Source organism: Falco punctatus, assembly GCF_963210335.1.
Source record: "Falco punctatus genome assembly, chromosome: 5".
Lineage (NCBI taxonomy): Eukaryota > Metazoa > Chordata > Aves > Falconiformes > Falconidae > Falco > Falco punctatus.
This window is the reverse complement of record NC_137584.1, coordinates 8,154,122-8,208,314: the sequence shown is the minus strand read 5'-3', so window position 1 is coordinate 8,208,314 and position 54,193 is coordinate 8,154,122. Positions and strand designations below refer to the sequence as shown.

The 54,193-nt window shown below is 41.1% G+C and overlaps 1 protein-coding gene across 1 annotated transcript; it reads left to right on the top strand.

Moving 5' to 3' along the window:
• Positions 1-25,348: 25,348 nt before the first annotated feature.
• TPBG (trophoblast glycoprotein) lies at positions 25,349-37,783 on the top strand (the record flags this gene model as incomplete). The annotated part of the gene is made up of 2 exons (XM_080388380.1): positions 25,349-27,049; positions 30,359-37,783. One exon carries the CDS (start codon positions 25,349-25,351, stop codon positions 26,474-26,476), a length of 1,128 nt encoding a protein of 375 aa, XP_080244506.1. The 3' UTR covers positions 26,477-27,049; positions 30,359-37,783.
• Between the last annotated feature and the right edge of the window lie 16,410 nt (positions 37,784-54,193).

The window sequence follows — 54,193 nt, the reverse complement described above, 5'->3', positions numbered from 1 at the left end:
TTTTTTTTTTTTTTTTACCAGTGGAAAATGACAATGTTATTGCAGAAAATTATACCATTTTAAGCCTTTCAGAAGGCATTACAGGCAGTGGAGATGAAAAGCCAGTAACAAGTCAGGGAAGAGTTTTTTAATGAGATAATCCAACAGTCGGATTTGTGAGTTCTTGAAGCAAGTAGTATGTGCCTGAGAGTTAGGAACTGTTCTTTTTTTTTTCTCAGTTGGTGATGAAAACATCTGAATTATCACAAATAAACATGTAATTGTCTTATAGGAAAAGAAGGTGTCTGACCGCCATTGTTAATTTTTACAGCAGCTCTAGACTTCAAGTCAAAAATTCCTCAAAAAAATGAAAAGAACAGCACTTAAAAAGGAAAACCCATATACTTAGCCACCTTCACAATTTGAGGAGGAACATCAATTTTTGAGAGGCTTAATTAGCCTACAGACTATATTTTTTCTCTTCATATGCATCTCAGTTCATTGACTGTTGAAGGGTTATAGATTGACTGTGCTCCAAATGTGTATACTCATTTAAGGTTAGGGGAGATAAATCTGGGCTGTGGGGAGGACATTACCCCATCAGGCAGCTTAGGCAGCTTTCTGGCGACCTATGGATCCTAGCCATCCATCCAGAGTAGTCTGCAGAAATACTGAGTTAAAGTTCCATGCCATGTCTGTTGCACCATACTTAGGCTAATGGAGGAATTAGAGGAGAATATGTAAGTGACAGGAAGGAAAAAATGTACTTGGCACTTTATGCTATCACTGTAATGATCTCATAACAGATTTCTGAAATTGATTCTGGATGTTGAAAATAGATGGTAATTACCTTTATCAGGCAGTAATGAAAAAGTTCAGTCTATGTATCAAAAGTGAAAATAATAATTTTTTTTTCTTTCCAGCTATACTAAATGTCAAGTGACAGATTTCCCCCTTCAGATTTCTATTTCTATGCTTTAGCTGGCCTAATTATTACCAGTGTCCTCTGGAGCCTTGAGTAGTAATTCTTATTGGCAGCAGTAATACTCTCTGCTGAAGAAAAAATTAATCAGCTCCAGGCTTACCTTCTGCTGATACTAAATAAGTTCCTCATGAACCCTCTCTTTCATGAACTTGAAAAAAAGATTATAAAATACTGGGAAAATTGTATCACAGAACTAATAGAGGAAGATTCAGTGTAACACCTCTTAGCAGGGAAAGCTTGCAAAAAACCCAGACTACTATTTATTTATCAGATAGCTACACACTCAAAAGAAGCATTTTTATACCGGTAGAGTATCTCCAAATTTATTAAAAATACGTGCATCTTGCTTTAAGAAAGCCTATCCTCTTACTCAAAGAGACAGAGTGACTAAATTCCATATACCAAGACCATTTGAGGCAAGTGTGGAGAAGTCCAAGGATCAGACAACATGGAAAGGAGGATGGTGAAGTATGGGGATGCCCTGAAGTCTGCTCAATCAACTTCAGAGTGAGTGTGAAGATGAAGTACAAAGTGAAGATGCTGTGAGCTCCCAGGAGCTTTGATTCAAGAAACCATGGCTTCAGCAAAGCAGGTTCTTCATCTCACAAGATTGGGAACACTTCCATGTAGCCATGTCATTTCAAATACTCTGACATCCACTCTTTAACTCATAATATTTCCAACTTGTCTAATTAGACCTTGGGAGCATCTCAGATGCCCAAAGTATAGTTTATGTTATTATAGTAGTCCAGATACACAAAAAGGATAGTTTGTCATCAGTGATATGAGATGTGTATGATGAGAACGCATTGTCCCACATTTGTACAGAATTGCCATATTTAAAAAAAAAGTTTTGCAAAGAAACTATGGTAAAGGGCACAATGTACATTAAAAAAAAACTGTAACTGCATACCCTACATAATAAAAGACAGTCATCTGTGGGAACTAGTAAAGGGGCAGTTACTTTCAGTGACTGGAATATGATCTTCAATACAATCAGAAACTGCAGTACATGTGAAGTGGATGTTGTCTGTTTGCTGAAGAGTATGATTGTAAACAAAGTGTTTTCTTATTCTGTGGGAAGTTTATTGTATTAGTGCAGCAAGAAAATTCAATTTGTGGTCTGTCTTTCCTGCACACCTTTGACCCTGATCTTCCTGAACAGAAGGAGCAAGGCTGCAGACTACCACAGAGCATCAGCCTCTTATGGAGGGGAGAGGATGGGTGGAAAGACATGAGAGTCAAGGATATTCTCTTGGACTTCCTAAGGACTCAGACTCCATAGCCATGGCAAATAACACTGTTGGTCCTGTGGCAGTCCAACAGACTGGAGAGGAAAGATCATAGTGGTTAGGAGATGTGGAGGACGACCTGTTTATAGCTTCTGAACTTCTGGGAACAGAGAGAAACTGCCTTTCTTGCCTCCTTCTGATGATAAGAAAAAAGAGGTTGTTACTTTTAAAACTTTTTGTAAAGACTAGGTAAGCATTCTGTTTACAGTGCAGCTGATTTTTTTCTGGCCATTTCATGCCTGGATGCTGCTGTTTGGGCTATGTCGGTGCTATCCCTGAACAAGGCATCTGACACCCCCTCTGGCACTGAGTGCCACATATACTGGCTTCAGGGTTGCTGCTGCCAGTACAGTCCCACTGCGCTCAAGTCTGCATGGCAGAGGGTGACCGCATGCTGCTGCGTGCCATGCAAAGTGCTGTGGTTCAGGATGCACTTCACAGCGCTGTGCTCAGTGTGATGCAGCCTGTCTCTCCTGATCTACCAGTGTGCTCTCTGCAGGAGTTCATGGCCTAGCTGAAGTGACACCTGGAGAGCTGAGTTGTCTTGCTCCAGCTGTGTGACCCAGGGATGCCAGGAGCAGCTGGAGTCACCTCTCCTGTCTGTCTCTGCAGTGACCCACCACTGTTGTGGGAGGTGTCAGTTCCCAAAATGGGATAGCCCTGCATTAAACAGTAGGTTGGTAAAGATAGCATGCATTCCCTTTGCATCACCTCCAGACAGGTCTCCTCTGGCCTTACCTTACTTCTTTCTAGGTCTTTTCTGGGTCTTAAAAATCTCTTGTGTTTGTTTAGTCTTCCAAACACTGATTTCAGAGTGTTTGGGAGATAAAAATCAAGAGAATAAAATCTCCACAGCAAGTAGACACACCTTTGCATTTACCTTGCAGTGCCATCTACAGTCGAAAAACTCTTCTAACATTGGATGACGACACAGTATCCTTTGGTTAGCAGCTGGCAGGCTTAGCAGAACAATTCTGCAATAAAAACTATAGCAATTCAGTTTTCTTCATCTGTGGAGCTTGTCAAGCGCAGGACTCAAGGCAGTTCTCTTGAGCTAGTCTCAGCTGTGCCAGTGACTCACTGAATATTGCATCAAGCAGTGGGGAGAACATTCTTCCTTCCTCACTCCCAGCATGGTCTGTCTCCATGCAGAATCAGAATAAGCTCCTCTGCTAGGTCTGCTGAAAACAGGAACTTAACTTACTTGCTTTAAATCGTCCCTTGTGTGAAGCTGTTTCTGACCATTGACTCCCCTGCAAAATAGGGGGGAAACAGGGTGATCTAAAGTGGGTTGAACGCTATGAATGAAAGGCTGTGTAAGAAATGGTAAATATTTCAGTACTTAACATTTGAGATTCAATTTTGGTTTAGTCTTTGATGAAATTACAAATGAAGAAGCAATTGAAACTATAAAAGGCATGAGTAGAGTCTATTTTTCTACAACTGTTAAAACAAATATATGCCAGATTGTAGTGGGGGGGAAACCCTTAAAAACTAAAAAGGTTCACTTTTTCTCTTAAATAATTCCCACCTACTCAATTATCACTTAGGTCCACTTTAAAAAGACCATGTATATGTGCATTGTATTCCAGACAGGATATATCAGGAAATTTGTAGAATATTTTTTAAAAAGAAAAGCTTTAGGGATTTTTGATTAATAGCTTTCAACGTTATTTCTAGCAAATTTAATACAGCTGTCTAGTTTCTGCTAAGGATTCTAATAACAAAAGCCAAGCAGCAGCATATTCTTATGAACTGCCATTCTAATGGGCATAAATATTATTTTTCTGTGACCTATCACCGTAGAACCATGGTCACAGCCTTTAAGGGTACTGAAGATTTACCAGTATTTTTCCGTTACAAAAAATTGCATCTTCATCTGCTATTCAAAGTTTATTGAAAATAAAATTGGATGTAATGGTTGTTTAGCAGTCATGATGGAAATGATCCTTTGTATGATTTGTTTTGGTTTCACAAAGAGGATGCATAATATTTGATGGATTTCATACACTCTGCTGATTTATAAGTTTTGAAAAAGTAATCCCAAGTTTGATGTCATTGTTTCTGATTAATTATGTAATTTGGTTTACTTCCAGGTATGAAGACTGAAGTGGAGTTCTGTCTCTCTACCACCACTGGTTGCTGCAGCGTGAACACCGGTTGTCAGACTGCGAGTACAAAGGCATGTTTTAATAGTACTGTAAGCCTGAAGATCATAAATGCCTGTGAGACAGCACGGATTGAGCAACAGTAGTACAAAAAGCACTCAGCTCTATTCTGCTTTCTTTCCCAACTAGACAGTAAATTCAGTGACCTGGTTCTAGGGCCTGAGACTAAGACCTCCAAAAAAGGAGGCCCAAGGAATACCACTGTATAATATCTCACTGCACTCATAATTGTATCTCATTTTCACAGATGTGTGCCCTCAAGAATCAAGTCAGCTCCTATACTTACATTCATTCTAAACTCTTCAGTGCTGCTGAACAACATGTGTGCTGTCTATAGGTATTCTCTGTCCTCTTCTGAACGAGATGATACATCTCATGCTGAGACATGATGAATCAAGATGATGATCCACACCTTCGTGATAGGCTGGATTTTTGCAATGTAGTGAATGCACCAGAGCATAGTAGCACAAACATAAGCAAAATGAAGCGTATGGAAAAGAGAAAAAGCATAACAAAAGTTGTGATTTTTTTCCCCGTCTTTTTTAAAACATCCTGGTGGTTGAATAGTTCCTGTTAGCTCTGCTGAGACAATATCCTTCTCTACTCACTATACCAGTTCCCCACAAAGCACAAATTCAGTCCTTGTGATCATGTAGTTTGACTTTGTCAGGCTGGCTTGAACAGCACCTCTTTCTTGGAAGATACCAATCTCTCTTTATGGTTTCATTACACGGGCAATATTTTTAGGTGTGCAAAGGGCAAATAGTGACTGAACTAAAAGTGTGGACAGCTTCCCCCGGAGCAACGTGGATGGCCTTGTCATCTCCTGTGCAAACTGCTGGAAGTACTCTCTCATCTATTCTGGGTGGAAAAAGTTTTCAAGTCGCCTGCAGGGAGGCCTCCCAAAAAAGTCCAATCAGTCTTTAATCAGTGTAAAAGAAGGTGGCTGGCTAGCTGTCCAGCTCAGCTCGGGTAGCTGCTGCTTGCTGCTCTCTCAAGGGCCTCGTATGTATTTTGTCGCTAGATGACACTGTCGAGACACATTTGTTCTTCCAGCCTGCTTCTCCAAAGGCGTTCAGGAAAACCAAATTAAAAACACTGGCAAGATATATTTGTTAATAGCATTTTGGAAAGCCTTATTCTAAAAACATAAGGAGAAAATACAATTGAAGAAGCTAACATTTCTAGTGAATATGGTGTAGTTTCCTGAAGTAGAACCAGGGAAAAATCTTTTCAGGCTATTGCAAGTAAATGAGTTCATTTTGTATTTAGCTGTTTTAAATAGTTATGGTAGCAATTAGAGACAGAGTGGATTTCTTTCACCTAATCACAAGCCTATTGAATTATTATGGAATCAAAATTAGGGAGAGAAGCTGGCGTGTGAGATTTCTATTTAATTTGGCCATGAAAAAATATTGGTTCTTCCCTAGTTTTACTAAAGTCCTCTTATCTGGAAGTATATTCTTTCCTCACTCCTCTATGAAACCTCTACTCCTCCTCACATTAAAGACAGCTAATAACTAACAGCCAGGAGAAAAAGAAAGGAACCCATAAGATGGACAATTCTTCCCCCTTTTTTCCCAATAGGGAAGAAAATAAGAAGTCTCCCATTACCCTGAAGGTATTGTGTGGAGTAGGAGGACTCTATCCAGCTATTTGATTGGGACTAGAGCAAATTTACAATCCTGTTTCTAGACCTTGATAGCTGAAATCATCCCTTAGCCACGTGCAGTTCTCCTTCTGACGCAGAATGTATCCACACACTCCCACATTTGTTTGGTCCCGTGGTTATCTGAGCAGCTATCCTTGTGCTAAATATTGCTCAGCTCCTGCCAAGGTACCTGCAGGCAGCAGGACCATTTCCAGGCTTGGGCAGGCTAGCAGAACAGGGAGACTGACCTGAAGTGCCAACTGAGAAACAGTGACACTCTGCTGCAATTCCAATGCCATTTTGAGCAAACATGAAACTGTTTTAATTTGACATCATTTGGAAGGGAAATGAAAGGACTTGTGCTCAGAATCTTGAAGTGGCAATTCAATGATTGTTGAGTACATTGAGAAATGAAGTAAAACCTGTGGTACTTGAAATTCAAAAGGATGTTAAAAATGCAGACAGATTCATTCATTCTTCATTTTTAAGTCTTTTTTTTTTTTTTTTTTTTTTTTTTTACTATGCATACATCTTCCCTAGCTGTTGCTGCTTGAGAGTTTGGTCAGCAGTAAATTGCTTCTAGAACATGTGGCTGCTACTTCTTGAAAAACAGTCTTATCAGCTTGGTGCTTTTAAAAATCTTTTTTAAACAGAATAAACTTGAGGGCAGATTACAGACAGGATTGGATTAAGTTTTTACCAAGCCAGTATTTGCTCAGGTCAGTGAAGATATTGTAGACCTACATCACTAAATCTACACTACATCCTGAAGTGATGTGGATTCTAAAAATACTCCTCTTTTTAACCCAGATCAGACCAGATCTTGTTTTCAGCAGAGCCTCACAAACCTGCTTGAACACAACTGAGCAAACTGAAGCACAGACATGGGAATGAATGTCTAGGGCAGAGGATAGGATGGAGAGGCAGGAATTTCATGGACCAGCTTTGCCAACAAAGAAGACATTGTGGACTACACCGTAGCTTGTTACACAGCTCACAGCACCCTTCCAACACCTTTCTTATCAGCAGTAACACTGGAATACTAGCATAATACTGCCCAGACCACAAATGGATGTTTTAGCAGAGGTATGTAACGTTTTCCATATGGTAAGTGGTAAAATACTTCAAAATCACTATGACAGCCAAGGATGTTCCAAGTCAGCTCACCGTACTAATTCCATTTCAGCTGCTTCACATAATGACAGTGTAAATGTAATAGGGACCACCAAGAGTACAGACTCCTTGTCCTGAAAAATAGTACAGAAAGAGATTAGGTAAGAAAACTTCACAGCTGAAAATGTTTTTTTTTTCCTTAAAAAAGGAAAGACCAGAGGCGACTGTCAGCTGTAAGTAGTGGGTATCATTTCACCCACCAATGGTGTGGTTAAGAAAGCCCCAGGGGCTTGCCCTGCTCACTGGCTGGAGCAGTGGGATCCCTGGCTGTGAGACCCTGCCCACCCCAGGGGAGCCCATGCCACTCTGGCCCCCAGCCCTACCCTGTGCCCTGACATTTGTTTTGTCTTGAGGGAAGTGTTGGTCTCCACTAATGGTCGTTGCTCTCTGAACATGCCCATTTGTTTACCAGGTACTCTTCCTTGCTCCCTCAGCTCTATTTTTATAGAAAACAGTAGGAAGAAAGAAGTAAAGATAATTTTTCATGCCAAGGTTTATTAAGCAAATTTGGTTCAACTCCTCCCCCCCCCCAAAAAAAAAAAAAAAAGGAAAGGAAAAAAGTAAGTCAAGACCCTGTTTTCCCCCATACTTCAGTAGTGTCTTTAATGAGCTGACCCATGAGAAATTATTTTTGTCTACCTTTTAGTTGCCTTAGTAAAGAATTTGCAGCAATGGGTCACTTCAGCATTGTCTTATGTCTGGGCTCAGCTATACAGCAGCACAACAAAACCTTTATTATGTTCTTTACCAGTGCAGGCACATTTTATATGTGGCATTACGCTATCCTTCCACCAAAGCACATAAAAACAAGGCTGGGGCAAAAGATACTTGGAGGTGGTACTCTGAATTTAGAGACCCCTGTAGGAATGTTTAAGTGACTGGTGTTGCACAGCTGTCAAAGGGATGAGACATAATATGCAATTGTTATAATTAACAGGTCCAAATAGATGGGGTTTAATGATACTATGTAGTCAATGTGATGATTCACTGGTTACTCCGTAGGTCATTGCTGTTACAAGCCCTCCTCAGGGTTTTTTCTTTTTGCAGCCTGCTTTTACTTGACTTAAAGCTTTGTGCTCAGCCTTTTTCAGCCTGAGCAGATTACAGCCAGCTTTTTCTCAACTCCTTCCAACAAAGAGCTCTGTATTACCAGTACAGGCAATGTCCTTGCACAACCGCATTTTCCCTCTCCTCACCTATAGCCAAATGCCAAAGCTGTCATAGCTTTGTGCAAAGGACAGGCTGGAGCAGAAGAAAATAACAGAAAACTTCTTTTATAAAGGCAGCTTCTGAAAAGTAAAGAAGCATAATCTGTCTGCTCCAGTCCCTTAAAGAGTAACTCCCTAGTAAATCTCTGATCTGGGACTCAGCTGCTCCTCACATAAAAATGGCATATGCCGCTGAACCTTCAGATGCCTCAGCACCTACAGATATTTTAAACTCATAAGCACTCACAAACAGTCATGTCCAGATGGTGCAAGACCTAAACATAGTTTCTCTCTCTCCCTGGGATTTGATTATCTCCTAACTTGCTCTTTATATTGCTTGTATTGCTTGTACCTTCTAATTTATATCTATGTAAAGCATTGCCATTTTGGTAAGGTGACACTGTACACACACCTGTAAGTGGCTGCATGAGATATAAAGTAGGGGAAGATTAAGTCTGTGGTTCCAATCTGTCCTGCAGAAGGAAAAAACAATCTAGAGAGAAAAGGAGAATAAGAATTACCAGCTGCCTAGGACAGCAGAAGATAAACAAAACTATTATTCTCCCCTCAGTCAAGGAAGCGGAAAAAAAAAAAAAAATCTGCAGTGAACTCACATACTTCATCTAGGATTGCTTTTCTCAGATCCCAAAATGTAGGTATGTAAGGAAAGTCCATTAAAAAGTTTTCAGGAGTTTTTCATGAAAGCATATGAACCAGTGTCATCCTGTTGCCTTCAACAGAGCGCTTGGTCACTCTAACGAACAGCAGTCATTCATTCTATAGCATGCTTGCATGGCACTTATCAGTATTTATCTATGGACAGCAAGCACAGCAATACCTATAACAATATAGCTGAAACATTAGCCACCTGCCTCATGCACCTGAAAAACTGGTAGGGAATCAATTTCTTCTTTCAACGCAAGAGAGAATATTCCCAGTGCGTCTCTCATGCTGCGAGGGGAGTACTGCAAAGATTAGTGCTTCTGAATAAGGAAGCCAGGCTATCAACAGCTGCCTGTGCCACTTGCACAAGGAGAGAGGAAAGCATTCCTTTGCTGTCCTTTGCCTCCTGGGGTACATGACAGCTTCGCCATAAGACTACAGCTTCTGGGAAAAGTTCAGGTCTGTGACTCTGTAACATGTCTAATTGGTCTTTTTACCAACATCTATACTAAAATAACGTAGCAGTAGGTATTTATAGTGTTTGTGCATAGTTCAAATATATATATACACAGCTTGTAACATGATTGTATACACTGATGCTGCTCAGTCTTTCTACATGCAGCTAAGCAAATGGGGCTCACTCAAAGTGCTACATCTATGAGCCCTTCACAAGCCCTTATACCTCAGAATACTTTTTTGTTTCCCATTAGATCTACCCCCCATGCACAATTAAATCAGCATTTTAATTCTCTAAAGTAAGACAAACACATAACTCCTGATACTCCTTATGAAGGATTTATATCAAAATGCAAGCAGAAAAATTTGCACAAGGTTATAACTGTCAGCCTGTTCAAAATGTAAGTTTTGAAGCCATCCTGTGAGAAATGCTGATAATAACAACAACTGATTCAGATGGGTTCACAAATCTGTTGATTACTCTAAAACATTAATACTTAATGCATTTGTTACACTGACTAGAGGCTGCTTTTTACAGTGAGTTGAAGAAACGCATTGAATACCTCCACAATTCTCTACACATCGCCACAGAAGCTTTTTAACAGCTGAAGAGCTACTTTGTCTATATGGGGAGTGTCAGAGCACCATGAAAGTTGTGGACACATTTAGGATGCCAAAGGAACAAAACAGAGCAACATTAGTAATAAAATGGTGTGACCTAAGCAATGCGATCTCGTGAATAGCTTTAATCAGGCTCCCAGAAAAGTCCAGAAATGGCAGAGAGAAACAAGTAAGGGACAGGAATGGGTTAAAAGAGCTCAGCCCTAACTCTGCTTGAATGGAAATCAGTGCCTTCCGGAGGAACAAAGCAAGATAGAAGTTTTTTGTTTATTTTTTTTAAAAAGTAATTGTCATCCTTTCTTATTCATTATGTGTTTTCCTTAAATAAAATTTTCTAGTCGGGTGAGAAATAAGCACTGCATTATCCCAGGGATCTAGATTTGTTACTGTTTCACTGAATAACAAGCAAGCAGAAATATTGTAGTTGATATGAATGGTAGTACAGGGCTGATCTTTCTGCCTGTGTATGGATGGGACCCAGTTTGGAGTGCAGCTCACTTCATGGGACTCAGCTAGGAATGGAACTGTAACATATGGAGCTGTTTGTAGCATCAGCATTGAAATTTAGTCAAGCAGCAGCTTCTGCAATTTTAAATCCATTCTGATCCAGCAGAGTTATTCCCTTTCTATAATTAAGTCTATCGTAACTGTAATAGGAGTCATATCTGAGCTTGGAGAAATGCTACTTTAGCAAAAAAGAAAATGACAAAAACTGCCTCATCAAAAATCAAAAATATTCAAAGAAGTTAACTTTTTAAAAGGAAACAGTAAACAAGTCATTTACACTGTCAAAATAATCCTTTTCCTTATTTTCACGTTATTGTGTTTATACAAAGACCATCTTGTAAGCAAAATAATATAATCTATAATTTGCATTTAACATTGCAGCTGAAATAATTTCCACCCATTGCAATGAAAACAGGTTTTTCACTTCTGCTCCACATAATACATGTTGGAGATTCTCAGGCTGCCAGGTATTTTATATGGCATACTTATAGCAAAAAAGAAAAAAATTATACTCCATTCCTATAAAAATAGTAGGTCTCAGCATATTAATGCAGTCAAAGCAATCTGGTATGCCAAAGAAATGAAAACAGCTACAGGAGCTCAATAAGCAACAAACAGTATAGGAAACAAAAGAAGCCAGCATAAGTGATTATTTTTGAATAAAATTAAAAGTTCTAATTGACTTAAAACTTACAGAGTGTGGTCACCTTGTTGATTGCCAAAGACAGTGTGTGGAATAGTCCGACATAACATAGATAGGAAAACCCAACATTTCCATTTTACACATCACAACCAGTTTCAGGTAGGCAAATGTCATTGCCAATGAGGAAATGGTTAGTACAAAAAAGGAACCTGTGTAACAGCTGAGCTTATAGCCTGAAATACCCACATGCAGAGGCTTTCTGCTATGGATCTCCTCTCTTCCACATAAGATGGAGGAATACACATGGTCCCATGCTCATTTACACAGAGGTGGTATTGATCCATGAGAAATAAGTTTTGTACTAATCCAAACACACAGATGAGCCTGATTGTATACATATAAGCAGGTTAGTTTTCCAAAATGAGTAGTGTTTTACTACTGCAGGTAAACAAACCTCTGAGATACAGAAAGTCAATTGTAGGCTTAACAAACAAAATACTCCTCTCAAAATTCACCTAATATCTCTATTTCAAAAAAGTTTCAGCCTTTAGCAAACAGAATTTAAACAAAGAAAAGACAGTTTGTTTAAATCTACTCCAAGCTTTGAGGTAAGGTTATTTTTAAAATTAATTTAATGAAAAACTTGTTCTCTTCCCCATCCAACTAAAGACCTCCGCTATACACAATTACATGCCTAGACGTATTTAGCTCTCTTTTATTCTGAAGCTCAACATTTGACCTTTTCACACGCTCGGTATTGCTTTCTACAAATAATCTTTTATTTTTAGATTAAATAATTACAGCACTTTTTTTTTTTTTATCCAAGATGAAGCTGCCATTAAAAAGTAATTACAGGATACATTCTCCCCATTCATGTTTCAGTATTAAAAGCACTGCCTGAACAATGAGTAAATCTTTAAGACTGGCAAGGTAAGACATGAGATTTAATAACTGTAACCCAAGTTATATCTTTTTTTTTTTTCCCCTTATAGAGAGAATAGTAAAATTTAGGCAACAACAAGAAATGCTAATTCCAGTTTTTTCCCTATTCCCAAGAGAAAAAGTCTGATACTATACATAGAATTGTCATTTTTAAGGAGTGCTATTCTACTTCTCAGGAGTCTGTGAACAAGTTTAACTTGTAGAGGCATCAACCGTGAGTATTGAGGATGAGAATATCTCTGTAACTGAGAAACACAAGTCCTAAAAAGTGCCCTGACTTGAGAATTTAGTTACTTACTATTAATAAATTAAATGCCTGGAATCACAACAAGGTTAGCATTTGCTAAAGTAGGGTTTTTTTTCTGAATGAAGGAATTCATCTTCACACAGAAACAGAATCTGAATTCACATGTTGATGGATTATTCATTAGCCTATTATCAATTAATTTGAAGGAAACAAGCAAAGGCCTTAACTGCAGAAGAATTAAGAGTTAAATGCTTTTGGGAAAGCAGAAAAAGATTGGAGATAACAAAATGATTGTTCTAGCTTTTGTGTTCCATATCTCTACCAGTGTAAATGGCAACTATAAAACCTGGGAATTACTTCATCCTATCTGAATTGGAAAGCTATTTAATTCTGAGCGTGCAACATAAGTAATTGTGTAATCAGATGAAAACATTTCTACAGAGCTTCTGCTCCCATTAAAAATACCTGCAGAGTGTCACATTACCTGTGTCTTTCATGACTTTGCAGCATTGTCTCTTGTGCACATCTTAGTTAAAATGCCAGTCCTAGCCTTTCTTGAGAGTTTTTCAACATATGTTTTCCTTCTCTGCTTACACAGGCTCGTTTTCTACACCAGTCAACACTTTTTAAAAATAATCACGCACCATCCAGGGCAAATATGTAAGTAAGTAATGTTACATCAGTGGGTACCATACAGACAAGGTTTATTTGATTTTTTCAAAGAGATTTAGGAGACCCCTAATGAAGTGCTGAGAATCGAGGCAAAGCACAAGTTTCAGTGATCCATCTGACTTTGGGGTACTGTTACTGCCTACCAGGTTACTAAAATCTTTGGCTCATGAAACTGTGGCTAATAGTCCTGGCAGTCATCCTGTGCTCCTGGAAGATGGTAAACTGCCATCACTGAAAAGGAGTGTGATTTGAAGAGCATCCTTGAAAACAACAAACCTTTTGTTCAGCCTGAAAGATAAAAGTAATTAAAGGCACCTCTATGCAGGCATAAAAGACGAGTCAAGCTGTGATCTGAGAAATGTTCACAGGACACACAACACATACACAAGCTAAGGAGCCAGTTATGGCCATACAGGTCTCTGTGTGTGAAGGAGCAGAAGAAAAAAAGAGTTGAATGTCCTGGTGGGAAGCTGAGAAGCACTCAGAGCTTTCAGGGGATGCAAGTGATGGATGCCACATTATGGTTGTCAAATTGCCCAAGGAGATGCGTGCTTCTCAGACAGGCTGTGAAACCTCAGTTAGTCAACGGGGCTGACAAAGGGTTGCAATCTGTATATGATCACCATCACAAATTCACTTAAAACAGACAAGACTTGTCCAGAAAGGTCCATGATGACATGGTCAACGTTTTTTCTCATTGCTGTAATGAAGAGACTTTTGGCTCTGTCGATCAAGAGTTACATCAATGACACAAAGTAATTCATGGATTCCAGAAGACCCAAGTTTGATTCTCTGTCTTCTTCTGAAAGCCTTTATTAACTTCAGACAGGGGAAAGGAATTTTTTGAATGATGCTAAGTATTTGCAAAATCATAGAGGTGTATGCATGAAGAAGAGTTTTGAGAAAACGTGTCCCCTGAGAATGATGGATTCACTCAGGAAATATCAGCGTATGATTGTATCTTCAGTACTTTCAAAAGCACACATCTTATATGCATGCTTAAAAATCAGCTAAAAATTAGCCTGTCATTTATTTTCCAAATCCTTTTTCTCCATCACCTTTCAATCATGTTTGCCCTCAAAAAGTAAGGGGCAGGAGAAGGGACAGAGCATCTGAGAATGTCCATTAATGTTAATGTATGCATTATTGTTCCAACTGCCAATATCTTGTGTACGGTTTACATACCAACTAACAGCCATGCTTTTTGGTAGGTTTGCTAAAATATGAGTACAGTTGCCAAAAACATCAAAAAGACTTAGGAACTGGGAAACTCAGACTTCTTAATATTAGTCACTTCTGAAGACAAAACTTAGAAGAGCCTTTATCTTTACTGCAGATTCCACTGTAAGGCTAGAGATACCTGAATTATCTCAGAGCAGGTTAATGGAGCCAGAGTAGCAAAAAACAGGCATCTGGCAGTGTGTGTATTATATGGTTAGCTTTCCATTGGGTGGCTCCACTGGGTATGAGGTATGCGAACTTATTATTTCCTGAAGGAAGAGCAGAAGAATACAGGCTTTTGAAACAGTTCTAGCCAGCGCTAGAGCTCCTAGCAGCATTAAATGAAATCTTGTCCAAGGCCAGTCTTTTTTCTCGTGTATTTTTCCAGCTATTGAATTTGCCTTTGTTCTGTTGTGACTGAACTCTGACTTGGCAACATGAGATTGGCAAAGTGAAGATATTTTTCAAACTGATACTAGATGCTGGACAAAGTGCCAGCTGACTGGAGATTCAACTGTCATGGCATATATAAAAGTGTGTTTTATGTAAAAGCAGTAGATTATCACCTTTTTAATACTTTTTGAATTTCAATTGAAAACACAGTGAACAAATTAATGCATCCTGGCCTTTATTTTTCTATCATCTCGACTGGTTCTGTTTCCTCACTTGCAGCAGTTCTGTAAAGGTACATGAGTTTGCAGTTTGTCTAAGCATGCTGGAAAGAACAAGATGACTAGAAGGAATAAATGAAGTACTGGAAGTGCCAAAAAGTGAGCAAGCTACTTTTCTGTCACTGCAGAATAGCAAACTTTTTTTAAAAACATTTTACCTGCAGCATCAAAAATACCAAGGTATGACACAATTCCTATTCATTGGAATAGGAATATATAAATGTAACAAGCCGTGCCCCTGTATTTTTGAAAATACTAAAACCTGGCTTTTTCACATTAAGATTACTATTAAATACTGAAACTCTTTTCCATCCAAGAAAGCACTCACAGCTTAGTATCATTTAGCCCAGCTTAAAAGCACTCAAGACCTCCACGCCCAGTGTAATCAGTCCCCAGTTATGGTAATAACTACCATCAGCAAATTTATATTAGAAGCAATAAAACATGCCCAGCACTGAAAACTTCGGTGGTTTGTGGTTTTTTTCTCCAGTATGACCTAAAGATGATTTAACCATCTTAACAACTGCTTTCTGGCCATTTTCCATGGCACTACATTAATTTTAAAATGTCATGTTTATTTACTTGGTATCACCATCCTGAACTTGAGAATATTTTAACCTAGTTGTAAAAGAAACAACTTTTGCCAGCCTAGATCTAATTTCATGTCATAAATCTCTTCAAGTAGGAAAGCCTCAGCAAGAACACCTTTGTTACATTGTCTTGCATCGCCTCCTTTGGAGGCTTGGTCAGGCTGGCAGTTGTGACACTGCCACCTTCTCCCCACCCTGCTGTGTTTCAAGTGATGCATCTTTTTGTATGTTTGTTTCAGCATCACAGAACAAAAGATTTTAATTCTGTCTTTCAAAACTGTGTAACTTGTAGAATCAGATTTCTTCCATTTAGGGGAACCCCTGTGTTTCTGTGTTCATATTGGCTTGAGGTTATCAGCAACTGGAAGCTGATTTTTTTAATTATTTCTTTTACCTTGTTTTCTTCCTTTTACCTTTTTGGGGGTATGAATAGTAGGGAAAAGGACATGGGGACCAAGAGCCTTAATCTGTGCTGTAGGCTGTGACTGTTCTGTCCCAAATGTGAGCCAGAGCAGTCTCAGTTAGTTTCTGCTGGCCTCAATCCGCACAAAATAAATTGCAGTTATACATGGTTCACCCTGAAACTAGTATGACCCATCAAAGTGTTCCACGTCCATACTGCATTACCCTGAAGGTCATCTGCACTTGAAGAAGGGGAAGAGCTTCAGAAAGCCATTTTACCCCCTTCAAGGCATTTTTACTCCATGAATATGGCACAAGGAGGCCCTAATAAAACAAAGAAACAACCCAACCACTTTTTCTGCGGGACTTTGCAGGATGTATATTGTGCAAGGGCGCTTTTAAGAGTTTATTCAACAACATCAGGCATACACTATGGTTCTGAAGTGCATTGCAAATACAATGAAATCTAAAATTAATTTGTTTAGAATTAGGGCATCTGTTTAATTTTAAAAGTTGGAAGTTTTGAATTCCTTAATAAATATTTTTAGTAAATATTTGTTAATAAGTATATGCAGATGATCAAAGAATTTCATAAGTACAAATGGCAAAAAAAAAAAAATCCTCCAGAAGAATGTTCAAATAACTTTTCTTGTCATCTGTTAGTTATATTGTAGAGAAAGATAGATCAAAAATAGTTTTTAAAAAATCTGTTTCTCCTTATGTTCAAAACCTACAAATTTAAACATTTATTCTCATGTTTCTCCCTCTGTTTGGCCATGGAATGTAACTGGGTTAATTAGGTCCACTGCTTCACTTCCATTTTTTCCATTCTTTTGGCCTCACACAAGGGAAATCTTTCAGAGCTAGCAAATGAAAAGATGTTGTAAACTTTTGACAGGTTTACTTTGCTTTTAAAACATTCAAAATATTCAGGATGCATAATTTTGTTTTAAAATTTCAAGTTAAAAGAGAAGCATATTTCAACAAAGGGAGAATCTTTTGATGGGAAAATCTTCCAAGTGAAAAAATTCAACTAACTGCTGAAGTTTTTTCTAGCTCTGACTTGGGAAGCCCCTCAGCCACAAATAACTGGAGGTTGGGAAAAAATATTAGAGGGCTCATGTTTATATGGAATTTAATGTCTTTCTTCAGCAACCTGTGTTGACCATCACAAGAGACAAAATGCTGGACTAGGCAGACTTTTTTTCCAATGCCATAAGAAGACTTCGGCTTCCTTTTCTGGCACTGAAGTTCTTCCAGTTTATATGCAGGAATAATAAACCTAATGGGATAGACATCAAATCATTTACGACATAAACTGTTTAACCTGATAATTATAACAGACTTTATAATGTAAAATGCATGTAACACCCATATTTCAGTAAGCCAGCAACATTAACTTTCAATGGCTAGCTGGTAATGACATCATACTTCATTATTGCATTAAATCCTTAAAGCTAACATTTTTAAGCATGTGAACTTGGACAGAGAAAGCTGGGGTATTTTGATACTGACTTCAATTTTATTAGAAAGAATGCCTGAACAGACTCTTCTACGTAGAATTGCAGAGGACTTTGTGATTCTTGGCCACAACATCACAGAAACAGAGAAAGGAAAACTTAAGGATGTGCATTCCTTAAAAACACTCCATTAGCTCCCTTTGCCTTTCCATCTGTCACCATAGTGGAGTGGACTTAACAGATAGATAGTGCGCTTCCAAGGGATACAAAGATTGGACCTGAGTGAGAGGTTTTTAAACTGAAGCAATAGTGAAAAATTGCACAAACCCCATAAAAAGTTCACAACCATGAACTGAGGGAACAAGATTTGCCCTTCAATCATATAGATTTATATACGTCTACTTGCCATTGTGGTCTTTGAGACTTTTCAAACAGGGCAGAAATATAAGTATGCATTAGGATCATATCTTCACTAGTTTATTCAACTGATTACAGCACAGGGAACCTACTATGGATACTGAAGTACTTTACCTAGGTATGGTAAACTATCACTAATACAGTGGAGACAGTTCTATAGTGTATGCGAGCTTATTTTTTATACCAAGCATGCATTTTTCTTTTCTGCATTTTATCCCGTCATCTCTACCCACCTTGAATTACTATAACTAGCTCCCCTCTTCACGCAGTTTTACAGCCTGCTTTGAAACAGAGGTATCTTCTGTAGCTTTTTGCTTGGGCAAGCCCTTGCAGAAACTTTTTAAATTTGATTTTGTCTTTCCACATAAGTCATTGTACATCTAGCCTCCAAATCACTTTTACTGCTCTTTCTTTGTTTCCTCTTTCTTTCTCATCATTTTTTTCTCTTCATAAGATCCCAGAATGGAATGTGGTATTTCAGGTGTAGTCACCAGTGCTAAGGGGGAAGGAAAGTATCATCTTCCTCCTTTGCTGACAGAATGTGTGACTCCCACAGAAAAAATTACTGTCTCCCTTGTTCCTCCCACCATCTTCCAATTTCTAAGCACACATTCCTTTTCAAAACACCTTGGATGTAGTAGTCCAGAAAGATGAGAAGACTTGAGATAAAGCAGGAGAAGGCTGGGAAGGCAAAGCAGAAGAGGAAGAGTTCAGTAGAGGAGTACTGTATAAACCTACATGTGTCACTGTGGTCAAAAGTGGGTAGCAATGATCTTGGATGAAGAGAAGGAGAGAACCAATTCACCAGGCTTTTTAATCTCGTGTATTCAATCACACTTTTAACTAAGCGGAGGCAAATCCTAACCAGGCAGCGAGGTTGCATTTTATGTCTGCTTTGTCAGATTGTAAACAACAGCGCAATGTGTAAGACAGTGGAGAATCAAACCCCATATGTTCTTAAATCTGCTGAGCCTTTTTTATGCTTTTTTTTTTTTTTTTTTGAATGGGGAATTCATCAAAATCAACTCTTCCCTGCAAATACTTTCCATTTCAACAGATGAACATGTCTTCAATAAAAAGGCTTTACACAGAAATCCTCCCAACTTGCAGTCTTCTGCAGTTGGAGCTCTCATAGCCCTGCATGCCGAAGCCAGCCACTCTTACCCTCCAGGGAAGCAGAGCACACCGGGAAACACCCTTGGCACCCTGAGCCACTGCGAAACCTCAGCAGAGCGAAACCTGCAGAGGGAGGAACGAGTGGGACTGAGATCTGAAGTGTGAGGAACACATTGGCCCAGATTCCCTGCAGATCTAAGTTTCTGCTTTTCAGAGCCAGGAGGGAAAGCAATGTGTTTCATCTCTTCCTTCCTTCCCCCACTGCAGCTAGGTGGCTGCCCTAACCTATGTCGTCTTTTAAAAGACCTCTAGAAACCATGAGCCAATGTGAGCTGGAACCCAGCACCTCGATCCAACCAGGTGCCTTCCTCACACCCTGTAACTATGACAAAATTGCAAGATGGACCAAAAACCAGAGTTTTTCAGTGTCTGGATTTCACTGTCCACTGAGAATGACTCTCTGCAGCAAGGCAGGTCACCATGGCTCAGAACAATGCTAATCCAACAGATAATCCACTCTGCCAACTTTCCAGTGTTGCCATCAGACTTCCAGATTGCTGGTCCTTGAAAGGACATCCCAAGTGGACGAGAACAATATACAGGCTTGCCAGCTGAAGCCTGCTCATATAAACCACCCTGCAGTGAGAATCAGAGGAATAAGAAGTAATTAGAAGGCAGGTCCTTTTGGTCCTTCAAAAAGAATTAAAATCAGAAGACTTATGTTGTAGAAGGAAGGTGCTTTAAGTAGAATTTACACGGAACTTAGCCTAGGTCATAGAACTAAGCTTTACATTCTTAAAGTAATGAAAAAAAAAACAAACAAACCAAACACATTTTAAAGTCCATATAGAAATCTATCAAAGGTAGCTTGAAAGTAAAGGATATGCATTGTTCCTGAGCAAGGGGAGAATAAAAGCAGGATTGAAAGTTTAGCCTGACCTGTTTAAGCATGTTAAATTCTGTTCTATTGTAATGAACTTGTAAGTGGTTATTCAACTTGGCTCCAGTTGCTCTACAAGTCATAGCACACAGAGCTGGAGTACGGACAGAGGGATGCACACACAGCAGCAGCACCTGGTCCTCTTGCCAAGTCTTTTTTCCTAGTGTAATCTTTACCCTAGCTGTGGTAGCCAGCTTTGCTGGAGGAAGTCACCATCATTTCATTCTCATTTGAGTTTTTACAATAAACTCATTTGAGTTTAACAATAAACCACTGCTGGGAAACACAGGGAGCGGGTAAAAAGTCTGCCTTCACAGTTTCACCAGTTCTCAGTGTTGCTCATATTCAGGTGGGGGCACTGTGTCTCCTATCGTTCCTTCAATCTCCACCAAAGGCATGCAGGAGTCCCCAGAATTTACAAGAGTGCATTATTACAGATATCCACTTAAAATATTTTTAAAGATCCCCAGAAAAGTTTACTTTTAGCTAAAATCTTTTTCTCTTAGTACTAGGAAACTTTAATGTTTCCACACTATTAAAAAACAGCATTCTTTGTATTAGACTGACTTTTAATATTTCAGTATAAAAATGGATAGCATACAAGAAAATGCAAACATGGCTTATCTTGTGTAGCCATTAATGACTGCATGATTTCCACGCAGATGCATAGATAATCATAGGATTTATGCTGCATTCATCGTATAGACCATGAAAACCAGAACAGACCAGCAGATCATTTGGACAGGATGTTTTTGTGTCTGGAACAAAAGGCTAGGTTACAAAAAAATAAATTAATTTAAGATTGTCGTTTATATTGCTTCAGGTTTTTTTCAAAGACTATTACAGAAGTTTAAGCGCACCTAAAAAGAAAGCTGGAAAGTGAATGTTTATGGGTGCGAACATGTGAATGATGAGTAAAACATTCAAACAAAAAATCAAGGCAGCGTTTAGTTGCCGAAGTATTTTTATGGCACCATTTTAAGAATTCTGATAGCGTTTGTTCAAATGAAGCTGAGTCCCGAGGGAAACAGAAGGTGTCCTTTGGAGGACCTGCTGGATCTCTCCATGTGAGGAAGCAGATGGAACTTGCAGCTTGTTCTTCCACTTTTGTGGGAAGATATTTTTGGTAAAAGAAAAGAATTCTGGTTTCTGTGCTATTGCTCACTTGTATAATCTTTAGCACAACATAAACACCCTTCCAAGGACACTTCCTATGAAGTGCTGAGTATTTTCATGCAATATTGAGACAACATAGAAACATTTCACTGCCAGTAAAGAAAAAAAAATGAAAAAAATATGATAGCTGGAGTCCTACTCCACATTTACAACTCCTTGGACATCAGCTGGAGTCAGGCCACTCAGAGCCTCATAAAAGGCATCCAGCATTGTTTAGTATGTGGCCAAGTGGCTTTGTGAAGTTTATTTAGGATGGGACCCATCTCAATTAACTTAATTAACAGCCTTAAATTTTGATGTCTAAAACAATCTTCCGGGTTTTCCTAAGGACAGTGGAATGACATGAGCATCTACAAAATGCCACTTTATTCCTTTCTAATGTGAGAGCCTTAAAAGGAGTATAGTGACTCCAGAAATGTCAAGCAGTATAATTATCATAGGTTGTCCCCATGACTGTCCGCATTCCTTCAGGCTGGTGTCACATTTTCACTTTTGGGAGCTGAAATACTGGGGCACTGATTTGAAAAAGCAAGCGCTTATCACCACTGTCACATGAAGCAAGATTTCGTCTTCTGGAGGAGAATGGTCAGAGGTTTCCTTCATGATTCCAGATGACCAGCATGTCACCCAGCCTCAGCCCAGAGCAGCAGAACCACTGAGAGACTGCACCATTGCCTCAGCACTCCCACCCTTAACATGAACTTCTCAGTCAACCCATAGGGATGTCAGCCACAGGAAGAGTTTCCTTACGGTAAATTCTCTTCCAGTTTGAGTCCTAGCCAAACCAATATATTATCAAATACTATACGTTAACTCTGAAGTTTTGCGTAAACTTTATGCAAAAAACTGTGAGATGAGATTCTATGGGCTGTGCAACACCAATTCACAAATTAATCAATTGTAAAAGCCAAAATGGACCTGAAAATACTTCAGGTATTTTTTCATCATTTTCCTAGTACAGATTACAAACATGTCCAGGAAATCCACTCAGTGTAAGTGTATTCCAGAAAGTGCCATTTCCTTTTTGGAGTACGCCTCTGAGGAAAGTTGTTTTATTTAAACAAGAAGAGAGCAGATTAACAAGTATTTTTCTTCCTCTTGCAAGCTTAAGCAAGCTTAGCAGGTGCAATTTACTACCGGAATAATAGGAAACAATAGGGAAATATTTATTTATTATTTGCATTACTGCAGCACATTCAAGCACCTGTCAGGGCACACTCCACAAACACAGAACAGAACAGTGTCCCCTGCCCAAAGAGCTAACCTGCTGTGCAGGACGAGGGGCTCAGTCACACCTACACAGTCACGGAGAACCCAGAGCTACTAGAACCACCTTGGTCAGCACAATGAACGGATCAGTGCAATTGCTCTCAATTGTATTATTCCATTAGGAATGACATTGTGTCTGAACGTTTTATAAAAAATTTTTATGGCTATGCTCAATAAGTGTCTTTTCTATGATTTACCTCTGATTTTTTGTTAATATTTTCAGTTATCCATTTTTAAAAGCTGACTCCTTTCAGAAACTACCTCTTGCTGATCACTGATTTTCACTATTATCCAGCAGACCAATTTGGTTGGGTTTTTTTTGTGTTGGTTTTGGTGGTTTTTTTTTTACTTTTTCGAAGAATTTTAATAGATAGGAGAATATGTTTTTCTCTAACAAAATGCAGGTTATCTTTACCTATTTTCTAAGCATTATACTAAGACAGGCATGTGGATCTAACACAAACACCTTTCAGCAAACTAAAAGCTTCTGCAGTGTAACGCCACTGTTCTTCTAACTCAGCATCAAGGCAGTTGTTTCCCAAACTTCTGGAACTGCTTCTGAGTCCAAGATCTCACTTGTATCGCTGTTACCTCAGCCATTCCCTATTTCCTTTTCTCCATAATCTTCATCTAAAGAGCATGCTGGTTTTATCCGGCTGGGCAGCCCCTGCCTGCCACCTAAACCCAGACTTTTCTCCACCGTAATACCACTGTTGAGCCAGAGAGGGAAGAGCAATCCTATGGAAATCATTGCTTTAGCTCACTGTTCCCGATTCCGGAGCTAATTTTCTCAGTGCTTCGTACTGGACTCATCTGTTCATTTCCCCTATGGCTTTTAACGGCTCTAGGATTTCTGCTGACTTTACCAGAAAAAGGAACCTAAGTTGATCAGGAAAGCAGAAGGATTGTAATTCTGGCCTGCGGGGAAGAAGGAAATCTTGTGTAAGTAGTTATCAGAAGGGCAAGGCAAGTGCAGTCACAGACCCAGACCTGGACCGCTCAGATCCTCATTGCTGAAACCGGCAGTGTGACTACACCGGTAGCTTCTGTGTTAGATGTTATTTAACCATCTCGATCACTTCACAGGGACCAGTGGCCCAATGCAGACCCCGTGATAGCTCCCACCATTCACCCCTTCCTCAAATACCCTCCCTCCGTGGAGTAACCCGAGCGAGTTAGCACCTACAGAACTGCATTTGTATCACCTGGCTTCTTCAGCCATGCCAGGGCAGTTCTGGGACAGCCACAGCGGCTGTCACCAGTGAGTATTTTACATACAGATAGATACTTAGCGGTTTTCCTCACCATAGTAAAGTTTAAATCTCAAGCTCGAGCTGTCAATTTGAGACTTTTTTTTTGTTTTTATGATTATTGTTTCACGACCTCTGAAGAGCCCGGCGGGTTTGGCTGTTTTAGCGTCAGTTTCGGAGCCGGTGCGGTGTGTTTTGTTGCTGGCGCGGCTGCCCCCTCCCCGACACGCTGTCCCTGGGCAGGCGGCCGGAGGTAGCAGCCGGCCTCGCCTCCACCTCCACCCCGGACCCGCCGCCCCACCGCCCCCTCCCCGCCCCCGGGCTGAGGGAGCGCTTCGGGCGGGGGTAGCCCCTCGCCGCCAGCGGTCCCCGCGCTGGAGCCCCCTCGGGGTTCCCCAGTCCCGCCGGCGCGAACGCGCCGATCGGGGAAACGGCGGAAAACGACACGCAGCAGCCAGGCTCCGGCACGACGCCGCCGGCCCCCGCCGCCGCGTCGGGGCGAGCACAGGTACGGCGCTGCACGGCGGGCAGCGGGGCAGGGGGCTCCGGCAGCGCTCGCCGCCGCCGGCCGGCTCTCCCCTCGCGGGGCGGCCGGGAGCCGCTCCGGGCCGAGCGACCAGCGCCGCCCCACCCTCCCCCTCCGCCGCGCTGAGGGCAGCTCCACATGGAGCGGCTCCGCTCGGCGGCAAGGTGAGCCTCTGGCAGCACCACCCGGGCCGGGGGGCGAGGGGAGCGGCGGGGCGAGCGGACCCTCCCGGCGGGCTCCCGAGCGCGGCCGGCCGGCAGCGGCGGCGCAGCAGGGGCACGGGGGCGACGGGCGGGAGCCGGGCGGGACGCGGGCGGCGGCGGGGCCGCCCCTCGGGGCCGACGCGGGTGGCGGCTCCCCCCGGCCGGGGCGGCGGTTGGTTTCTTCTGCCAGCGGAGGCAGGGCCAGGCGCGGCGAGGGTGGGCGCGGAGTTGGCGGCGGGGCTGGGGGCAGTCGTCGTCGTCGGCTCGCTCCGCCGGAGTTTGCTCCGGACGCGGGGCGGGAGGTGAGGGAGCCGGGGACCGGGTCTGGGGACGGGGTTGGGCTGCGCTCCGCTCCGCGCCGCCGTGGGTTTGGCGGGCGGGAGTTTGCACCGCTCGTAGCGTGGAGCGGAGCGCGCCGGGGCGGGGGCGGCAGGCGGGGAGCTGCGGGACGCGGTGGGGGGGCGGCGGGTCGGACCCTTCCCTCTCCTCCCCTCCCCTGCGTGCTCCGCCAGCGGAGCCGCCGGCCGGCTGGGGAGGCGGTGGTGTGAGTGGGGGAAAACTTGTTCCTCGGCGTGTTCCCCCGCTCCGCCTCGGGGCTGGGGCTGCCCGGGCCAGCCACGTGTGGGGGGCGGGGGGCTCGGCGGGGGCTCGGGGGCCGGCGGGTGGGTGCGGGGAGCGGAGCCGCCCGCGCTGCCCTCTCGCTTTCCTCCCCTGCCGCAGGTCTCGCTGCGGGAAGCGGAGCAGAGCCGGCCGCGCAGGGGAAGCGCCTGCCCCGGGAGAAGGGGCTGCCCGGAGCGGGCAGCGCCCCGGCGGGAGCCACCCGCCGCCGCTCCTCGCCGCGCCGCCTGGAGCCGAAGGCGCCCGGAGGGGAAAGTTGCGTGCGGGGCCGGGCCGGGCGCGATGCCGGGGCGCGGCGCGCTCTGCCTGGGGCTGCTGCTGCACGTCCTGCTGGGCTGCGGCCGGGCGCAGCAGCCCGAGGGCTGCCCGGACCCCTGCCAGTGCTTGGAGGCGGCCAAGACGGTGAAGTGCGTGAACAGGAACCTGACGGCGGTGCCGCCCGACCTGCCGTCCTACGTCCGCAACCTCTTCATCACCGGCAACCGCCTGGCCCGGCTGCCGGCCGGCGCCTTCCCCGCCCAGCGCCTGCCCGACCTCAGCGCCCTCAACCTCAGCGGCAACCACCTGCGGGCGGTGGAGGCGGGCGCCCTGGCGGCCCTGCCGGCCCTGCGGCAGCTGGACCTCAGCGGCAACCCCCTGGTGTCCCTCAGCCCGCAGGCCTTCGGGGAGGGTGGCAGCCCGCTGGAGGAGCTGGCCCTCCGCGGGGCCCTGCGCGACCAGGGCGTCCTCTTCAGCCTGGCCGCCATGCTGCAGTCCGGGGCGCTGCGCAACCTCAGCCGGCTGGAGCTGGCTGACAACGGGCTGCTGCTGCTGCCCGCCGGCATGTTCACGGCCCTGCCTGCCCTGCGGCAGCTGGACCTCAGCAACAACTCCCTGGTGGGCCTGCGAAACGTCTCCTTCCAGGGGCTGGGCCAGCTGCAGAGCCTCAACCTCAGCAACAACTCCCTGGGTGTGCTGAGGAACGGCACCCTGGCCCAGTTCCGCAGCCTGCCCGCCCTCCGGCACATTGGCCTGGGCCGCAACGCCTGGGTCTGCGACTGCGCCATCGAGGACCTGGTGGCCTGGCTCAAGGAGAGCGACCAGGTGGAGGGCAAGGAATCCCTGACCTGCGCCGTCCCCGACAAGATGCTGGGCAAGGCCCTGCTGAAGATAAACAGCTCGGACCTGAACTGCTCTGTGCCCGTAGACCTGCCTTCCCAGCTACAGACTTCATATGTCTTCCTGGGGATAGTCCTGGCTCTCATTGGGGCCATTTTCCTCCTGGTTTTGTACTTGAACCGAAAAGGGATCAAAAAGTGGATGCACAACATCAGAGACGCCTGTAGGGATCACATGGAGGGCTACCACTACAGATACGAGATCAATGCAGACCCCAGGTTAACAAACCTCAGCTCCAACTCTGATGTCTGATGAAGCGTCGTGAATGCAGGGCAGCGCACAGTAGCTATGCATGAAAAGTAGACTTACGCTTTACCCTTGTGCTTGCTTCCCTCTCCCTGGAGAAATCCCAGACGTGCTTGTAACTTGAGGGGGATATGCCTCCTTGTGATGTCAAGTTCATTTTTATTTCGAGACACTGGGCAGCTGCGCATGGCGTTGGGCTGTATGTAGGAAACAAGCTGCTACTTCTTTTCCTCCTTACCTGTCTGTACTTGTGGGAAATTTTTTTCAAGATCTCAAAAGGAAAAAAGGATTCTCTCTGATGCTCCAAAGTCACCAGAGTTTATAAAAAAAAATTTACCAATGCAGACACCATTCAACAAAAGCTGCCTCAACTTTTTGGGAAAAAATGTTCCTCTGTGCCAGTTTTGATCTTGTATATCCAAATTGTGATGACAATGATTCCATTTCATAGACTACCTTGCAATTTTAAAAAACAAAGAAACTCCATTTAACAGCTCCTCGTGTTACAAAGAAGGAAATCGAATAGTGAGCATGCACAAATGATTTGTAGTTTTACATGTTAGGAAACTTACAATCTCAGTAAGTCTCTTACTATTTTGTAAAGTTACTTTTTGATTGCAGTTTATGTGAAAAGAGAGGGTTTTTATACAAACTGCATCTGAACTCCAGCTGAACTGTTAAATTCAATAAACAGTCTTGCAAGAACTGTTGTGTTAAGTTTGCTGTTCGATAAGAAATGTATGGACATCTAAGAATGTGAATAGCTTTATTGTCTCTGAAGTAATAGCCCTGCAGTAGTAACCTGAATAAAATTTTATACAGACGTGTATAAAATTTTAGCTTAGGGGCATAAATGTTTGTGACAATTTTTGTGAAATACGCTAGGACAGTTATACCGATCAACAACGAGAGCAGTTTCACTTGGCACAACCCCCCCCAGTCTACTGCTAGATGCTACGGTCCACCTTTGCTGGGAAGGTACAAACTGACAAGATTTTCATAAGGTCTTCTCTACCAAATGAAAAAAAAATCATGGAGTTTGTAAGCTAAAGAAAATTTTACCTGAATTGAATTGTTTACTATAAAAAAACCCCAACATACTTTTATGTCCTGAACTAAATTAAATGCAGCTCAGCCGTGTAGTCGGCAAGCTTCACGCTTGTAAGTCAGTGCAGTACTTAAGTGCTTACTGTTTCAGTTTAAGCTCTCGGTACTTGGGAAGTTCTGTAATGATCTACATCGAGTAAGTTGAACTTTATCTTAAAGATTTTAACAGGTCCATTTCAGTATTGTATGCTACTCATGCTTATTACTTGCTTGGGAATGGATTTTCTTGTAAATAGATAAAGCATGCAAAGGCAAACTTAAAATGTATCATTTAATATGCAACTCTGATGACATATGAAAAGGTTAGCAAGAACCTTCCAATGGCCACCAATAATTAATGCACGTTTTCTAATCCATTTATAGATTCTTAATGAAAAAGAATACACCAACTGTAAAAGTGTGATGTGAATTGTTATCTATCAGTGTATCTGTGGAGCTTTTTCTATGGTCACTGTTACTTGAAGCTCTTGAGCATCTCTAAAATTTTATGAATTACTGGCTAATTCCTTTTGCTTTCAAAAATGACAGTTTTCTCATAGGTACACGCCTTTGGTAAGAGCTCATAAATATAAAATAGTCCTTGAAGTATCAAAAGAAATATATTCTATTTTGGGCATCGGTATTATTCAAATGCATTTTTCTTTCCTTGCAACTTCAGAAAAAACAAGCAGCACAAATTGGTTCAGACTTATGTTCTATTGCTTTAAATCGGCTTTATTTAATAGCAGTGCTTTTTTTTTAATGTAGTTTTGTACATTTGCCTTCAAAAGTAAAAAAAAAATGAAGTACAACTGACGTTTTAATAAATCAGTGTGTTTTACAATTAATGTAAGTTAAGTGATAGCCTATTTCTCCTGCTGTAATTTAAATGTATGAGCAATATCGGTTAATAGTATATGAATTAAGTTTATGGATTCTTAAAAGCAAACTGCTGGTCTGAATATTAGCTGCCCATATTTTAAGAATAGTGTAAAAACCCCAGCGTGATTAATTATTACTGTGCAACTATGCAAACTATTCATACTTAGTATACAAAAAATTGTTCATGTAAGAAGCTAGAATTTTCAGTAGCTATGCAGTGTGCTTTGTTGTATTGGTCATTTCAGAGATTATCAATTAACACTTAATTTGTACAGTGCCAGGAGGATTAGAGCGTCATCCTTGCTTAAGATGCTCCTGTAACATAATAGATAAAATATGTACAAACCAACCCATTTCTTGGGCAATTTCTTGGATTTTGTTAACAGATACTTTAAAGTAACTACAGTAAAAGCAATTATCTGTGATGTGCTAATGTAACGGTCATGCATTTGTAGAGCTGTGTAAGGATAGGCAACGACTTTAATAGCAGTCTCTCGCCAATGGACTGAGTATTTGTATAGTGAGCAAGTCTGGCTGTTGTACTACACCTATTATTCTAAAGATTATTAGTATTATTAGTATTATTCTTGTATCATAGAAAGTCAATGTAATAGAATTTTGTTAGAGACCTGGTGATGGCTACTTTAAAATAATTTTTGCCATTTGCTTACATGTGTATTTTTTAGGATGTAACAGTTAGCATGTGTCAGTATTGTGTTCGGTAACATTCTCCTACAGTGTTTGACCAACAGTGGATGCTTTGGTGTTTTGTACAATGCATTATTTGATCTTAAATCCCCTTCCATAAACAGTTCTTGAAACTTGTTCTGCTTTCTTTTTACAAAATAGTTAACAGTGGTACTCAGAAGACATTTTAAAAGTAGCTCCCAAAATGCTTCAGAACTTGGTTAAAAACTGTACATTTAAAATAGCATTAGTTTATGGTTCTTCTGAAGCACATTTTATAATCTTAGCTCTGCTTTGACACCTGAAATTCAAATTGATTACTATTTCCAGAGCAGTTTAATTAGCAAGGCTGTTTTATTCATTCATTCTTCAATAAAACACATGCAGTACTCAATGCCCCTAAAATGTGTTTTGTATACGTAGGCTCCCACTGCTGTTTCATAGGAAACATTCAGACTGAAGTAGTGGGCAAATCTTCAGGGAAGGCTGCGGAGCTCAGAAGCAGAAAGGAAACTTTGTCGAAGGTTCAACTGCTTTCTTAAAACTACTTCTGGTTCTAATAAGCTTAAAATTTTCTTAAAAGAATAACACAAGAGATTGACAGCATTTTAATGTATTTTCCTAAAGTACTTTGGAGAAGCAGTGTTGCCAGATAAGAAACGGATAATTCCCCAAATCTTTCTTTATTCAACATAGCTTTATATTAGATCATCCAACTTTTTGTTTTGTTTTGTTTTTCAGCAAGCCATACTATTACCAATAATTTTGACATCCAAAAAGTGATTTGAAGTTTTGCACAACTGCTTTAGATCTTTTCATTTAGGCTAATTTGCCTTCTAAGCACTGGTGACAATCCCCAGTGACATGCCAAGTAGTGGAGCAGTCTGTTCAGTCCCGTATTCGGCTGTTGACTGAGATGTCACTGAAGGCAGGCATGGCAAAATATTCAAAATATGACTGTGCTAGGATCCCAACTCTCATTATTCTACCAGCATTTTCCCTGTGGTATACTCCGCTCTTTATGCATCTGCATAATGTCTTTTTTTGCCTCATTTTCTCAAGAAATCCATTAAAAGGAGTATCCTGAATCTGTACAGGTAGAGAAATCAATCTCACTGCACCTATGTATTTTGTGGTTTAGTGTCTTCATTTGCCTTTAAGCCTTAACATGAAAGAGCCATTGTCAAAGTGGACAGAATGAAAATTTGATATGCACTTTTTCTTTCTTTTTAGCAACTGAATGTTCAAGAAGAACCATTCGTTCTCACCATATGATGAAGGAAAATAGCAATTGGTAAGAAAAACATTTTAGTTTCAAGCTTCCAGATGACATTTATATTCCATGAGAGAAGGTGGAAGGGAGAAGCTTATAAAGGAAAACGGGATATCTTTGTTACAGGTCAGCACTGGAAATCAAAACACTACGGATAGGAACAATTGCTGATTGATTCTGTCTGTTATGTTCTGGTCATTTTTTACAGATACAGCTCTAATTTCTTCTTGTTGCTATAAATAGAAACATTTTGCTAACAAGTGGCATTACATCCTATAATATTTGTAATGCAGGTTTTGTGGGATATAATAGAAGACTGAATTTAATTCATCACCTGCTGATTTAATGACGACTAGATCAGGCCCGTAACTTAATGCTCCTTTTTTTTTTTAACAAATGCGTTGCTTACTAATTGCAAAGACCTTGGCTTGAAATCAAACAAGGCAAGCCCACCAAGAAAGAGAGAAAGCAGTCCGTTTGGGGAATATAACATTTATTAGCTATTTCACACATGCTTAGAAAAGAGACATAAACCATGTAGGAGCTGAGGGTCTTTGCTGATACTGAAGTGTGCTGTTAGCTTCCTGAGTTGATACAGCAGTAGCAAAAATTGTGGTGCTTTGTACCAGTACAGTAAACTAACAGCGCTCCTTAGGCGGGGGGGGGGGGGGGGGGGGGGGAACCCTGCCACCAAGCTTTTAGAAGTAAGAATACAGATTTGCAGTATAAGTATGTCCTTAAAAAGGGCTTTTGCTTTCTCAAGTGTGTTACAATTTACATGTTGCCACATCCTTGGAAAACCTTGCTATGCCAGAAGTCATCTGTCGCGTAGGCAAAGCCTGAAATCAGGCCTTGAATGTTACCCTAAATAGAAAAAGGGAACTATTATGAAAATTAAAATGGTACTTTAGACTGTATTCATGTTACAGTTAACAATTTAATACTTGCAGTTGTTTATATATTTCAAAGTATTCGCTAGATAGCTTTTCCTTTCTGATGATAGACTAAGAGAATAACAGATTTGTGTCTTCTAGTAATTATGCATGACAGAATCTGAATAAATTAGCAATGTTGTTTGAGTACATACAGTGATGAAGATGTTAGAAATCTTGTGTTCTAGAATGTTTCACTAGTCTAGAAATCTTGGATGTGCAAGAAACTGCTGTAACTTTTTCAGATTGAAGTTTTGTTTCTTAATTAGAAATTATTCTTGAAGAAAAACACAATAAAATATTTACCAGATTGCTTATAAGTGTTGTATGTTTGCCCTGCTGGTTTTATTGCTGTAAATCCTTGCAAATATTGATGTCTTTGCCAAAGTTGTAGTTGCATTCTTTTTAGCTCAAAATTGGTGATTGTGCTGTGAATTTGCATGATAGACTAGTGAAAAAACAACTTCCATCTAGATAGCCTGATTAATTTTGTTAGAAAGAAATTTGTTCAGTGAATATAAGAGATTGGTTCCTGTTATTTTGGACATAATTTGATAGCTTTTTGGTTTTTAATGTATGTGGTATTGATTTTCAAGTTAGGTGCTGATTCTAAATTTAACAGTAATGGATTTTCAGGTTTTTAATTACTAGATCAAACTGCATGTTTTAAAGTCTTCAGATACATATTTACATACTCAAATATAAAGCCAATGCTATTACTGATGGAAATACTAAGGAAAACTGCTGAAACAGAGAATGAAGGGCAGAATCTGGAGTAAAAAGTATTCTGATTGTTACGGTTTTTTTAAATGCAAATACTTAGATTGTGACCACGTGGAAATTCAAAGAGAAGGATGTGGTTTCATCTTCTCATAGATAGCTAGTGCAGACGTCTGAAATTTTAGTAGGTAGGAGTGATTTTTGGGGGCTGTCCCAGGAGCATAGCTGATAACTTAGTCTTGTGTCTAAGTTGTTTGCTATTACTGTTTTTTTCACATTCTTAGGACTTCTAACACGGAAGGATGTTTGCCTTTACACATAACAGATTGATCTGTCCTAGATTTTATCTTAGGACAGTTCTTAGTATCTGTCCACAGTCTACTTCAGGTATGCCATTTGTTCTAGTAGAAATTTATCTGTGGCATAGTGCAGGGTAGCTTTACATGAAATCGTGGACATTTTTGCAATAAAGGACTCACTTGTCAAATAGATATTATAAAATGTCAAATAGATGTTTCAATAGAATCTAGTGTATACTTCATGCTGGCAATGTAAAAGCATCGAGTAATGGCAGTGAAATATCAAAATAAATACCATTTATTGCAAGAACACTGTAAGTAGTCATGAACTGACACCACTGTGGGGGATTTGAGTAATTTGTTTAGAAGAAGGAAAAAGAAGTAGTTAATACATTGACAGTTTTCTTCTTCAGGTAGGTGTCTTCATTCATTATCCTTAACAGCTTATGAACAGTTATCAAATCCTGCAGATAGTTATAGATTTCAATTATTTTAAGTCAATGGCTTTTTCCCAGTGCTTTTATGTTTCACTGTTTTCAGGGGTGGGGCTTTTGTTAACTTGGAGGGAACCAAGAGCTCTTAAACATCCGAAAACATGAATTTTTATTTTATACGTATATATATACACACATTTTACACAAGTATGTGTGTGTATATATATATATATATAATGTAAAACCAGGAGACTGAAGAGGAGTAGAGTCCAAGGCACACCAGCCTTTCCAGTACATTCTGTTGCCTAGCTTAGGGGCCTATTTTTGCCCACGCACTGGAAAGGGGACCTAAGTGCCTAAATGGAGTAGATATGTCTCTGAGAAGCGCTTAAGACTTGCTTCGTGTTGCTGCACACCTAGTGTCGCCATTAGCAGCAACTTAACCCAAACTGGCGCTGAGTGGCCAAGATTTTCCGAAGTGGCCACAATTTGGGGTTCTGCTTTCAAAGTAGCTTAAAGGGGCTTCATTTTCAAAAGCTGTGGAACACCTTTTGGAAAATTACACTTTCAAGGTGAATTGAACTAAATGTGGGAAAAACAATTTTCAGTGTGAAAAGGCATTTTTTTGTTGTATACTTGAGAGACAATATAAATGCTTGTAAGAGCTTTTGAAATTCCCCAGCCTTTGCTCTCTCTGTCATTTCTCAGTTTCATTGAGATCTCTGTAACACTGTAACACTGTCTATGAAAAATATCCTTCCTGCTCTCCAGCTCACTTATTTAATCATCCCCGATCCAGATGCCTCTTTTCCATCACCTTTGTATTGTGACCAAGCTTGATTACTTCAGGCTAGCAAGCAAAGGCAGAAATCCTGTTAACCAAGTCATGCATAGAAACAAATCTTGAATGTTTATCAGTAAGCAGATTAGTTATTAAGGTTATACCTGTTGTTAGACTTTCATTCAGGTTGTCCCTTTCTGTTTAGTTTTTCAGCATACCAGAAAGTTTCTGTGGTAGCCCAGAAGAACTCTCTTGATTCCAATTTCCAGTAATGAAATGGGAGCTCTTACTTGGAGACGATAGTCTAGAAAAAAACTTGCAGAAACTGCTCGAACTTTTCTGACAGGACGGTAAAATGTCACTGAAAATAGCTCTGTGAAAATATTCTTCATTTGTCAGAAATGCTACATACGCAGAAAGAACTGCAATGCTGAATTTGTGATACTGATATATATATATGCTGTTTAACGAGACCGGGAGATTTCCATTACAATGGCTTATGGTACCTCTGCTCCGATTCCTCCTCCCTGCAGCCCTGCATTCACCCCAATATGCTTGAAGAGACTCACTTCAGTTTAGGATATGCATTCAGCAGATTGTTTAGATTATTATTCATAGGTGAAGACCCTTATTTTGGGGCGCATAAAGAAATACGTTCTTGTACTTGTGATTTTGAACACAGAAACAAACTAGCTGGCATATGCTTGGTTTCATAACTTACCTGTAAATAAATAAAAACAAGCTCTGAATTTGAATTTGCAAGGAACAGATGTCTTTCAGTAAGCTTGAGTGTAAATTCAGCAGGATTTCCAGTTTATTCCAGGAAATGATGACAAAGAAATTTATTGCAAGCAGAGAAATGACTTGTTCCTCATCGTAGTTATGCAGGCTACGCCTTTTCCACGCAGCAGTACAAAGTATTTTATCTCCTAGGTTTCCAGGGAGACAGTCACAATCCAGTAGGGGTTACTGTTGTTCCTAATAAAGCTCTCTAGATTCTGTCATCCTAGCAATTTTTCTGGTCAAAATCACAGAGATAGCAGATAGGATTTGATAAATGACACTGAGTAACGTTAATTGATGTGACCTATTTCAAACACAGATGATGCTGTGGTACACCAGCTTAAAGCAGATGGTACTGGTGCCTTTACCATCTAGGATCATTTCAGCTGGCAGGAGAAGACTCAAAACTGAGTGCTAATCACTGCAGAGAGCTATACAAACTGTCCTTATCATTTAGCAGTGGATATAGGATATAGGATATCCAAAAGGTTTTGGGTATAGGTGTGTAGCACCCCCTCTACCACAGCAATACTAGGTTTTTTGTATGAGTTGTGTAAGTTGTTCACAGAAAACTGTGTCTTCTTTGTGGTTTAGAAGGAAAATTGAAGCAAACAACTGATTAATTAATGTAGTGAAATTAATAGGCAAAAATCTTGTCTCTCAAAACAATAGTTCCTGATCTCATTGATGAGAATTCAAGAAATTTCGATCACAGAAATATATTGGCCTCACAGAATTCTTCATTATTATACATTTTACATTGAAAATACAGAAATTTGCAGAGGCAATGTTCAGTACAAGACCAGTGGATAGTATAGAAACGTTACTGAGGACCCTCCCAATCTTACTTTCCATTATTCTGCCACGCAAAGGGGAGAAATAGAAAAGAGATCTTTGACAGAACAAGCGGTTTAAGAAAGAACGGTGGTACAGCCAAAAATCTCCTGTAATGACAGTTCTTTTTGCACTCACCAAAGAATGATGTGGCAATGCTAGTGATGCTGAAGTAGAGGAGGGCATGCTTTCTTTCGGAAGCTTCAGGTTATTTAGGTTTATTCACGGGTTTGCATTGTTGAAGCCACAGCTAATTCACACATCAACATTTGATCTAGCTCACCAGAAAATACCAAGGCCAGAATGTGCTATACATTTTCTTCCCGTAATTTTTGTGCCTTCCAGTAATGCATGAGGCACTTGTTCTCTCCTTCCCTCCCAAGGGAAGAGTACACTGGCTGAGAAGCTGCCTTGCCTTCTGTTTCTGAGAGAAATCATACGCAAAGTAAAGCACCTTGTACTTAAAGCAGAAGGTTGATTAGCTTTGTGATATTCCCTAATTCCTGGACAAGTACGTTCCTTCGGAAACCCTGCTGCTTGGAGAAGGTTTTGTCTCCTGTGCAGAAAGCTTTCTGTCTGCTTGAGAAGAAAAGTGTTAGGTACATTCTTCTCCTCTTCAATGCTAAATGTTCATCTTTTCAAAGGAATATAATAGTCTTAAAATTGTCTTTTTTATCAGGAAGTAGAACATAGCCTGTGCATACATTTGGTAGCATGATGAAACCTGTAGGAAAACTGTTTAGAAACAGTGAAAAAATAAGGAGTAAAGATCCTACCAATTAAATAAGTTTTTTAAATGCATCACAGTGAATAAACTCCCTCCGTAAGCATCCTGCTTAAGCGCACACCACTGCAGACGTGTCCACTGCTCCTAGTAACAGGAGCAACACTCCAGCAGAAACCCCACTGTGACGATATAGTCAGCTTTCAGGGCAGTGTTTCAGCAAAATGAGGTTTGCACTTGTGTATTGGGTTTGTTCTGTGAGTTTGCTACAGTATTGATTTTTGGGAGAGGCTGGACTATACACAGAGCTCTCTGATGTGAGTGCCCTAATAGCCTGTGAGGTCCTCTCTCCTCTTCCTCTCCCTCTCCTCTTCCAACTTGCCAAATCCTTATCTCAGGGTGCAGAAGACAAGAACTGTCTAACCTGAAACTGCCAATCAGCTACGTCTCCCCCTCATTTCATTGCAGGTACAGTTGTATTGCACACAGAGGGTTTATTCCTGGCTGTAATTTCTGTTTATCGGGCAGAGAGTACTGCCATAGCCTGCATTATCCCAACTGGGCAATGTCCCAGTGTCCAGCTAAAAGGGTTTGAATTTCATCCCCTTACCTTCCTGGACACGCAGTGTCTTCACGTCAGCGTTGGTATTAATGTGTTTTCTGCACTGGCCAAAATTTACCATGTGGTGATCTGAGCTTTGCAGATCAAGTGCATGAGGAATATGAGGTAAACGGGAGATGCACATGCGACTTAGTCATCTTGTGAATTGCTCTCACTACCTTTAAAAGACGAGGGGAAACATCCCCATACCCTTTTGTGGCCCATCTCTTCACCTCATAATGACACAAATAAATAAAATTAATTTGATGCATTTTCAATTTGTATATCTACATGCATATATGTACACACACTTTTATGTAATAAGTTTTAAAAATTTACAAATCTTACAGATTTTATATATGTATGAAAAAACATGCTCCCTGTATACAGGTGGGGCTGGACATGCAGTTCGTGCTGGAAACTAATATTTCAGGTTTGTCTCATGTACTTTTGCAAATAATGCTAATTAAAAGCTATTTATATTTTGGTTACTTTTTTACATAAAAGAAATAGTCTGATGTTTTAGAACTAATTATTGCAGTAAGTTTTGCAATAAACACTTTTGATAACAGGAATGATAGCACAGGTTAGCATGGCAATTTTTAGCATCTATTAAGTCCTGTGAGTAGCTTTAGAAGTCATAATTTGTAAAACAGTCAGACAGAAGCTTATCCTGGGTGAGTAGTTTAGCACAAAATACTCCCTTGCCTTCACTTTGTTTTTATTGCTTCTTCGGCATGAGGATGCTGCCAAAGTTTTGACACTTTTTTTTTTTCCCCATCTTAAATTCTGTGTAGCTCTGTCTCTGATGGTATGCCTTCAGAGAAAAAGAGCAAGGGACGGGGATATGCCTGAATTTTCTTGTCAAAACACCGACAGGATCATTACCAAGAGACAACACAATTTGGCAGTGCGAGAGCGGGTGTTGGTGCTTTGTGACAGTGTCGGTGTGGCTAGTGCGTTGTTCAGGTGTCACATCCTGAAAGAAAGAGTCTCCTTCACATGCAGCTGGGGAGCAAGGGCACCTCCGTGAAAGGTGATTTAAGACCCTGTGTTGCTTTTGTCCTGCATTGCCTGTTTGCTGGGCCGTAAAGGAGAGAGGCCTCTGTAACGGAGAGAGGCCTCTGCGTTAGGCCAGCGCCTGGCAGCCCTCGGGAGCCGTGGGAGCGGAGGGGGCTGCCGGCCTTTCTGCTTCTGGGGCCGTGGCACTGCCTGCGGGCTGGCAGATGAACTATTTTGGATATCGGAGGGTGTCTCCACGCTGCCAGTGACCGTTTCGTGGCTGTTTTGTACAAAGTGGCATAACCCAGCCTGCCAGAGGGGAAGACTGCAGCCCCAGCCTTACCCCAGAACGCCTGCCCCACAGTGTGACCTGGGGCGCTCCGGCGAGGGGAGTGGGATCTTCAGAGGTATTTCCTTGGACTCTGGGGATAAATCATTCTTGGCAGAGATAATTCAGATTTGCTCAGGGAGGCAGAGCTCTAGAGGTGACAGGGACAGTGCTCTGTGGTGCCATTTTCACTAGGCACTAACAGGAGCATTCTTTAACCCATCAGTTGCCAGTTTCCTGGTAGCACAAAGCAGTAACACATGTGTCTCTGGAAAAGAGGAAAAAGGCACCGTACTTACCCTGATTTCAGTTGCAGTTTTGTTATTCCTAGTGGATACTACAAAATGGAACTTGTGACTACTACAAAAATGAGGAGCTTGTGGAGGTCAGATGATAACTTTGTGACTCAAAAATAAAGTATTGTAAAGTAGGAATAGGTAGACATTCTACTTACGTTAGAAACAATGCTTTTAGAAGCATGCTGTCAGCTTTTATTGTGAACTTTTTGGAGTAGGGAGTGACTTTGTTCTGTCTTTCCACTTGCGTGGCACATTGGGTTCCTGGTCTCTGTCAGGAGCTTCCAAATGCTACTGCACAGTAAATAATGGTGGTCCTGTGCAGACTGATGCGCTGCACTTTCTTTATTAGCTCCCCAATAACACCGCTTTAGCAGCACCGATGCTTTTGGAATAGTGTTACAAACCCCCGCAAATGCCTGAGCCTTCTCCTTCAATACTTAGCATCGAGAAAATAGCACCTTCTAGACACAAAGTACTCAACATTGTAATATGGGCCTGCCAAGAAAGAGATTTTTAAATTAGATAAATTGAGACAGGCCTAAGAATTCTTCTTCAGACAGCTGAATAAAGACTCCAATTTAATGCAGAGGTACCTGGTTTGGCTTTAAATGCATTGCTTTGTGTACAAGAAGTCTAGCTGTGGTGATACAGAATTGTTTACAAGAGAATTTACTCTGCCAGAGAGATTGCCTCTTTCAAAAGCAACAACAGCAACAACACCTAAAAGATACCTTCTTTTCTGCCATAACAATTCTTCAAGAAAATACTAAAAACCTAATACAGGACAGAACTCTGTACAAAAATGTATTTTTTTAAAAAATCCTATTTAGTGACCAAGAGAGAGGTTGTGAAAAGACCGTGGTGAAAGAGAACGAGAGCATCCCAGATGCTTTAGATTGTACCAGAAGCAGGTTTTCTGCTGGAATCCATGCCCCTTTGAACATTGTCAGCCCCTGCCCAAGGCTTCTTGTCAAAATTCCAGCCCAGCTGTGCCATTTTCCCTGGGGACAGTCAGGATTTGCCCCATCCCTCAGCCATCACAGCACCTGTGCTCATAGGAACTCCCTGTGGAGGAAGTCAGCAGCAAAGCAGATCAGGAGCTTTCTTTTAATAAATAAATTGATAAAAAAATCTGTGCAAGAGACTTTGCAGAAACCTCTGAGGTATGCTCTGGCCCAGTAAGACTTAAGGGCTGTGGCTAGTTTGCTTTGAAGTATTTGTATCAAAGTAACATAAACACTGTGCTGCTGCTCTTTCATTTATTTTCTTTCACATGCTTCCAAATGTGCTAATTTTATGCAAAGATGTCTATTAGCTGTAACAAATATTTATCCTCTACAGGAGCTGAGCTCTTTTGAGTACACAACAGCACTTATAAGCAGGCATTTGAGCGAGGCAGGTGCGCAGCTGCTCCGTTCCTCCCTTTTTTCCCCAGCTGGCCACCTTATGTTACCCTTCTCAAAAAGGCTGAACTTCCCAAGGTCTGGTTCTGTATATGGAACTGTAATAGGCTTCAGTGGGAGCAGCACATGAAGTGTCTGAAGATAGCTGGGAGCTCGGAAAGGTACATCCAATACCTAAAGCAGGTGATTTCTCTGAGCAAACTATTCATATTTCTGGCCAGCAAAATAAGATTGTGCTGAACTTTGGAGCAACACAAGCACAAAGCAATGTGTAATTTTTACAAGTAGAAGAGCCTTAACACACAGCAGCAGGAGGTAGAGGATGGGTTTCCTAAGACTTTTTTATTGTGTCTTGTAAATTTTGAATCTACTCCAAAGGAAAACAATGAGATGTTTTCTTTGACAGTGCACCTCGATTTTCTTGAAATAGCTCAGGTACACTCTGCTTATGATCCTGTCGCATCGATTATACTTTTTAATTTGTGAAGGGGGAGGAAGGCTTGGAGAGAGCAAGTGATTCACTTGCATGACTTTCTGTTCTGTGAAAGCAGATCATAATTTGTCTCATAATTCTTCTGACTCATCACTAGAAAAGATATTTAATACAATGAGCTGCTAAACCCAATTGTTAATACTTTCTTAGTAAAATGAGATTTTACTAAGTATGCTCGTCTAATGGTGTGATTTATGTCAGATTTTTAGACTTTCATATCATCCAAAGGCCCCTCAAAGTCCTAAGGCTCATCTTGCACTACAGCTAAACATCCTTAAAAATTCCACCACCAAGGTGAATATGATTTGCTTATCAAATTATGACACAAATTTGCTTTCCATATACATTTCAAATTTATATGTCAGATATATGCAATTATACACACACATACCCCTTTAGGAAAGAGTCAAATAATTCCAGCATATTGCGACTTAGAGGACAACTAACACAATTTGGGGGTTATTGTACCTTTTGGCTCAGAAGTAGGCTAACTGAAATTCAAGTGACTACGACCCTCTGCTTGCCAAGTTGTTCTCTTGGAAAATGCCCCCCTGTGACTTGAGTCTTGCCCCGGTTTTGCTCCTATAGACACTTTTTTTGCTGACTTTTGAAGGAAGAGACTGAATGCTTAAGTGGGAAGTCTGTACCATGGATCTGGTAGAGCAAAGCCAAAGGGAAGCACGACTAGAGAATGCTCACAGTTTTTTAAGGTCATGAGGACATCAGCTTCTTTAATGCCTGAAGCCAAATGACTGCCTGGTCCATATGCAGATCTGCCAGTTAAAACCATGAAGTGAAGTAGTGGTTGGACTGTCATGGTGCTTAATCACAGACTGACTCTGTGTGCCCTCTGTGGTTTGGAAAAGCATGTCTTGTCCCTTCTGGAGAGTGTCTATAGTTAAGAATGTCTCTTTTTCTTCCTCATGCAGAGAAGGAAGCTTGTGGGTCAGTCCAATAGCTCCAGTGAGCTGCCAGATCATACATGCAGCAGTATATGGATTTTGGTAATGGGAATTCTTCACTGAGGACTGTCCCAGTGTTCCTGTAGCCCATATGTGTACTTTATTGCTCTGCACTCTCTGAGCAACCTCTCAGGGTGTTCCCAGAGCAGAAGTCTAGAACAAATAGCAATTTCAGTTCCAAAATACTTTACAAAAACCTTCCTTAAGTGGTTGAATAGGTGATGGACAGGAGCCACGAGTTCACTCTCCTCTGGGCATACCTTCCTATGGCAAAAATGGATTTTATGAGTAATGGCACAGATGCTGTTAAGAAGCCAATGATCACCTAGGTAATCAGCATGGTTTTTAATGTAGTTGTTTAGTAACAGCTCAAATTGTCCCTGTTAATGAAGATGATCACACCAGTTCCGAGCTGGCTGTTTCATCCAGTGAAAAGATGTTTTTACAAAACTACATGAAACAGCACTTCATGCTGTAAAATAGAGTTCATGTTTCATTAGAGTGTATTCTCATTGAGTTTTTCACTGGTAGCATTTGCAAAGCAGTTATTAAATGAAACTATAAAAGCTGTATTTTTATTTATATAGATATGAAACTGTTACTACTCATCTATATGTATTTTTTAGTACAAGGTTTGTTCATTAAACCAAACCTTATTACGAAAAGATATTGTGAAACATAATAAATCTCTCCATCCCTTCTCATCAAGAGTTGCCTATGGTCTGGTGACCTGAGCCTGTTTACACAAGTCACAGCTCAATGTTTAATGCAGTAATACAACCACAATGTGTAGTTCCACAACTCCTTTTAAACTCCTGCATAATCAGCTTCCATGAATTAGTTAATGAATTAGCTTTCATTAATACCTCACCTCTACAGTTACAGAGGTCACTTTCAAATGTAGACAGAGGAGTTTCCGAGCAGTAATTCTAAGAGATAGGAACTGTCCTCATTAATAGCTGTAGATTTTAACTCTGAAGCTTAACAAAGACTATTAAAATTTGAACAGTAATATCAAATTACTTTTTACCTGTCACTTTCAGAGCAGTGAAAGTTCTCCCTACTGTGATCACAACTGTATCCAGGATACATTTAAAGCCATTCAGTTCTTTATTGACTGCCACAGGTTGCAAATTTAATGGCCAGACTCTGTGCCAGCCCCCTACAAGGTAATTGGGTTTTTTTTGATAATAAAAATATCAACGCAGAGCCTAACACAGCAAAAGTGAGAGGGAATGGGACCTGTAGTCTGTGCTCCTACAGTTGTCTCACATGAGGCGGAGAGCTGCCTATTGGAATCACATGGAGCCAAGCAAGGGCAGCCCTGAGTTTTCCAGAGAGAACTGTTAGGCTGACACAAGAGATGAATCCTTTGCTACGCGCGCCTCCACTTGCATGGCGGGCATCGCTCATAAAATCAGTACTCTCGCTCAGAGTTCTTTTTTTTCTCAAGAAAGAGCTGTGGTGTCAGTCCCACTGTAGCCAGAGGTAGATTGATAAAATAATAATTAAAAAAAAGAAGTGAAAAAAAAAAGAAATTTCTCTTAATATCTGACTAATGTATAATGTGCTTGGCTGTTTTGGTGTAGAACTAGGATTTTTGTATCTGTGAAGAGAGATGGTGAAAGACAAACCTTCAAGGAGAAGAGGTTCACTAGTTCATGAAATTGTTTCTTTTTAAAACACAATAACCATAGAAAAAAACCCTTAGGATGGAAATGGGAGTTCTCTGTAAAGGCTCTTCATGCTGATCAGCGGCAACAAGATGTAAAAAAAATAGCAGTGACAAAAAGATCACTTCATTTGCAAATATAATAGTCTCTAAGAGAGGTGTTCGTACAGCCAAAGACATTACTCTCCTTGCCACATATTACTGTGTGGTTAGTGTAAGGGACGTTATGATCATGCAGACAGTAAATGAGGAAGCAGGTAACTAACCTACAGCACTTTGAGAGTTGCGTATTGAAGACTTGGTCTCCTGGGGAAACAGCATAATACCCTGAGATGCGATATAAAACATTTATAACCTCCCTTTTAAAAGGCTTCCAGAGGGGAAGTTTCAGCTTTTCCATTTTGTTGCAGAATGCTTCACTGGAAGAAATATACTGAGAAGAAAGGGGCAAGCAGAGAAAGTTAGCAGTAATTATCATGCTTTAGGGCTTTTTGTTAGCAACTTTCTTGGTTATTTCTACAAACTAAAATATTTCAAAGCAATGAAATATGTAGAAACAGTCATTCCCGTTTAAAACAGGAACAGAAGACATATTGTTAAAAATATTTTTTAAACTTCATCATATGCAGCTGTCTCTGAGTTTCAAACTGAGTAGTGCAATCATCAGACAGACAAAGCCTTGTGTTTCAAGTGTAGAGCTGTGACACATACGCAAGAGTTAGAACATCAGATATATCTTTGTAGCTGTGAAAAGATCTGTTTTCATTTCTTTGCCAGTAAAATCTGTATTTAAACAGTTCAATAACATATACAATGCATTAATTTTCTCCCTTGGTACAGAAATCTGTGACGCATGATGGGTTGTCCACTTTATTTAATTTTGCAAGGACAAGTTAGTCAAATCTAGTAACATAGTGTAAAAGTAAAAAAAAAAAAAAGCCTAATAGAAAATTACGTTATTTTCATTTAGTTCCACATTTTAATCCAGCAACCTGAGGAGAGAATTTCATATCCTATCCAAATTTATGCTGAGTTTTACCATCTGAAGATACGTATTTAAAAGGAATAGTTTTAAAAGAGAAATCACATTTTAATTACATTTAATCCACCCACAAAGATGCTGCATTTTATCGATCTGATTAGCCAATGGCCATTCCTCTTGTGTACTGACAAATGCAAATTCTTGAGTATCAATGGGCAATTTCAGTTATGTAAGTCAAATACGTAGACACATACACTGAACAGAGCAGAAACCAAAAAAAACCTTCCTCTGCCTCTTGTGCTCATTCTTTCTAAGAACAAGTTATCATTACCCTGAGCTATGTTTGCCCATCCTACCTCTGCAGGGAAGAGAAGGGTCACAATAAGGAGTCGTTCTAATTTCCACTTGTCTCAGTTTCATACAGAAATCATTTTTAATGAGTACATTCACTCGTTTCAGGGCAATCCCCACCATATCGCATCTCTCTAAGCTAGAACACCTGGGAGTCTTCAGTAAGGTTGCATGCATTGCAAGCAGACCAAAAATAGGCCCGCAAAAGATCCCATGATAAATTGCTAGCCGGTGTGAGTCACCTTTGAAACATGAACTGGTGTGCTTTGTTATTCTGTTTGCAGCGTCTGTTTGAGGAAGTCCAGTAAACTTGGCTATAAACATTTTTGACTGGTTTGAATGTATACAAAACAAGTGAGCTCCTGATGCTGATGGAAACAAAGAGCATGTAGGACTCCAAAGTACAAAAACCCACAAAGCCTTCTTCAGTGTGGCCTGTCACTCTCCCCTTACACATTTCTAGCAAGGCAGCAGCATTGGCCAGTGCACTGCACAGTGAACTGCTTCAGCTTAAAAGAGCAACATAGAAGGTATGTCTTATATTCATAAACACAAACTATGATACTAGTTGCTTCTGGGAATTTAAGTCAGAAAAATCTCAGCAAAAAGGTAGAAAGATTTAATTCTGCTCTCCCTATGATGTAGGCTGAAGACTCATGGTTCCCCATCCACCCTTTAATTCTGGGTCCTTTTATACCCAGAAATCTACCTTTAATTTTCTGCCACAGGTTTGCAGATCCCAGCACAGTGTTGGTTCAGATGACATGATAATGGGAAAACCCAGTCCCAGTCCAGAGGAACCCTACTGCCAGTGTTGCAGTGGAGACTGACTGCTGCTGGTGCAACGGCAGAAGATTTCCCATACAGTCTCATCATGCTCTTTTGGTACCACATGGAGCCAACTAGCCCTGTAGCACGGATTTCCTTTTACACCCTCCAGTGCTCTTCTATACTCATTGCAGAAGTAAGGCAAGCTGGCTGCTGGAGCGTTAAGGACCATATATTGTGTTTCTAAGGAAGAATGACAAAAAAATATGGATTTTGTCTTTCCTGTGAAGTAATGTATGTTTCAGAACAGTCTCTTACAACCAGGCCAAAGCAATGGTCTTCAAAACCAGGGTAAACGTCCCTTCCTGATGACGTTGCTCATATCCCAGCAGTGACAGAAATGTCCAAGGAAAGATTTGCTGTGGTGGCAGAGCAAGGTGTGGTACAAGAAACCTTAATATCAGGCAGTGTTTGTGCTCTACCTCAGACTAAATAAATCTAGCAGAGATGCAAACAAGCATGATTTTATCCTGCTCATGCTTCTAACTGAAGAAATGGGGTTTGGAGACCTTATGTCTCTTCTCCAGAGTCTCTGAACTTGGATGTGATACTGCAGTCCTTTTCAATAAAAAGTGGCATGACAGTAGAGGAACTTCAGAGCAGCTTAGGGTAGCCCTGCCCTTCACTTAGTGCACTATTTTTTTGTTGGGTGATGAGCTCCTTTCCACTGGTTATTTTGATTGTATTTCAATATTAATCTGTTTTATATAAGGTGAAGTACTATAGTCCTCAAAGGAACCAAGAAAAGTAGTAAAGCTAGTCTTGTTTGATACTGGGGAGAGAGAAGTCACAAACTCAGATTCATAATTATTGCTACCTCAGGATGGCTCACTGTCTCCTCAGTCTGAGGATCACAGTCTAGCTACCCTTTTCTTTGATTTTATGGGCCTATTGATTCAAAGACTACCTGCTTCAAATTAGGTATCGAAGCAAAGATAAAGCAGCCATAGGGTAAAAGTTACAATATAACTAATACAAGTCTGAAAAAGCGAGAGTGGAAAAAAAAACAAACACAACTTTGTTGGGAGTTCTATACTATGGATTTAAAAACTTGATCTTTCTAAACTTGAAGGTATTACTGCATCTGTGATAATCTTCTACAGTCTTTAAGTCATTTGTGCACTTAATTTTAGGGTGGAGGCATTGCAGGTGGTAGACCTGAGGGAATTCTTCAGGTTGCTCTGGGAATTTGAGAGAGAATATCTGAAATCCTCTGGGAGCCTAATGCTCTGTAATAAATATAATTGCTGAATTATTCATCAGAAGAGCATATACTCTCACAAATGGTAAGCAACAGCCAAGGAAGTGACCAGAAGACTATTTTCTAGGAAGCCTGGAGAGTGATGCTCAGAATTTCATTGCATAAACTGTCTGACGTAAGTATGGCTGCTGTGATTCAGTAGCCTTAGGACAACACACTCAGCTCTCAGAGCTTTCCTGCACTCTCCCCCATGCTCAGAGATGGGTGACGTAGCAAATACCACCCTGTCTCATTTTTTAGCCAAAGAGTAGGATTTGGAACAGGCAGCCTGCTCCACAATGACAGGAGGCATTGCACTGAGACAAGGCACAGCTAATGGACCATGCTTCCCAGCAGGTTCCTCCAACCCTACTGCAGATAGCTGGTGTGTGAGCCATCAGCCCAGCAAGGTGAGCTCCTGCCAGCTGGCTGACCCATGGCATCTTGCCAGAGCACCTGCAGGAAGGCAGCAAGAGCCAGGGACCGGTGCTTCACCCAGAGCTGTTGACGGGTAGACATTACCCAAAGGGAAGCAACAGCTTCCAGCCTTGAATCTGGTTCCTCACTTCTTTTTACCCTCCTTCGAGCACTCTGGCTCTAACTGAGAAATGCTACCTTGAGAGCTGGGTACCTGGCTGCTCTGTTAAAGAGAATGTCAAGTCCTGACCGTGATGCCTCTTTCTACAGGTATTGAAAATGCCTAAAATCAATATGTGGTCCTGAAAATCATTTTAACGTTTTACCTGTGCTTCAAAGATGGGAATAGGAATTCTGGGGCTTGTACTGATATGCAAGACAAGGGAAGAAATGTGGGATAACGATACCCAGATCAGTCTCCAGAAGGTAGGACAGTAGATACTTTTACTTGCCTTGAGACTGTGAAGAGGGATAAGGTCTTGTTGTTTCTAACACCTAAAGAAACAGAGAGGAGAGACCAGAGCAGACATGTCAAAGAGACTGCAATATCCATATGATACTGCTGGAGATGTGCATAACTGATCTCTTACAGCAAGTAAGTGGTGGGGAACAGGTGACCAGAGGCACCATACCTTATATTATTCTCTTTCTGGAAGATGATTGCCTATAAAACCAGAAGAAATGTATGACAGGAAGTAACAGTGACGAGCTGTTTAGTTGTCTGACTAATTATTTTAATAATGCACAACCCTAGGTGAATTAATTCTGAGAATCTAGCACAACTGCCTATAAATTGCCCATTGGCAGTCAAAAAATGAAGAGGTAATTTCTACTCCTTTTCTATTGGTCTTTTTTGCAGTGATTTTTCCTGCCTTCCTATGCAGGCAGTGCCCTGAGAAGGGAGGTGGAAGGTAGTATTTTTTTAGCTACTTGTGGCATCTTTGTTACCTACTAGCTATTCTAGGCTTCCCATCCTATCAACAGGGATGGACACCTTCAGAGGGCAGCTCTGAGCATCTGAGCTATTTCTCTCTGTGGCTACATCTCCTCTGCTAAAGGCAGAGAGCAGTGTTTGTTCTCAGGCCGGGCCAGGGTATGGGGTGGCCAGCGCCATAACTGCTTGGGACTGGCTCTTGCTGGAGCAGACTGACAATACCCTGCTGCAAACCCATTTCACCGAGTTTCCGCCGGGTGCCCCTCTAGCACCGAGACCTAACAGCTGCTTTTCAATGGAAAGCACCTGCAATATTGCACACCAAGTCCTGTGGCCACTGGTGCAAGCACAAGCAGTAGGTGCAAGGCCTGGCTATCTATGTTTGGTGCAGGGAAGCAGGCAGACAGAATGACCAGCAATTGCTCTCTGTATATAATGCAGTAACAGGAGAAGAGCTGAGGAGGAAGCAGGTGCTGCCCATGTCTCAGACCCCTATTTTAGAACAGCACCACAGGGCTCAGCTTTGTTAAATACAGCCTTACTGCAAACGTGGTATCTCTTCATCATGTAAGTGTGAAATAGTGCTTCTGCTACTGGCTAAAGTACAGCCGCCTCTTGAAAACATCCAGCTCATGTTTGTGTGTGTATATCTATATCTAATCTATATCTATATCTATATCTTTATATGTGTATATATATATATATATTTATATGTATATGTATATAAAACAAAAAATTCACACACATCTCTATACCTCTGTGTCTATAGATATACATCTCTAATGTGGAATTACATTTTCTTTGTTTCTGTCCTGTCTGGTTATCCTTTGGTCCCACACTACAATGATTTCCACATAACTGGAAGGTCTCTGCTGCAGTGCACAGGAATGGTGCAGGTGTAATATGGTGCCAGTGGTACCCATTAACACAGCCCAGGTGTGGAAAGGGGATCAACCAGTGTTCCCAGTGCTTGCTGGGATGATGTTACAAGGCTGTCATGAATGAATTGAGTCAAACTTGGTGTGGTTTACACCCAAATGCTCTGGCCTGGAGTGTAGGCTGTGGGATGAAATGGTCTGTTGATGGGTTTTCTTTTAGAGAGAACTTACTGTTTTGCTTAAAAATGAGCTCAATTCTTTTTTTAAAAGACACAAACACACACATTCAATCACTCTTTAAAAAAAAAAAAACAAAAAAAACCACCCAAAACCTCGTTTATAGGTACTGTAGCTACAAGGGTCCAGGAATGAACTGAGGAACTAAGTGATTTAACAGCTCAGCATTCCTCACATGCCTCTCCATCTTTAGCCCCCTTTGAAGCACAGACACGGTCCCACAGAGTGACTGATTGAGCATGGCAGGTTTTGGGAACAGAAACCCCAGCTACAGCATCTTCTGACTCTGAATGCCACGGTTTGTTTCAGTGCTTAACAAATGACACACACATGACATACACTAAAAATGATCAATGATCTCAGGAAGCCTGAAAGGCAAGCTTTGCATCCTTCAATGTGGAGAAGCAGCACAGGTTCGATTTGCTTCTGGAAATGGAGGAGAGGGCAAGTCACTTATTGGGACTCTTGCTGTCCCTTGTAGGACAATTCTTCCTGAGTAGGCATCTAATACATAATTCTCTAAGCTGTGCTAAGAAGCAGTGCTTCTGGTACTAAAATCATAAAGTGTGCCGTCCCAGAGCAGCAGTTACCCTTACCAGGTCCCAGAACATGCTGGATCTGAGTCTCCATTTATAGTAGAAAGTGAGAAGCTCTCAAGAACTTCACAGAGACTTGGGAAGGGATGCAAGTTCCCCAGGGCCATGAAGGAATGGACATGACACAACCTGATTCCATGGCACAACCTGATGCCATGGCTGATGGAGAGCTGGCTGCCCTCCCTAGGCAACTCTCATCATACCGGGTGCTCCCCCCTGCCGCACAGAGCTAAGTGCACAGCACCTCACCCAGGCCCCAGCCTCTGCCCACGGCCGCAGAGGTGGGCGTTCGCCGAATGAATGCCGGGGCTGAGCACTGTGCCTGCAGCTGCCTGCCAGCAAGGAAGGTTTCTGGTGTGTGATTCCTCAGTGAAGCTACACTTCTCTCCACCTCTGAGTCAGGCACATGAGCTCCAAACAGCGGAGATGCCCCCCTTCCCTGTTTTCTGATCAGGTAGGTTCTCTGCACGGTGTGTAAGCTGTTTTCCAACACAACTTTGAAGCCCTTCACTGCCACACTGGTCATAACCTAAGGCTTCCTCCTGCAGCCAAGCAAGAAGGTAGGTAGTTCTGCTTCCAGACAAGGGTTGTTGGCTCCTTCTCTGTATTCCTAATTTAGACAAAGGTAGAGCCTTTGTCTGCCTCAAACCATTTTCTTCTTTTGCATAGCCAATCAAAAAGCAATTTTTTCCCTTCTCCAATGTTTCTGTGTGTTTGTGACAGCTTGAGTCCCAGGTTACACTCTGAAACACACAGCAGGAAATAAAAACACTGTCTTGAAGAAATTGCTTACTTGGCACCAGAAAGTCAACATTTTAACACTAAACTATGCAGCACCTACTTATGGTTTGCAAATTTAATTAACCAAATGATTCACCAAAACATGTGTATGGTCCTTTTTTTTGAGGGGGGGAACAAAAAATACGTGGATTTCATTGCAAATTCAAATACAAGAATTAAAAAACCGACAAAAAGTAACATTCTCAGATTACAATCCACATACAAAATATACATAGTTTCAATTAAGCTTTTTTTTCCTTTGACCAAAAATAGATGGTGATCCCTCTGTTATTTTGTTTATTTTTTAATGTATCAGAAGTAAAAGCTATCTTCAAAGAAATGAAATAATATCCATCAATAATTTACTTTCAACAGCTATAATATTTAGAGGTAATCATCTACTGGGCCATTTATTAGCCCTGACAGAGTGAATACAGTGTCAGATATCATTGAAAGGCCTGGAGGATTAAGGCACCAACCCTGCAAACTCTAACATGGTTGCCAGTCAAACTAGTCTCCAGGATTTAGTTAAACCAGGTCATAACCCTTTGCTTGAAGTAAATGCGTTTAAGTCTGTTCATGCTTTGGATCATTGTCTCTCTGGCTGCAGGGAAAGTATGAGAATTAGCTGAGCACTGAAGGGAGAGTTTTATATAAATGCAATATTCTAGGTTTTTTCTTGATACCTCATATAACACAACTGATAGTCTGTATGATTTGTCTATAAAACTCTAATTATATACTCTGTAAAGAATTGTAAAAACTAGAAGTGAAAAAAAAAAGAATAGTAGACCAATGGGCTTTTCAGTGAAGTTAGGAATTTCAGCAAGCAGATACCTTTCAGCTATTCTTTTAAATACTTTAGTGATGTGCAGGAAAGAAAAAACTACTTCAGATATTTGAATCGTATTTACTTATGCAAAAAACCCAACAACTTTTCTTCTTTGTATTCTGATTTAAAGAGCATCATAAAATCAGACCATGCTTCTATAGCATCAGAATGCATTTTATTAATTTAAAAACTATGATATCCATGACTTTCTGTGCATCCAAGGAAGAAAAATATCCAACTCACCAACATTGTTCTTCCCTAATTTAACACCTCATCATATTGGGCTAACCGATAATATATTACAATTAGAAGCAGTGCTGCTAAAGGAGAAGAAAAATGAAAAGACTGAGTATTAAATCTGATCCACATGTCCAAGTCAATATTGCTGCCTCATGTCGCAAATACTATTTTATTGGCATTATCCGCCCCTTTCTCTGGCCGGCCATATCGAGCCACACACTAGCTGGCAAGTGTACATTAGTCACATTTAAACATCCTTTGTCCTGGAGCAGCAAACAGGAGGACAATTGGGTTGGGCTGTGTTTGGAGAAGAGCCCCGTTACTGACCACCTTTGGTCAATGACTCCTTCAAGCTGCTCTGTGCTGTGGTGCCCACCTGCTTCCCGAGGGGAGCAAACAGCCCAGCAGCAGCAGCAGCACCAGCAGCAGCACCATCCCTGACCCAACATGCCGACCTGCCCGTACCCAACACCTGAACGGAAAAAACCCAAGCTGGAGGAGGAGGAAGGCTGTCACATCTCCTGCCCAGCTGGTGTTTCATGAGCTGCCCCGCTGCACCCTGTGGAGCTGTCTCGCTGCTACCTCTGCTACAGAATGGCTTTATCTTCCCTTTGCAGCCACTGGCTCCCCACTCCCTCCCTGCAGGACAAGAAGTTTGGGCATCTCCTGCCAGCAGAATGACAGCCGCATCAATGCTATATACTGCTGGAGGAGAGCCACAGAAAATTCTGTAATGAAAAATGAAACTTATAAGAGCAAAAAGGGAAAAAACAGTCATGTTCTTTGCTGCAGCAATGCATGCAGTGTAAACCATGGCCACAGTGATGCACTGTGCAGGTAAAGTAAGCCTGAATGCCTCTAGCTCAGGTGCAAAGCAGTCTGGGCTTCTCTTGCTTAGGCTACGTTTAACTTAAATTCACCCATTTCATGATTACAATGTGCATATATAGTCCTAGAAAATCCCTTCTACCCTGGAAGAAAGATCTCAATAAGTTTTCCTTCTTGCTGATTTTCACACTTTTTCTAGAGTAAAAAATTTGATTTCCCTTTTTCCTCTGGATCTAATTTACATTTATCTTAGAGCTACAAACTATCTTAGAGCTTAGAGAAAAGAGATTAAGGGAACATTTGTTGTTATTCTTTATATTTTTTTTTGGTGGAAATTCAATAATGTCAGGTTATGACAGAAAGACTAGTATTATGAGCTAATAAAGCACAGCCAGTTATTACATGACAGTTGCTGAAGGCAATTAATGTGCAGGGTACCTTCTCATCATATTTTAAATAAATGAGCCTATTAATTGAATATAAAGAAACTTTTGCACACTGTAACTAATTCAAGTTTTATTGTGTTGCCATTAAGACCAGAAGTCCCTTAAAATTCAGTGCAAAAGAATGCTGAAAATTAATACTTCCTAAGTTTTACTATGAAAATTGAAGTAGCATTTAGTACTACCCCAAACCAGCAGATCTATGTATTGCAGCACTTCAGAGACCCTGTTTCCAGGCACTGTCTCCCAGGTGGATTCTCAGCTGTCTAATAATGCAGCTGAGACTTGCAGCCTTTTCCTCAGTGGAGGAACTAATTTGGGTATTTTATGGGGAAAAAGGAGCCAGGGAGAAGTCGTTTGTAGGCATGTAATACCTTTGAGATCTCTACTCTTTTGGTCAAATATAGCTGAAATTAGCTGACATATGAACTGTGAAGCAAGACCTGAAAAGCAGACCATGTAAGCCCAACTTCCTTCGGAAAGTAAATTATAAAGACAGAATGGACCAATTCAGCTTTTTTTGCCTCCCTTAACCACTTAGAAAAGCAAACTCACACTAACCACCAAAACCAGAAGAAGCAGCTAGGATGGATGGTAGAGGGTGGCAGGAAAAAAATATGTATGCAAATAATGTAAAATTTACAAAGCATTAGCCCTTACTGTCTGTCGCTCTTTAAGCCCAGAAGTTTATGCCAAATAGCATTATTTTCAATGACAGAATCAGAGATTTCAGGACAGAAAAGGAATTCATTCAATGAAGGCAAAGTTTGAAAGGCCAAGATGCTGCTACTGTGCTTCTATATCAGAAGGAAAAATGACAATAGAAAAACAATGAGTCAAATTTATGTTTCGTGTGGCTCTCAGGTAATTCCACCAACCCCAACAGAATTATATCCATCAGCCAAGTGCAAAGTACAGAGAGATTTTTTGTCTCTGCCCCTGGATTCCCGTACTAGGAGCCCATTTAGCCACCAGCTTGAGACCATGCCTAATTGCACTCAACATTAGTCATATTTTCAAGTCTTTTGCTGAGACTGGACCTCCATGTGTTTCAATTTTTGGTGAGGTGGCCATTGTGCTGGTAGTAGATAGAGAATTATGATGTAGGCTTAACAGCTGTTTTCAAATGTTTCCAAATTTGTAACCTGGTTCACATGTCAAGCCGTTATCAGATTGCTGTGCGAAGCAGAATCAGTACAGCATGCTTTAAATATCCAGACTGAGACAGCTACAGAAAGTGATCAGCAAATGGCATGAAGCAGATGCACAGTAGCTATAGAAACCACAGCTTACACAAAACAAATAAGCATGGACCATTACCTACAATTTGGTTCACGTTCCTTCAACTGCGTCATAACATCTGTTGTAAGGAACCTTGTAGGATGCTTTGAGAAAATACATTGAACACAAATACTGCTGAACAAAGAATAAAGCCATTTCAGACTTAATGGTGCTACAAGGGTATTTAAATGTACTAATAAAGAAACTAATGAGGGATACTGTTGGTGCCAAAGCAAAACACTACAGAAAATTAGCTACAGCAACCTGCCTGTGGAGCAATACACATTACATCATACTGGCACAGGCTATAGCAAGACAGTGTCATAGTTGCTTTAAGCATCAATTAAAAAAACCCCGAAATGTTAAGGAGTTGGCACTATTTTTATTACTTGATGGCATACAACTATCACCCTTGAAGATTTTGATTTCCCCCCAGAAAATCTGTATCTCACTTCAAAAGTAAATTTGAAAGGACTGGATTTCAGCCAACAGCAACGACCAAAACCTTCTTTGCCTCTTTCTGGGTCTCCAAGGGTCAACCAAGAAAATATCTGTTAAATTTCAAGCAAGAAAAATAGCAAAAAAACATAAGGAGATGTAAAAGCAGACATCAGAAGTAATGAGGTATTATGGCTCTATCCTAAGGAACAAATTAAGTTCT